Below are 72,089 nucleotides of genomic sequence, written 5' to 3'. Positions count from 1 at the left end.
CTCCGTCCTAAATGGTCTACCCTGAATCCTCAGACTGTGTTTCATGGTTCTGGACTCCCTTATTTCGCAATAACTTCATAGCAGTGTTAATGTCAGCCTACTTGTGACACGAATGATAAACTTTATGTGGCTGATTCAACATTTTGCCATCAAAACATGATTGCTCCCGCAATTAATTCTCCTCTGCGGAGAAATTATTCTCTGCATTGGTTGAGCATGAGCCGCAGATAGCGAAATTTTAAAAAACAACTGCTGCCATAACCTGAATTCGATCCGAAGCTGCTGCGGACACAAGGCAGAATACTAACCAATACACGGTCACGGCGCCACACATAGCTTGTTATAACGAGGCTTGCCCGACTAACGCAATACGTCCGAACAGCCCTGCAGCTGAAGGACAGCGCTATCCTTCTCGTCTCTGTATCACAGATGACTAGTTTCAGCTTTCAATCCTTGGCGGCTGAGAGAACATCAGCCTCACTCATGACCCCTTCAGAAGGAAACTCATTTTATACCTCTCCACATATCCTTTCAAAATTGTTCAGTACTTCCCGCATGTTCTGTCATGTGTGCATGTTACACATGGCAGGCTTTTCCTGTTCATAGCCTGCCGTCCTCAAGGCACAGAATTGAGTGGAGAGATAAATGCATTTTACAATCACTTGTCTTAGTGGTGCAATTAAGTATGCTTTGATAGTTGCTGAAGTCGTCAGTACGATTCGGTTTCTACCTACCACCCCCACCGCCCCCGCCCCCAGCAACGCCTAACCCCCCTCCCCCCGCCGCCACACCACCCCCCAACCCCCCCCCCTCCCTTTCCCAAAATCCACGCCGGCCCCGCCCCGGTCCGCCCCCTCCGCTTTGAAGGAAATCGTCAGAAATCTTGCAGCTTCACTCGCAAAAACAATCACATACGGCGAACGTTTGAAATCTGAAGGAGAAACAGCAACCGTTGAGGTAAGCTGAAGGTGCAAAAGATTAAATCACACGGGATCAGTGGTGAACTAGCTGGATGGATTCAGAACAGGCTTGATCAAAGAAGACATAGATTCGCGGTGGAAGGGTGATTTTCTGAATGGAGGTCTGTAACTAGTGGTGTTCATGATGTGGAGATGCCGGCGTTGGACTGGGGTAAACACAGTAAGAAGTTTAACAAGACCCCAGGTTACAGTCCAACAGGTTTATTTGGTAGCAAAAGCCACACAAGCTTTCGGAGCTCCAAGCCCCTTCTTCAGGTGAGTGGGAATTCTGTTCACAAACAGGGCATATAAAGACAGCGACTCAATTTACATGAATAATGGTTGGAATGCGAATACTAATGCGAGTATTCGCATTCCAACCATTATTCATGTAAATTGAGTCTGTGTCTTTATAGGCCCTGTTTGTGAACAGAATTCCCACTCAACTGAAGAAGGGGCTTGGAGCTCCGAAAGCTTGTGTGGCTTTTGCTACCAAATAAACCTGTTGGACTTTAACCTGGTGTTGTTAAACTTCTTACTAGTGGTGTTCCGCAGGGATCAGTGCCTGGACCACTCTTGGTTGTAATATATATAAATGACTTGGATGAAACGTAGCTGGTCTGATGAGCAAGTTTGCGGATGATACTAAGATTATTGGAGTTACGGATAATGATGAAGATTGTCAGATAATACAGCAGGATATTGATAGGCTGGAAAATTGGGTGGAGAAATGGCAGTTGAAATTTAATCCGGACAATTGCGAGGTGATCCATTTTGGTAGGTCCAATTCATTTGGGAGATATAAAAGAAATGGTAGAGCTATCAGGAGCATAGATACCCAGGGAGATCTGAGCTTGCAGGTCCATCGATCCTTAAACGTGGCAGCAAAGGTGGAAAAGGTGGTGAAGAATGCATTTGGCATGCTTGCCTTCATCGGACGAGTAAAACAGTTCTCAAATTATGTTGAAGTTATACAAAACGTTGGTTGGGCCACATTTGGAATACTATGTCCAATTCTAGTCATCACACTACCAGAAGGATGTGGAAGCTTTGGAGAGAATGCAGAAAAGGTTTACCAGGATATTGTCTGGTATGCAGGTTATTAGCTATGGGCCGAGATTGAATCAACTGGCATTGTTCTCATTGGAAAGATGGAGGGTGAGGGGCAACCGGATAGAAGTTTATGTAATTATGAGGAGTATAGATAGGGTGAAAAGTTTGAAGGTTTTACCAGGGTAGAAATGATAATTACAAGAGGGCACAAGTTCAAGGTAAAGGGGAAAGTTTCAGTGTCGATGTGCGGGGACGTTTTTTTACAAGAGAGTGATGGGGGCCTGGAATGCACTGCCAAGTGGGATGGTTGAGGCAGACTCGTTAGTGACATTATCTGGATAGACATATGAACAGGCGGGGAATAGAAGCGTACAGGCGTTTGGTCTACATAGGACAACGTGATCGGCTCAGTCTTGGGGGCCAAGTGCTGTCCTATTCATTGTCTTTGTTCTTTATTTGTCTGGCAGTAGTTTTCGAAAGAGGAATAGCTTTCAGGAGCTCCCTGACAACCAAGTTATTTGCCGCTTAACCACTAAGCCTTTGTTTTCACTAAGGAATCAGGTTCGGATTTGTCTGTGATCTTAGCAAGAAATGAAATCATCACCAATCGCCATATCATCCATAGCATCCGGCGCTCAAAATCAAGACTTACATGAAAAAGGGAGGGAGCGAAAAAGCAGTCAACAACATGTCACCCAGACAAACGTCGAGCATAAGTAAAATGTTAGCAATCGATAGCGGGACACTTGTCAACGTTTAATGCTATCATGCCTTTCGTGAAAGCGAAAATATGTATGACCAATCTATTGGCGTTACAGTTGCTGTGACTCAAGGGAAGCTGTTGGATGTACAGTCCTTAGATTTCCAGAAACTTTTTGATAGAGCGTTTGGGTTGTGAAATGTTCTCCAGCTAAGCCTGACAATGGTGGTTAGCACTGCTGCTTCACAGCTCCAGGGACCTGGGTTCGTTTCCCGGCTCGGGTAACTGTCTGTGCGGAGTTTGCCCATTCTCCCCGTGTCTGCGTGGGTTTCCTCCGGGTGCTCCGGTTTCCTCCCGCAGTCCAAAGTTGTGCGGGTTAGGTTGATTGGCCAAGCTAAATTGCCCCTTAGTGTCCCAGGATGCGTAGATTAGAGGGATTAGTGTGTAAATATGTGGGTTAGGGGGATTAGCAGGTAAATATGTAGGGATACGGGGATAGGGCCCGGGTGGGATTGTTGTCGGTGCAGACTCGATGGGCCGAATGGCCTCTTTCTGCACTGTAGGGTTTCTATGGTTTCTATGGACAGGCGAGTTTATGGGAAATGCATTTTATGGTCGGCATCCTGCTGAAGTTAGCGGAAATGAAAGATCAGTAAAATGTGATGTCGATCGCTGTTACCAAACGGCTTCATTTCCTTTCTTGAGTATTGATCTTATATAAGATCATTCCGTACATTTTCTTAATGTTTGGCTTTCAAAAAACCGCATCGTGCGCTGTTACCGGGGTTTTCCACGAGGTGGTAATTAGTCTCAGGAAACCAATGTCACAGTACAAAAGGTAAAACTTTTATTAAAATCAGTGATCAATGGGAGAACTTATCTCGATGGTCGCAGACACGGAATACCCGGACCTCTTGGACAAGTTCTGAAGTTATCAGTAAAAATACACAAGTTATGCATTTTCTTGATCAGATATCCCGTCGTTCATTAGATTAAAATTAATTTCATCAATGCACACAGCAATACAAATCTCTGTCAAGTACCTCAGCCAACTGCATTGATTTCTCCAGAATGATAGTTTCTCATTTATACATTAAACTCGGACGCTAACTCTCTTTTTGGGTAAAGCTACTTCCCTGTGGCCTGGTTACGGTACACGCCACAGTAAGGGTCCAAGTGGATGTTCCCACCGGCTCGCTGCCAAGCTGAATGGACATGTATTCCTGCGCCCAGGGTCGTATGTATTCTGTGTCCGGGCAGTGACTGAAACGATTCGTCACTGTTGCAAAATGTGTTCCCTCATAAGAATTTCTAGATATGTGTTCTGCCAGAGAATGTAGATTCTGCTAGAATGTAGATTGGGGGCAGATGTTTGAGGACAAATCAACATCTGGCATGTGGGAGGCTTTCAAGTGTAGGTTGATAGGGGTTCAGGACCGGCACATTCCTGTAAGAACGAAGGATCCGTATGGCAAGTTTTGGGAACCTTGGATAACGAGAGATATTGTGAGCCTAGTCAAAGAGAAAAAGGAAGCATTTGTCAAAGCTCGAAGGCTGGGAACACACGAAGCAAGTGTGGAATACAAGGAAAGTAGAAGGAAACTTAAGCAAAGAGTAAGGAGGGCTAAAAGGGGTCACGAAAAAGCATTGGCCAGCAGGATTAAGGAAAATCCCAAGGTTTTTCATACCTTTATAAAGAGCAACAGGGTTTCCAGGGAGAGGATTGGTCCACTCATGGACAGGGGAGGGAATCTATGCGTGGAGTCAGAGGAAATGGGCGAGGCATTAAATGAATACTTTGTGTCAGTATTCACCAAAGAGAAGGACTTTGTGGATGATGAGTCTGGGAAAGGGTGTGTAGATAGTTTGAGTCATGTTGAGATTTAAAAGGAGGAGGTGTTGAGAAACACTAAGGTAGACAAGTTCCCAGGGCCTGATAGGATGTACCCCAAAATACTGGGAGAGGCAAGGGAGGAAATTGCTGGGGCTTTGAGAGAAATCTTTGTATCCTCACTGGCTACAGAGGAGGTCATGATGTGGAGATGCCGGCGTTGGACTGGGGTAAACACAGTAAGAAGTTTAACAACACCAGGTTAAAGTCCAACAGGTTTATTTGGTAGCAAAAGCCACACAAGCTTTCGGAGCTCTTAGCCCCTTCTTCAGGTGAGTGGGAATTCTGTTCACAAACAGAGCTTATAAAGACACAGACTCAATTTACATGAATAATGGTTGGAATGCGATTCGCATTCCAACCATTATTCATGTAAATTGAGTCTGTGTCTTTATAAGCTCTGTTTGTGAACAGAATTCCCACTCACCTGAAGAAGGGGCTAAGAGCTCCGAAAGCTTGTGTGGCTTTTGCTACCAAATAAACCTGTTGGACTTTAACCTGGTATTGTTAAACTTCTTACAGAGGAGGTCCCAGAGGATTGGAGAACAGCCAATGTTGTTCGTTTGTTTAAGAAGGGTAGCAAGAATAATCCAGGTAATTACAGGCCGGTGAGCCTTATATTAGTGGTAGGGAAATTATTGGAGAGGATCCTTTGAGACAGGATTTATTCCCACTTCGAAACATGTGGACGTATTCGTGAGAGGAAACATGGTTTTGTGAAGGGGACGTCATGTCTCACTAACCTGATTAAGTTTTGAAAAGTGATGAAGATGCTTGATGAGGGTAGGGCAGTGGATATTGTCTACATGGACTTTAATAAGGCCTTTGACAAGATCCCTCATGGCAGACTGGTGCAGAAGGTGACGTCGCATGGGATCAGAGGTGAGCTGGCAGGGTGGATAAAAAAATGGCTCGGTTGAAGAAGACAGAGGGAAGCAGTGGAAGACTGTGTTTCTGAACGGAGGACTGAGACAAGTGGCGTTCCTCAGGGATCAGTGCTAGGACCTTTGCTGTTTGTAATATATATAAATGATTTGGAGGAAAATGTAACTGGTTTCATTAGTAAGTTTGTGGACGACACAAATTTTGCTGGATTTGCGGATAGCGATGAGGACCATCAGAGGATACAGCAGGATATAGATCGGTTGGCGAATTAGGTGGAGAGATGGCAGATGGAGTTTAATCCGGACAAATGTGAGGTAATGCATTTTGGAAGGTCTAATACAGACAGGAAATATACAGTAAATGGCAGAATCCTTAAGAGTATTGATATGCAAAGGGATCAGGGTGTACAGATACACAGGTCACTGAAAGTGGCAACGCAGGTGGAGAAGGTAGTCAAGAAGGCATATGGCATGCTTGCCTTCATCAGCCGGGGCATTGAGTTTACAAATTGGCAAGTCATGTTGCAGCTTTATAGAACCTTTGTTAGGTTGCATTTGTAATATAATGTTCAATTCTGGTCACCACACTTCCAGAAAGATGTGGAGGCTTTGGAGAGGGTACAGAAAAGATTTACCAGGATGTTGCCTGGTATGGAGGGCATTAGCTATGAAGAGAAGTTGGAGAAACTTGGTTTGTTCTCACTGGAACGACGGAGGTTGAGGGGCGACCTGATGGAAGTCTACAAGATTATGAGGGGCATGGACAGAGTGGACAGTCAGAAACTTTTTCCCAGGGTGGAAGAGTCAATTACTGAGGGGCACAGGTTCAAGGCGCGAGGGGCAAGGTTTAAAGGAGATGTACGAGGCAGATTATTTACAGAGAATGGTGGGTGCCTGGAACTCGCTGCCGGGGGTGGTAGTGGAAGCGGATACAGTAGTGGCTTTTAAGGGGTGTCTTGACAAATACATGAATAAGATGGGAATAGAGGGATATGGTCCCCGGAAGGGTAGGGGGTTTTAATTAAGTTGGGCAGCATGGTCGGTGCAGGTTTGGAGAGCCGCAGGGCCTGTTCCAGTGCTGTAATTTTCTTTGTTCTTTGTTCTTTATTCTAATGGGTTTCCAGGCCTTTGGCACTAAATTTGTATCCTTCCCAGTACACTTTTCGGCAACTTGCATTGGCCAAAGTGTTCAATCACAGTAAAAGACTTCAAATACATTTAGAATATCAACCTATATGTTTTAAAGTCGCAGTTTATTGTTTTATTCTCTTACTGCTTCTACATACGAGTAAGTTATCATTTAACTCTTTACTGTTAGCTCTGTCAGTGGCTATATGCTGTCTAAAGCCTAAGAGGACTGTAAAATAATCGCTTTCATGCACCATGTTCATTCTGAAGTCTTTTCGCATAACGCAAAACCTCTTCAAAATCTCTCATTGCCTGTCACTCCATTTATTGTTTCAATCATTTGCCATTCAGTTCAGTGGTACATTTCAGCAGATACGGTTTCAGGCCATCGTTCATGAACCCCAGCTGACAACCTCTGAGTGTTAAACACCATCTATTTTGCAAATATATCCCAACTGTTCACGTAGAATTACAGTAAAGACGGGTGGTGGAAATCTGAAATGAAATCAAAAATATTGTGAAATCTTCGACTCAAAACGTCAACTCTGTTTCTTTCTCCACATATGTCGATAGACTGTAATGCTGTTGCAGGAATTTCTACTTTGACGCTCGTTAGCAACACTATTTCCCAGCAAAATGTCATATCACCGTCGCGTCAAGTGCTTCCAGCATTTTGCCCATGTTGAGTCGGAAACATCGAGATGTTCCTGTTCCAATAGGTACAAAGCACGTCTTGTGAAACGGACCTGTGCAACGCGAGAGACATAGATGGCAGCCAGCAAACTCCACGGTGTTACTGATGCAATGTCACAGGAAATTGAGGACAAAATTGAAGGAGCGAAGGAAAGGAACAAGAAAAGGAAAAATACAGCGCAGGAACAGGGCCTTCGGCCCAGCAACCTTCCCCGATTCCTAACCTTTATTTATACCCACTGCTTATTGCCCATTCGCGATTTTTAACTCTCTGTTTTCCTCCCGTTCGTGTGTCTATCAAGATACCCTTGAACGTTGCTAACATGCCTTCTTCCACCAGGTCCATCGGCAATGCGTTCCAGGCATCCACCATTTTCTGTGTGCAAAACGTTCCTCGTACGTCTCCCCGAAACTTCCCCCCTCTCACCTTTAACCTCTTGTAATTTTTCACCCCATGACAAGGCCGGAACCTGACCATTCCGCCCTGGGAAAATAAAATCTATGACTGTACATCCTATTTTTGTCTCTCATAATTTTGGAGACCTCTATGAGGTTACCCCTCAGCCTGTCTTTCCAGTGAAAGCAATCCGAATTTCTTCTATCACTCTTTATATCCAAAACCCTCCAGATCAGGCAACGCTCTGGTAAACCTTCTTTGCACCCTCTCCAAAGCATCCGGGTCCTTCGCGTACTGTGGAGAACAGAACTGCACGTAATATTCCAATGTGGTCTAACTAAAGTTTCAGACAGCTTTAACATAAGCGAGTGTGAAGTGGGGGAAGATGAGGGACGTTGTGGTGGGGAGGTGAAATCTCGGAAAAGTGTGTTTGAATTCTGGACCGTCAAAGACATGTATGAAAGGACTATATATGTGACAGATTGAGAGTTTTCCGGCAAAAATATCTTCTGTTAATTAATTCTCCTCTGCGTTGTTTGAGCATGAGCTGCAAGAAGCAAAATGTTGCAATTAACTACTGCTGCCACTCGGATTCGAACCGCGGTTGCGGCGGCCACAACGCAGAGTACTAACCGCTATACTATCAGGGCGTTACCGATGGCTTGCATTTGTGCCCTGATGAACATTTTCAGTCCATCCAGCCCTGCAACTAATGGAGAACGTCCTCAACCGGTTGACCGGGTAACAACAGAATAATACATTCGTCTTCCAAACGGAGCGCTGCTGACTGAAAACCAGAATCAATTATGACCCGTTGCATTGGAGGCTATTTTTAAACTCTCCACATATGCTTCCACAATTATTCAGTATTTCCAGCATATTCTGTGCATGTTACACATGAGGGGCTTTCCCTGTTCCCTGCCTGCCAACCTCACAGAATGGAGTGGACGGACGCCTTTTACAATTACGTGTATGAGTGATGCAAATAATCCTGCCTTTCCTGCATCCTTGTTATTAAACCGGTTGTTCAAAGGCCTTAGATCCGAGTCGGATTTCTCACCCCATCCCCACCGCCCCCCCCCCAATTCCCCACATCCCCCCACGACCCGCCCCCGAAAAAACTTAATCATTTATCCTCCAGCTTAATTTGCACAAACTAATAAAATACCACAGAGGTTGAAAACCTGAAATGAAAACAGAGACTTTTGAGGTAGACTGAAAGTCTGGCAGCAGATTTCGAAAACGGAAAGGGTTACATTTTTCGGGAGTGTGGCATTCTCTGACAACGAAGTTAGCTGCAGCCTCGAATATAAAGTATTAGTTAATATTTAGGAACCTGGTCAGGGCTTGTCAGTGATTGGAACAGAAGAAACATACCATCACCAATCACTAAATCGTCCATACCATCCGACTCTCAGACTCAATAGTGATTTCAAACAGGAACGCAGACAAAAAGCAGGAAATTTCAGGCCAGCTCATCTAATGTCAGTCATAGGGAGTATGGTAGAAATCATTATTAAAGATGTTCTAGCAGGGCACTTGGAAAAATTCAACACCATTAGATAGAATCGACGTGTTTTTTTGCCGAGGGTGCAAGTTCAAGCTTCACCTTGCGCATATTTTCTTAACATTTGACAAACATATCGGCTCACAAGGCCTAGGGGTGGTGGTGCAAATGGACACGAAATATTCTGGAGCAAAGAAGATGTGAACTGAGAAGATCAATTTTGTAATCGTCCTATTCGAGCTCAAGGTCTCAAAGCAACAACATGAATCCCGCAAATGGAGAACAGATGTAACAGCTTCAATCGAGATCGAAACAAGGTGACGCTTCGGTGAAATACTTCGAATGCTGAAAATCTGAAATGAAAACGGAACGTGCAGATCGACATAAGGCTAACGTTTCGATGGGGAGAATTAATTCTAGAGATCCTGGGGTAGGTTGTAGGTCAGCAGAGTTTAGCCGGCAGAAGTATCATGGTCACAAGATAAATGTTGTGGCAATGACTGCGCTATTGTCTAAAGTATGTGTTAAAGCTGTATAAAGGCCATCCGACTCCGAAATCAATGTTGTCAATTGTAGAGCTTCCCGAAAACAATACGTGAGGACAAGATCCAATCAGGCAACTGGTATACCGATGGGAGAGCGCAAAATGGAGGACAGAATTAACTAATGTATTTTGTAACCTCACCGTTTAGTCCAGAATGCTGTGACATGACTAATTGGAAGATGAAATGTTATTCCTTTACTTTGCGTTGGGCTTCACTGAAATATTCTAGTGCACCGAGCACCGAAATGTAAGAGTAAGTGCATAATGATGAATTGAAATGGGGAGCGACAGAGAGGCCGAAGTCATGTTCGCGGGCGGAGTGAAAGATTTCTATGAAGCGGTCATCCAGTCTCCGTTGATCCGATTGTGGAGACGACATTGTGATCAATGGATTCAATAGAGTAATTTGAAAGGAGTTGAAGTGAATCCCTGCTTCACCTGGAAGAGGTGTTTCTGGCTTTGGAATGTGAGGAGGGACAATTCTTCGATTGCCCGTTCATTCTGAAACTGAGATTCTCCATCTGAAGAAAGGAAATTATGAAATTATGAGGGGAAAATAGGCTCTTGTGAATTAGGCAGTGGAACATTATAGTAGTTAGGCACGGGCTCGTATATTTAAAAGTATTAGGGTACAACAAATATGCATTCCTATAAGATACGAAAACCCAACAGAAAAGGTGAATTGACAGTGGGTAACACAATAATTTAAAATTGCGTTGGATCAAAATTATTTAGATGAGCACCTGAAAGTCCACAGTATACAAGCCTAAAAGCAATTGTTTGTGGATTCTAGGATCTGAAACAGAAACAGAATGTACTGGAAAAATCGCAGCAGGTCTGACAGTATCTATGGAGAAACTACTGACGGAGGTTCATCCAGATTCAAAACATTAATTCTGTTCTCTAGCCGAAGATGCTGTCACAGCTGACAGCAAACAAGGCTATGTACGAAGTGCTGGAAATTTGGATTCGAATAGATAGATGCATGATGACAGGCACAAACACAATGGCCGAAAGGCCTCTTGTCGTGCTGTAAAGCTCCATGGCTCTAATAATGTTGCCGGAAAAAAAATGCTAAACACGAGAATTGCGAGCAATTCAGTATCAAGGAAAGAATGATCAATAAGTTGGCAAAGGAAAAGATACAGTATGAATGCAAGCTTGCAAGTAAAGAACTGTCAATGTTCCTTTAGGTACTTAACAAAGAAAACTTGCAAGGATGAACGTGGGTCCAGTAGGCACAGAGATGGGAAATTTGTAATGGAGAATGGGGAAAGGGTGCAGCAACCAAACAAACAATTTGTCTCTGTCTTCAATAAGAAGATACAGACAATCTCCCATCAGTAGCAGGGAATCAAGCAACTGGAGGAACCGAGGAACTGAACGAAATTTGCATTAGTAAAGAGGTAGCACCAGAAAAATTAATTGGATTAAAAGTTGACAAATCCAATGGACTAGATGGATCCACTGAGCATCCCAGAGAGTGTAAGTTTTGACTATAGAGATAATGGATGCTTTGGTGCTTTTCTTTCAAAATTCTGCAGATATTAGAAAGTTTCATGCAGACTCGAAAATAGCTAATTAACTCCTACTATTACAGAAGCAAGGGATCAATAACATTTAGATCTGCAGACCTGTCAGTTTGACATTAGCAGTAGGTAAAATTTTCGAGTCTCTTATAAAGGATGTGATTATCTGGACATAGTTGGAACAATAATGATATGATTGGGCACAGGCGATGTGGACTTACGAAAGGGAAATCATTTTTACAAACCAGTTGGCACTGTTTGAGGATGTTATTTCTTGCACAGATAAAAGATAACAAGTGGTTGTGGCATATTTGAACTGTCAAAAGGCATTCGAAAATGTACACAGCAAGTTGGTAAACAATAATCGCACAGGTCCCATTGGAATGAACATGCAATCTGACAGAACTCGAGCCCCACGGGTTTAATTGGTCGTATTTTATTGAATTGTGTAATCTTGTGCATTCCAACAAACAAATTCAGAGGGAACAAAGGATCAAGTTGGGCACGACTAAAATCAGTTGCTCAATGGCAACTTTCAAGTTGCAGTGTCATCGAGGCTTATCGAGAAATTTGAGCTAACCTTACAAATTAAGTAGCTGCAAGAGCAATCGCCACCTGGGATTTCTGTGGTAACTTACCTCCTGACTTTCCAAAGTCTGTTCACAATCCACAAGTCGGAAGGAAGAGATGTGGCAGATATGCTCCAATTACCCTGATAATTGCAACTCCAGCAACAGCTATAGAAGTTCAAAGCATCCAGGACAAAGAGCCAATTTGATCAACATCTCATGCAATAATTTAAACTTTCACTGACTCCAATGCAGCACTCGCTGGTACTATGCACACCATCTAAAAGATGTACTTCAGTAACACAGCAAGGAGCAGGAAGGGCATGCCCAGAAGTTACCCTGAAGCAATGAAATGCCTGCTGAGCCCAGGCACATGATCATCAGAAGATCCTACAGGGAAGGGAAACCTAGTGCCCATTCTGGCCTGATTTGTTTCACCTGCTGTGTCCAGCACTGCCTTCACCCTTAGTATGCAGAAATTGAATTTCAGCCCGATTGTTACATGTCTTATCAATAACAGGCTGGAGAGAGTAATAATTGAAACTGACATACTTCTGTGATTAGCTCAGTTTTCAAATGACTGACACACCTTTTTTAATTTGTGTCAGGTAATTTAAGATATATTAGAGGCGAGGGCTGTGTTAAAATTAAAAATCTTCATGCAGATTCTCTAAAAGAAGAAACTGGTCTGTTTGCAACCGTGAAAGAGGGTTGGGGCGGGGGGAGGGGGGGGGGGAGTGGGTGAAATTGGATCAAAATCTGAAAGACAGCCCTGAAAGCTATTGAGAAGAGAGTCCTGGAATCCTTGTTTTGTCCACTCAGGAACCTAGGTCACCGACTTTCAAGATGAGGTCGTTATTAGGATTATTGCCATCAGTACAGACACAATCCAGCTGTCTGAATTAACATGGTTCGGACCTGGTTGTGATTTACAGCAGAAACAACTCCAGTCCCTCTCACTGCTAAATTTGCTGGTGTTTTAGTGGGTTGAATGACTGGATGAATCGCACACAATCCCATGGAGGGAGCAAGTGAATGGTCTCTACTCATTTCGAAGTCACTGCCGTGTCTATAAATGAGATAAACTAGCAAAGGGCTTCACACATGCAGCAAAAGATCACTTGTTTTTTAAATTTTCTTTTACGAGGAAAGTGCGACAATGAGGTAGAGAAGTTCACAGAGGAAATTCCAAAGGATGGGGTCTCGGCAACTAAAGCGACAGCCACGAATGGTGGAACAATTATAAATGAATTGTACACAAGGCCAGAATTCGGGATATTCGAGGACTATGGCAAAGGAGGTTGCAGAGATAAGACCAGTTTAGTTTACCGATTTTCAGGATGTGGGCATCACTGCCTAGGTCAGCATTCATTACTCACCCCTGGTTGCCTTTGAGAAGGTGATGATGAGCTGTCTTGTTCAACAACTGCAGTCACTGATGTGTAGGTGGGGGCAGCACAGTGGTTAGCACTGCTGACTCACAGCACCAAGGACTCAAGTTCGATTCTGGCCTTCTGTGGGGAGTTTGCATATTCTCTCCCTGTCAGGTTTTCTCCAACAAGCCATAATGAGCACATTAGGTGAATTGGCTATGATAAATGCACAGGGTTAGGTGGATAGGATGTGATGGGTAAATTGTTCTTTCATAAGAGTCGGTTCAGACTTGATAGGATGAAAGCCTCCTTCTGCACTGTAGATTTTCTGTGCATCTATGTACATCCACAGTGCTATCAGGGAGGGATTTCCAGGATTTTGACTCAGCAACAATAAAGGACAGGTAATATATTTCGAAGTCAGGAAGTAAGGACATGGCGGCAGTTGAAAACATGGATGAAAATTTGAACCATGAGGTGCTGCTCAACTGCAGACGTGGTTGGAAGTTTGCCTTGGGTCAAGCCCGACACACAAGTTAGGCAACTTGCAACTCTAAAACAGAAATAAAAATCAGCTAGAAATCCAAAAGAAGCAGATTTTCAATTTATTTAAGGAAGAGTCAGAGAATTAATGTAATTAGTATCTTTAGAATTTTATCCACTCAATGAATTTAGATGACTGACCTTCTCCCGTGAACGTGCATTAGGCTCTGATGACTTTGCTTTTGTGAAATAAAATTTGCTGAATGAATAAAAGAAACCTGATTTTTTGATTAAACATTTATTTAAAATTATAAATGCAAGTCTAATTACAGGGGTTATTGATATCGGCAGACACAAAATCCAATGACAAAATTAACATGGTTCAGTCCTTTTTTGATTGTAATTAATAGCAACCACAACAACAAAGTCCAATCCCTGCTTTCACTTATGGATTTGTTGGTGTTTTAATAGGTTGGATGACTGGGTAAATCCCTTCCCACACAGCGAGCAAGTGAATGGCCTCTCCCCAGTGTGAACTCGCTGGTGTGTCTTCAGGTTGGATAAGCGAGCAAAGCTTTTCACACAGTCAGAGCACTTGAAAGGTCTCTCCTTGGTGTGAACTCGCTGATGTGTCAGCAGATGGAAGGACTGAGAGAATCCCTTCCCACACACAGAGCAGGTAAATGGCTTCTCCCCAGTGTGAACCCGCTGGTGTGTCAGTAGGTTACAAGACTGACTGAATCCCTTCCCACAAATGCAGCAGGTGAATGGCCTCTCCCCAGTGTGAACACGCTGGTGTTTCAGAAGGTTGGATGAACGGGTAAATGTCTTCATACAGTGAGAGCAACTGTACGGCCTCTCCCCAGTGTGCATTCGTTGGTGTGTCAGCAGGTGAGAGGACTGGGTGAATCCTTTCTCACATATGGAACAAGTGAACGGCTTCTCCCCAGTGTGAAGTTGCTGGTGTTTCTGCAGGTTGGATGATTCCCTGAAAGTTTTCCCACATTGCAAGCAACTAAATGGTCTTTCCCCAGTGTGACTACGCTGATGAATCTCCAGCTGAGATGGATAATGGAATCCCTTCCCACAGTCCCCACACTTCCACGGTTTCTCCATGGTAACCCTGTGACTCTCCAGGTTGGATGATCACAGAGGAACTTTTGTCTCCTTGTTATAAATAACGTGATTTGTTTTAGGTTGTGTAACTGATGAAAGTTGGTTAAATTTGATGAACTGGAATGCTCTCCCAGTCTCACTTGGGTGCCTGTGTCTCCGTGCTTTTACAGTCACACTGGTGCTTGTAATCTTTTCCCACAGGCAGAGCAAACCAACATATCTCCTTTCACATTCAAAAGCTGATGATATTAAGGTGTTGGTGAATCAAGTGGATCTGTCAGATCTGGATGTGATGGTTAGCTTGATTGTCCGGCGTTCAAATCCTTCCCTTCAAGTACCCTGTAAAAGGAGTTTATAGAAGTTATCACACAAAGATCAGGGTAGAAATTCAGAATGGACAATTCTAGTTTCTAAGGAACATTCTTGCTCTCTTCCTTCTCCAAAGCAGCATAACCACACACTGTCCCTCCTCACCATGCTGAAATCCAAACCCATCACCACATTTACATGAGGGGTTACAAACTGTGGGTTCATGACGGACTTTCAGAGTGTCTGCAGCGCTGACAGTCACCACGGGATTGGCAAACACAGTTTCGTAAGGAGCAACTGATCAATTTTGATAATAATTAAAACAATGAAATGGGCCAAATAGAGCAGGGCCTCTTGGAGTATTGGATGCTGATTGGCTAGTCAGCCCATCATCTCCATGGAGTGAAGCAGCTTTTCTCTGATTGGGCACTTCATTTACTCCATTTCATTGTTGTGGGCGGAAGAGCCTGTGGCCAAGAGCAAGGATTGTTCTTGAGGCAGGACCGGGGCAAAATTAGGTGGTGACAAGCGGCAGCAGAGTGCAGAGGGTGTGGCAGTGGCATGGAGATGTAGCAGAGGGACCTCAGAGAGAGGTGAGTATGTGTGAGAGTAAGGGCACGCACGCGTGCGAGGTAGAGGGCAGGTGTATGTATGAAAAAGAGGGATGTGTGAGTGCGAGAGAGACATTATTGTGTATGCGAGGAAGAGAGATGTGTCCAATATGAGAATCAGCTTCCCACCATGCTTCCACCCATTAAAATTTTCAAAAGATAAGACTTAAAATTCTGAGAATAAAATAACTTCTTAATTATTACCAGAATACCCACCACTAAAGAGGATACTATTTCCAGGGGTAAATATTAAGCAGCCATGGCAGGGTGACTTCGCAGGAGTTAATGTGAGCGGTCGATGGAGCCGGCAAATTTATTTCTGATTGTATGCTTCCTGGTAATTCCTAATATATGCATAGACATAGTTAGAAAGTGCTTGCTTACATTTGATTTCTGTGTTCGCAGTTATTTTGTGCCAAAAAAGATATGTCAACTTTATGAGAATATTTGGGTTCCCTTATGCTCTTGGGTGGTCTCTCGGGTTCTGCAGCTTGAAAAGTTGAGGGAAACCTACAGAATTCATTTCCTCCACTTCCACTTTAATTCCCCCCTAATCTAGCCAGATTTATTTCTTTGACTCCTGTTGCAAAGTGAGAATAAAAACAATGACTTTCTCTGCTGGTCACTGGCACCCTGAAGCCCTACCTACTCTCTGCTCCATCAGCAAGGTGACGGTGTGTCTCCATGGCCTTATCCGGTCTAAAATAGAACCAGTGACTCTACTCATCCCAGATTGTTACCATGGGGCAACATGGGGCTTGTGGGTGCTTTCTAGGGCCTCAGGCCAACCCCAGCTGTTTACTCCTCATATTGTCCCCCTTATCTTTTACCCAAATGCTCACTTGACAGTCCCCTTAATTTGACAGCTGCTACAGCAACGTTTTTTTGTCTAAGATGTAAACCGGCCATAATCTGGTACAACTCTGTCAAATGTCCGCTCAGTCTCCTTTGTTCCAGGGAGAACAATTGCAGATGCTCCAGCAAAACCTTTCTGATAAATCTCATCTGCACCACCTCTCCAAATCTGTGAGGATAAGAACTGGATGCAAGACTCTAGTTGTGGTTGCATGAGAGTTTTATGAATGTTTTGCATAGCGTCAATACTTGTTGCACTCAATTACTTGATTTATGAAGTCAAAATCTCATATGCTTTTCTAATATGACATCTTTAAAGATTCACCTCCATGAACCCTCGGTTACCTGGACCCCTGTACACATTTCAGTACTGTGCCATTTAGTCTATATTGCCTCACCCTATCCCTTCTGGCACAATATATTACCTCAAAGCTCTCCATATTCCATGCCATCGACTAAATGTCCACCCATGCCATTAACCTATTGATGCCCTGTTGCAGTTGATATCACCCTCACAGTCTGCCACATCTCAGAGTTAAAAGCAGTATTTTGAGCACTGACCTTTGCTAGATACTACTGGCTAGCATTAAACTAGGGTGAGAAACAACTATCCAGCATAACGTGCTGTTTTCTGCTCTTAGACAATTTTTTCATCCAGGCTAACACCAGCCATCCTATTGCATGAGTCACAATTTTTGTTAAGCAGCATATTACCTGATATTTGGACAATTATTTATTCAATGTCCACATCGACATCTTCCATTGTATTCCCTTATCAAGCAATTGATACGTCATCAAAAAATTCAATGAGATCCATCAGACAGGATCTGTTTTTGCACAAATCAATACTGGTACTTCTTAATTAACTCAAACCTCCAAGTGTTGAAGTCTTTTGAAAATATGACAGAAAAAGTTGACAAAGGAAATGCTGTCATTGTGGTGTATGTGGTTTCCAAAAGACATTCGATACACAAAGATTTGCTACACAACAGGCTTGACAGGAAAATTTCAGCTCATGGAAAGTAGGTATTTGGATAAGAAATTGGCTGAGTGGCAGGAAAGAGAGTAGTGCTAAATAGTTGTTTCTCAGATTGGAGGCAGGTTTGTCGTGGAAATCCCAGGGGCCAGTGTTGGGACTCTTGCTCTTCTTGATTTATGTTAATCACCAAGATTGTGGCGTGCAAGGCGTCATATCAAAATCTGCAGATGACACAAAGAATGAAAGTGTTGTCAGCTGCGGTGAAGATAGCCTTGAACTTCAAAGGGACAATCATATTTCCTATTTGGACGGTAAAGTGGTAGATGAAATTGAATGCAAAGAATTGTGAAGTGATTCATTTTGGCAGGAAGAGCATGGAGAGATAGTACAAAATAAAGAGAGAAGCTCTTGAGATGCAGGAAATGGACCTCTGTGTACATGTACATAAGATACTGAAGGTTGAAAAGGGGATTCACCTGGCTAATTCCTGGGATAAGAGGGTTGTCCTATCAAGAGAGGCTAAATAGTCTGGGTCAGTATTCTTTGAGAGTTTAGAAGAGTGAGGGGTGATCTTATTCAAAAAATAAAAGACCCTGAGGTGGTTTGACAGGGTCAATGGTGAGATGTTTTCAATAGGAGAGTTTTGAACAAGGGAACATAGCTACAAGATAAAGGGACAGTCATTTAGAACTGAGGTGCGTAGAAATGTCTTCTCGCAGAGAATGGTGAATCTCTGGAAATCTCTGCCCTAAAAGGGTGGTGGAGGCTGGATCATTAGAATTATTCAAAGCAGAGTCGAATAAATATTTGGTAAATCAAGGATTAGAGGGCAATGGGGAAATGGCACAGAAAAGGAGTTGAGGCTGGCTTAGAACAGCCATGATCACATTGAATGTTGGGGCAGGCTTAAAGGGCCTTGTAGCCTACGCCTACTTCTATTTCTTGTGATACGAAGAAGTTACACAAACACTGTATAATACTTCCTCTGTTGCTTGCCTCCCTAAGAAGTCTGTCTCCCTTTCTTCTTTATAGATTTTCCTTAAAAACCCTTTCTTTGACCAAGCTTTTGGTTATTGATCAGAACATCTCTTTTAGTGCCTTGGTATCAAAATTTAGTTCATGATGATCCTGTGAAAATCCTTTTAATTTAATATATTAAAGGGACTATATAAATAGAAAGTGCTCCGGTCAACAATATTGTCATTCTTCATCAGCACTGTGTGAAAATTCTGTAACTCATGAGCTAACAGCAAAATGGGAGAATCTTCACCACTAGAACTCAGAGCTTCAAGACAGCCAACCAGCATCTTTTTTCAAATTGTTCATGGGATGCAGGTGCTGCTGGCCAAATCAGCATTTATTGCCCATCCCTAATTGCCTCTGAGAAGGTAGTGGTGAACTGCAGTCGGTACACCCACTGCTGCAATTAATCTTGCAGATGGTATGTACGACTGCTACTGCATGTTGGTGGTGGAAGGAGCGAATGTTTAAGATAGTGAGAGGGGAGCCGATCCAGTGGGCTGTTTATTCCCAGATGGTGTTGAGTTTCCTGTTATTTGAACTTCACTCATTCAGGCAAGTGGAAAGTATTCCATCTGCTAGACTGTGTTTGCTGAAGGTGGTGAGGGAACCAGCAAGAGGGGAAAAATACATACTTCATCTAATTCGCACCAAGCAGCCTGACACAGATGCATCTGTCTATGACAGCATCATTAGGAATAACCACATCACAATCCTTCTTGAGATATGGACCTGCCTTCATGTTGAGGATACCCTTCACTGTTCTGTGGAACTACCACCATGCTAAATTGAATAGATTTCAAATAGATTTAGCAACTCAAGACTGGGAAACCATGAAGCAGTGTGGGCCATCATCATCAGCAGCAGAATGGTGGTCAAGCACAATGTGCAACTTCATGGCCTGTCATATCCCCAACTCCACCATTAAGACGAAGCCAGAGGGTCAACCCTGGTTTAATAAAGAGCGCAGAAGGGTGTGCAAAGAGCAACACCAGGCATTCATAAAAATGAGGTGTCAACCTGATGAGGTTGCAGCAGAATACAACTTGCATGCCTTACAACATAACCAGCAAGCGACCACACAATGAGAGGAACAGATTTAAGCTCTGCAGACATTCCATACCAAGTTGTCAATGGCGTTGGAAACATAAACAACTTGCTGGAGGAGGACCATCCACATATATCTCCATCCACAATGATGGAAGATCATTGCAATCGATGCAAAAGATAAGGCTACATCAATTAAAACAATTTTCAACTCGAAGCGCCGAGTGGGATATCCAACTTGGCCTCCTCAATGTCTCCAGCCAATTAAATTCACCTCATGTGATGTCAAGAAACTGTTCACGGCACTGAAATCATAGAAATCATAGAAACCCTACAGTGCAGAAGGAGGCCATTCGGCCCATCGAGTCTGCACCGACCACAATCCCACCCAGGCCCTACCTCCACATATTTTACCCGCTAATCCCTCTAACCTACGCATCCCTGGACTCTAAGGGGCAATTTTTTTAACCTGGCCAATCAACCTAACCCGCAGATCTTTGGACTGTGGGAGGAAACCGGAGCACCCGGAGGAAACCCACGCAGACACGAGGCGAATGTGCAAACTCCACACAGACAGTGACCTGAGCCGGGAATCGAACCCGGGACCCTGGAGCTGTGAAGCAGCAGTGCTAACCACTGTGCTACCGTGCCGCCCGAATACTACAACAGCTATGGGCCGTGATGATATTCCGGCAGCAGTTCAGAAAGCTTTGGCTACAAAATATGATTCATCGCTTCCAAACTTTTCCAGTGCAGCTCTAACACTGGCATCTACTCGAAAACGTGGAAAGTTGTCCAATACGTCCTACACACAAAAAGCAGTACTAATCCAACTTGGCTAAATTACCACCCTATTAGTCTACTCTCGATCATCAGCAAAGGGATACCAGGGGTCGTCAACAGTGATGTCAGGTGGCACTTGCTTAGCAATAAGCTGAACATGTTCACGTTGGGTTCAGTCAGTATCACTCTGCTCTGAACCTCAGTACAACCTCATTTGAAACATGAACAAAATATCCAAATTCTGGAGACAAGATATATTGTGTTGTCTGTGGTTGGGGTGGGGTGCAGAGATCAGTCCTATTCAATTGGTCCACAAGATTTGATAAAAACAGCAGGAACCTTTGTAGTTAGTATGCATTAGATAGACTCCAATCCCCAACTGTCAGTAGCCTGTGGAGACCTCGATGATGTCACAGAGTGATCATGTGACGATCCTCTTGAATGTACCATGCCACACAACAAGATGAGATTGACTGCCCTTGGCATCAAGGCAGCATTTGACCACATCACCTGTCCCATCAAGGAGCCCTAGCAAAACTGAAATCAATAGGAACGGGGGGGGGGGGAAAGCTCTCCGTTGTTTGGATTCATAACTAGCACAAATTATGTTGGTTGTTTGTGAGATGTCAATCATCTCAGTTCCAGCACAAGGAGTTCCTCATGGTAGCGTCCAAAGTGCAACCATGTTCAGGTGCTTCATCAATGTCCTGCCATAAGATCAGAGTGGGGATGTTCACTGATGATTTCACAATCTTCAGCACCATTCACAACTCCTCAAATGCTGAAGTAGTCCTTGTCCAAGTTCAGCAAGATCTGAACAATATCCAGGCTCGCACTGACAAGTGGGAAGTAGTATCCATACAACACAAGTGCCAGGTAAAGACAATTCCCAAAAAGAGAGAATTTCAGCATCGGCCCTTGACATTCAAAGGTATTTCCATCTGTAATCCTTGCTATCAACATCCTAGGGGAGTGCTGGGAGAGTTACCATTGAGCAGAACTAGAACTACCAGATAAGTACTGTGGTAACAAGAGCAGCTCAAAGGCTAGGAACCATGCAGCAAGTAACTAACCTCCTGATTCCCCACAGCTTGTCCACCATCTACAAGCACAAGTCAGGCCTCGGATGGAATACACTCCACTTGTCTGGATAAGTGCATCTTCAACAACACTCGATGAGCTTGACACCATCCATGACAAAGCAGACCACTTGACTGACACCTTGTCCAGATACATTTATTCCCTCTACCACTGATGCACAATGGCATCCACAAGATAGTGCAGGAACAGACCAAGGATCGTTAAACAGTATTTTCAAACCCATGATCATCTGAAAGGTTAACGACAGCTGACACATCAGGACTCCAACTGGAAGTTCCTTTTAAGCCTCTCACTATCCGGACTTGGAAATATATCGCTGTTCCTTCACTGTTGCTGGGTCAAAATGCTGCAATTGCCAATTTAGCATCACTTTGGACGTACCTATACCACATAAACTTCAGTGACTCAAGAAGGCAGCTCACGTCCACCTCCTCAAGGTCAATTAGGGATGAGCAATAAATGTTCATCTCTCCAGTGATGCCCACATCCGATGAATAAATAAAAACTCCTGACCTTGGGGACGGTGAACAGATAGTGGGGAGTAATGTGGTGAACTTGTCACAGAAGGTCTGGCTTCTGACCTACTTTTCCAGCATGGTATTTAATGGGAATCTCCTTACGATCAATTGGGCATTGGCAAAATATTCTGTACTTGCTAGTGATGCTAACAGCCCAAAAATGAAGCAACAAAAAAAAAACTCAGTATACATAAAGTAAACTTAAAGACTCCAAAGAAACCCTGGTTCCGAAGGCATTACTCTTGTACATTGCACGGTCAGTGCATGTTTCACAGACGAATGACCCCTAGAATCTACCTTCTTTTATTTGTTTGTTCATGGGATGTGGGTATTGTTGGCTATCACAACATTTATTGCGATGTGGTTGACTCTCAACTACCCTCTGAGATGGCCGAGCAAGCCACTCAGTTCTGTCAATCGCTGCGAAGTCTCAACAAAGAAATGAAACTGGCTCTATCGACCCTACAAAGTCCTCCTTACTAACATCCGGGGGCTAGTGCCAAAATTGGGAGAGCTGTCTCACAGGCTAGTCAAGCAACAGCCTGACATAATCATTCTCATGCAATCATACCTTATAGATAACACCCTCGACACTACCATTACCATCTTTGTGATATGTCCTGTTCCACCAGCAGGACAGACCCAGCAGAGGTGGCGGCACAGTGGTATACAGTCGGAAGGTAGCTGCCCTGGGAGTCCTTAACATCGACTCTGGACCCCACGAAGTCTCATGGCTTCAAGTTAAACATGGGCAAGGAAACCTCTTACTGGTTACCACTTACCATCCTCCTTTTGGTGGATGAATCAGTATTCCTCCGTGTTGAACAAACTTGGAGGAAGCACTGAGGGTGGCAAGGGTGCAAAATGTTCTCTGGATGTGGGATTTCAATGTCCACCAACAAGAGTGGCATGGCAGCAGCACTATTGATCGGGCCCTAGAGGATCTTACCACCAGATTTAATGGGAATCTTCTTACGGTGGTGAAGCAACCAACAAGAGCGAAAAACATACCTTACCTCATCCTTACCAATCTGCTGGCTGCAGACACATCTGTTCATGACAGTATCGGTAAGAGTGACCACTGTTCAGTCCTTGTGGAGATGAAGTCCCGGCTTCACATTGAGAATAACCTCCATCGTGCTGTGTGGCACTATCATCGTGCTAAATGGGACAGACTTAGAACCGATCTGGCAACTCAAGACTGGGCATCCATGAGACGCTGAGAGCCATCAATAGCAACAGAACTGTACTCCAGCACAATCTGCAACCTCATCGCCTGGCATATCCCTCACTCAACCATGACCATCAAGCCAGGGGATTCAATGAGAGTGCAGGATGGCATGACAGGAGCAGCACCAGACATACCTAAAAATGAGGTGTCAACCTGGTGACACTACCAAACAGGACTACTTGCATGCCAAATGGCAAAAACAGCAAGTGATAGACAGAGCTAAGCAATCCCACAATCAACAGATCAGATCCAAACTCTGCAATCCTTCCACATCCAGTCGTGAATGGTGGTGGACAGTTAAACAATTCACTGGAGGAGGAGGCTCCACAAATATCCCCATCCTCAATTATGGAGGAGCCAAGCACATCAGTTCAAAAGATAAGGCTGAAGCATTTGCAGCAATCTTCAGCCAGAAGTGCCGAGTGGATGATCCATCTCGGCTTCCTCCAGTGGTCCCCAGCATCTCAGATGCCAGTCTCCAGCCAATTCAATTCACTCCACGTGATATCAAGCCAAGTTTGGAGGCACTAGAAACTGCAAAGGCAATGGGCCCTGATAACGTTCTGGCAACAGTACTGAAGACTTGTGCTCCAGAACTTGCTGCTCCCCTAGCCAAGCTTTCCAGTACAGCTACAACACTGGCATCTAGCCAACAATGGGGAAAATTGCCCAGGTATATCCTCTACACAAAAAGCAGAACAAATTCAACCCAGCCATTTACCGCCCAATCAGTGTGCTCTCGATCATCACTAAAGTGGTGGAAGGGTCATCGGCAGTGCTATCAGGCAGCATCTGCTCAGCAATAACCTGCTCAGTGATGCCGAATTTGGGTTTCGTCAGGGTCACTCAGCTCCTGACCTCATTACAGCCTTGGTTCAAACATGGACGAAGGTGCTGAATTCCAGAGGTGAGGTGAGAATGACAGCACTTAACATCAAAGAACAAAGAAAATTACAGCACAGGAACAGGCTCTTCGGCCCTCCAAGCCTGCACCGACCCTGCTGCCTGACGTAACTAAAACCCCCTCCGCTTCTGGAGACCATATTCCTCTCTTCCCATCTCATTCATGTACTTGTCAAGACGCCCCTTAAAAGTCACTACCGTATCCACTTCCACTACCTCCCCCGGCAACGAGTTCCAGGCACCCACCACTCTCTGTGTAAAAATTCTGCCTCGTACATCTCTTTTAAAACTTGCCCCTCGCACCTTAAACCTATGCCCCCGAGTAATTGACTCTTCCACCCTGGGAAAAAGCTTCTGACTATCCACTCTGTCCATGCCTCTCATAATTTTGTAGACTTCTATCAGGTCCCCCCTCAACCTCCGTCGTTCCAGTGAGAACAAACCAAGTTTCTCCAACCTCTCCTCATAGCTAAGGCCCTCCATACCAGGCAACATCCTGGTAAATCTTTTCTGTACCCTCTCCAAAGCCTCCACATCCTTCTGGTAGTGTGGAGACCAGAATTGAACACTATATTCCAAGTGCGGCTTTCAACTGAGTGCGGCATCAAGGTGTGCTAGCCAAACTGGAATCATTGGGTATCAGGGGGCAAACATTCCGCTGGTTAGAATAACACCTGGTACATCGGAAAATGGTTGTGGAGGGTCAGTTAACCCCGCTCCAGGACATCTCTGCAGGAGTCCCTCAGAGGAGTGTCCTAGGCTCAACAACTTCCAGCTGCTTCATCAATGACCCTCCCTCCATCATAAGGTTAGAAGTGGGGATGTTCTCCGATGATTGCACAATGTTCAGCACCATTCACGGCTCCTCAGATACTGAAGCAGTCCGTGTTCAAATGCAACAAGATCTGGGCAATATCCAGGCTTGGGCTGACAAGTGGCAGGTAACATTCGCACCACACAAATGCCAAGCAATGACCATCACCAAAAAGAGACACTGAACCACGAACCCTTGACATTCATTGGTGTTACCAACACTGAATCCCCCACTGTCAACATCCTTGGCATTACCATTGACCAGAAACTCAACTGGACTCACCACATAAACACAGTGGCTACAAGAGCAGGTCAGAGGCAAGGAATACTACAGTGAGTAACTCACCTCCTGACTCCAAAAGCCTATCCACCATAAACAAGGCACAAATCAGAAGTGTGATGGAATTGCTGGATGGGTCTATCTCCAACACTCAAGAAGCTTGAGACCATCCAGGACAAAGCAGCCCATTTGATTGACACCACATCTACAAACATTCAATTTCTCCACCACCGATGATCAGTAGCAGCTGTGTATACTATCTACAAAATGCACTGTAGCAATTCACCAAAGATCCTTAGCCAGCACCTTCCAAACCCCATGACCACTTTCATATAGAAGGACAAAAGCAGCAGGTACATGGGAACACCAACACCTGCAAGTTCCCCTCCAAGCCACTCACCATCCTGACTTGGAAATATATTGCCATTCCTTCGCAGTCACTGGGTCAAAATCCTGGAAATCCCTCCATAACGGCATTGTGGGTCAACCCACAGCACATGGACTGCAGCGATTTAAGAAGGCAACTCACCACCACCTTCTCAAGGGCAACTAGGGATGGGCAATAAATGCTGGCCAGCCAGAAATGCCTGTGTCCCACAAGTGAATAAACAAAAAATATTGCCAGGATATTCTGAGCCTTGAGAAGATGATGGTGAGCCACCTTCGTGTACCAAAGCCGTCCATGTGTTGTTGGTAGAATGCTTCAGGTAGGAAATTCCAGGAATTTGACCAGGCAATATTGAAGGAATGGTGATGTAGTTCAAAACTCAGAATTGTGTGATGCTTGGGGAGGAAAATGCCTTCCTAATCCAGTATTGGCAGTTGATAGGCCTGACTGTACTCCAAAGGACTCCACAAGAGCAACAGAATGTTTTATACATTACGTTCAATGAAACATCTCAAGATACTTCACAAGAACACCTGGAAACAAATTACAACACAGAGCCAAATGAGGAGATATTGGTCAGCTTATGAAAAGATTTGTCTAACAGGTACATTTTACATAGTGTCTGAAAGAAAGAAAGAAACAAAGAACAAAGAACAAAGAACAATACAGCACAGGAACAGGCCCTTCGGCCCTCCAAGCCCGTGCCGCTCCCCGGTCCAGGATTGAATCCTGAATCCAGGATCCCCGCCCAATTTTCCAGCCTATCTACATACCAATATCCTATCCACCGAGCTGTCCCCCACAGCTACGATGCTTTGTTCATTACAACCTATTAACTCACCCCCACCCCCCCATTCCAGACCATGTGATCTCCAGGGAGAGGCGAAAACCCAGAGTGAAAAACCCCAGGGCCAATATGGGGAAAAAAAAATCTGGGAAATTCCTCTCCGACCCCCTGAGGCGATCGAAACGAGTCCAGGAGATCACAATGGCCCTGATCGGAAAATGCTTCCCAACCCTAGTCATTTCCACTTCCACGAGAAACAAGGAACAATTAGCCCGCGCCGCTCCCTGGTCCAAACTAGACCACTCTTTTGTATCCCTCCATTCCCACTCCGTTCATATAGCTGTCTAGATAAGTCTTAAACGTTCCCAGTGTGTCCGCCTCCACCACCTTGCCCGGCAACACATTCCAGGTCCCCACGACCCTCTGCGTGAAATATGTCCTTCTGATATCTGTGTTAAACCTCCCCCCCTTCACCTTGAACCTATGACCCCTCGTGAACGTCACCACCGACCCGGGGAAAAGCTTCCCACCGTTCACCCTATCTATGCCTTTCATAATTTTATACACCTCTATTAAGTCTCCCCTCATCCTCCGTCTTTCCAAGGAGAACAACCCCAGTTTCCCCAATCTCTCCTCATAACCAAGCCCCTCCATACCAGGCAACATCCTGGTAAACCTCCTCTGTACTCTCTCCAAAGCCTCCACGTCCTTCTGGTAGTGTGGCGACCAGAACTGGACGCAGTATTCCAAATGCGGCCGAACCAACGTTCTATACATCTGCAACATCAGACCCCAACTTTTATACTCTATGCCCCGTCCTATAAAGGCAAGCATGCCATATGCCTTCTTCACCACCTTCTCCACCTGTGACGTCACCTTCAAAGATCTGTGGACTTGCACACCCAGGTCCCTCTGCGTCTCTACACCCTTTATGGTTCTTCCATTTATCGTGTCGTTCCTCCTTACATTATTCCCACCAAAATGCATCACTTCGCATTTATCAGGATTGAACTCCATCTGCCATTTCCTTGCCCAAATTTCCAGCCTATCTATATCCTTCTGTAGCCTCTGACAATGTTCCTCACTATCTGCAAGTCCTGCCAGTTTTGTGTCGTCCGCAAACTTACTGATCACCCCAGTGACTCCTTCTTCCAGATCATTTATATAAATCACAAACAGCAGAGGTCCCAATACAGAGCCCTGCGGTACACCACTAGTCACAGGCCTCCAGCCGGAAAAAGACCCTTCCACTACCACCCTCTGTCTTCTATGACATCTTTTTAGCCTGTCTTGATGCTCTCTCCACTCCCATTGTTTTGTTTCTTAAAGACTGGATTAGTTGTAAGTATTCGCATTCCAACCATTATTCATGTAAATTGAGTCTGTGTCTTATAAGTTCTGTTTGTGAACAGAATTCCCACTCACCTGAAGAAGGGGCTCAGAGCCTCGAAAGCTTGTGTGGCTTTTGCTACCAAATAAACCTGTTGGACTTTAACCTGGTGTTGTTAAACTTCTTACTGTGTTTACCCCAGTCCAACGCCGGCATCTCCACATCATTTCTATGACCAAGCCAGTTCTCCACCCATCTAGCCACCTCCCCCTTTATCCCATGGGATCCAACCTTTTTCACTAGCCTACCATGAGGGACTTTGTCAAACGCTTTACTAAAGTCCATATAGACAACATCCACGGCCCTTCCTTCGTCAACCATTTTGGTCACTTCTTCAAAAAACACCACCAGGTTCGTGAGGCATGACCTCCCTCTCACAAAACCATGTTGACTAGCGTTAATGAGTTTATTCCATTCTAAATGCGCATACATCCTATCTTTAAGAATCTTCTCCAACAACTTCCCCACCACGGACGTCAAGCTCACCGACCTATAATTACCCGGGTTATCCTTCCTACCCTTCTTAAATAACGGGACCACATTGGCTATCCTCCAATCCTCTGGGACCTCACCTGTGTCCAGTGACGAGACAAAGATTTGCGTCAGAGGCCCAACGATTTCACCTCTCGTCTCCCTGAGCAGCCTTGGATAGATTCCATCAGGCCCTGGGGATTTGTCAGTCTTTATATTCTCTAACAAACCTAACACTTCCTCCTTTGTAATGGAGATTTTCTCCAACGGTTCAACACTCCCCTCCGAGACACTCCCAGTCAACACATCCCTCTCCTTTGTGAATACCGACGCAAAGTATTCATTTAGGATCTCCCCTACCTCTTTGGGCTCCAAGCATAAGTCCCCACTTTTGTCCCTGAGAGGTCCGATTTTTTCCCTAACAACCCTTTTGTTCCTAACGTATGAATAAAATGCCTTGGGATTCTTCTTAATCCTGTCTGCTAAGAACATTTCGTGACCCCTTTTTGCTCTTCTAATTCCCCGTTTGAGTATTTTCCTACTTTCATTGTACTCCTCCAGAGCTCCCTCCGTTTTTAGCTGATTGGACCTAACATACGCCTCTCTTTTCCTTTTGACCAGTCCCTCAATTTCCCTGGTTATCCACGGTTCCCTAATCCTACCCTTCCTATCCTTCTTTTTTACAGGCACATGCCTGTCCTGTAGCCCTAACAACCGTTCCTTAAAAGACTGCCACATACCAGATGTGGATTTACCCTCAAACAGCCTCTCCCAATCAAGAGCTGCCAATTTCTGCCTTATCCCAATAAAGTTAGCCTTCCCCCAATCCAACACCTTACCCTTGGGACACCACTCATCCTTTTCCATCACTATCCTAAAGCTAACAGAATTGTGGTCACTATTTGCCACATGTTCCCCAACCAAAACTTTGAAGACCTGACCGGGCTCATTCCCCAGTACCAGGTCCAGTATAGCCCCCTCTCTAGTTGGGCTGTCCACATATTGTTCCAACGAACCCTCCTGTACACATTTAACAAATTCCTCCCCATCCAGAGTCCCTGCCCTCAGCGATTTCCAGTCTATACCAGGGAAATTGAAGTCTCCCACTACAACAACCCTATATTTCCTGCACCTATCCAGTATCTCCTGACATATCCATTCTTCCACTTCCCTTGGGCTGTTGGGGGGCCTGTAGTACACCCCCAACATAGTGACTGCGCCTTTCCTGTTTCTAAGCTCCACCCAGAGTGACTCGCTACACGACTCCTCCGAATGTCTTCCCTCTGCACCGCTGTAATATGCTCTCCAACCAATACCGCTACTCCCCCACCTCTTTTGGCCCCTCCTCTGTCTCGCCTAAAACACTTGTACCCTGGAATATTCAGCTGCCAGTCCTGTCCCTCTTTCAACCAAGTCTCTGTCACCGCAACCACATCCAAATTCCTCGTGCGCATTAAGGCCCCAAGTTCGTCTGTTTTACCTGCTACGCTCCTTGCATTGAAGTATAAGCACTCCAGACCCCCAGGCTCAGTGAGGTTGTCCTCCCCCAGAGTGCTCTTCTTCTTTGCCAGCCTTGTCCCAGCCCCAAGCTCGTCCCCAGCCACCACACTTATAGACCTAATAGTTTGATCCCCACCCCCCTGCCATACTAGTTTAAACCCCCCCGAACTGCATTAGCAAAGCTCCCAGCCAGGATATTTGTGCCCTTCCAACTTAGTTGTGACCCCTCCCTCTTGTACAGGTGCCATCCTCTCCTGAAAACCTCCCATTGGTCTATGAAAATAAAGCCCTCCCTCCTGGACCAGTCCTTTAGCCAGGCATTCATTTGAACCAACTCCCTATTCTTAGCCTCACTGGCACGAGGCATTGGGAGCAGCCCAGAGATGGCCACCCTAGTGACCCTACTTTTTAACCTATTTCCCAACTCCCTGAATTGCTCTCTTAGGACCCCCCTACTCTTCCTATCTACGTCATTTCCACCAATGTGTATAATGACATCCGTTTCTTTATCTTCCCCTTTTAATATGCCTCCTATCCGCTCGGAGACATCCGTGACCCCAGCACCAGGTAGGCAGACTACCATCCTGGAGTCCCGTTCGCCCCCACAGAATCGCCTGTCTGTGCCTCTAACTGACGCATCCCCCACCACTATCGCTCTCCTAACCCCTCTCTTCCCTTTCCGGGCCACAGAGCCTGACTGTGTGCCAGTGACCTGGTCACTGTGTCTTTCCCCTGGAGAGGCACACTCCTCCACACTATCTAAAACAATGTACCTGTTTTGGAGTGGGACAACCACAGGTGACCCCTCTTCTAACTGTCCACTCCCCTCCCCTCTCACACCTGTCACCAAGCCCTTCCTATTTTGAGACACCTCTGGAGTCCTCCCTTGTACTTTACCCTTCTGCCCTTTACTCCTCCTAACTGTGACCCACGTATCATTCTCCCGATGCCCCGGTGTAACTAGTTGCCTATAACTGCTGTCAATTTTTCTCCCATTTTCCCTGACAAGGTAAGGTCAGCGATCTGCAGCTCCAGTTCCCTAACACGGTCCCTCAAGAGCTGCAGTTCCACGCACCTGGCACATATGTGAACCTCTGGGAAGCTAGGTGTTTGCAGGAACTCCCACATCCCACATCGGAAGCACTGAACTGGCCGATCACTCATACCTGCCATTATCCTTTACAGGGTTGGGTAAAAAATAACTAGCCTTGCCTTGCCCTTTTAGCCCAAGCCCTGTGAGCCAAAGCCCTTATAGTGCACACTCTGCTACCCACTCACTCCACTGCCCGCTCCCGACGCTGCCCGCTGTATAGTGCAGACGGCTTTTTATGCTCCCGGCGAACCCCCCAAGTAACTGCCTTTTATACTAAGACTCAACCTCCCAGAATCCCCTTCAGCTGACCTCACTTCCTCAATTCAAAACCCTGAAAAAAGCCCGCGAAATATACTAGGAATACCCTTAAATGAATAAATGAATAATTAAATCACTTCTTAGCTTACTCTCAGCACTCCTGCTAAGACTCTCTCCCCCAGTCTCACTCCAGTTAAACAAAGAGCCAGCTTCAAATTTACCTCAGCTCCAGCTCAAACCAATGCCACAAAGTCTTTCAGAAGGAATTTAGATAAGCACTGGAAGGGAAATTGTTAGGTTTGGAGGATCAACTTCCACCACCAATGTCCTTCCTACCAGAAAGTGTTTCTTAATGGGCCAACAGTGCTCCTTGACAGGGTCCTATGAACAGAGCCTGCAAGAAAAGGATAGCAACATTATTGGATGCTGCAAACATGCAATGAAAACATGAGAAGATAGAGCAGAGAAAGTACCATTCAGCCCATTGAGCCAACTCCTCAATATGATCATACCTGATCTTCAGCCTCAACTCCATTTCCTTGCTCACTCCCTGAACCCCTTTGACTTCCTCAGAGTCCAAATAATCCGTCCATCTCAGCCTTAAATATATGTAATTATGTTGCACCCACAATCATCATAGCCAGGAATTCCAAATATGCACAACCCTGAGTGAAGAAATGTCTCCTCATCTCAGTGGAGATGATTGGCTTCTTATCCTGGCAGTAGAACATCATTTTGGCAACAATGATCATTGTACCCAAGCTTAAGGTTGGCAATGGAAAATGACAACTAACAATCTAGAGGAAGGAATGTTCAACTTTGGGGTAAAAATGGACTCGGGCTGAAAAAATTGGATTCAAAGTTTGACCAGAAAGGTTGTACCTGAACGGCTCTTTTCAGACAAGTAGTAGTTCAGGCATGATTGCGGTATTTTCCAACAAAGCAGAAAGATAGGGCAAACAAATTCAGAGCTTCCTGGGTAACACAAAAGAGATAGATATGAATAAGAAAATGTTTGCTACGACAGATATCACCCGAACATGAAAAAATAGGCCATTTGACCCCTCAAGACTGCTCCAATGTTTAATAAGAACTTGGCCAGTAGGCTGAAGTATGGCAGACCAAGATTTTTCAGATAAATGCGAGGAGTTGCACTTTGGCAAGACAAACCAGAGCAGGACTTACACAATTAATCGAAGGGCCCTGGGGTGTGCTGTCGAACAGAAAAACCTAGGGTGCAGGTACATGGTTCCTTGAGAGTGGCCCCACAGGTAGACAGGGTGAAGAAGGCATTTGGCACACTTTTCTTCATCAGTCAGAGCACTGAGTACAGAAGTTGGGATGTTATGTTACAACTATACAAAGCATTGGCAAGGCCACATTTGGAGTACTGCATACAATTCTGGTAACCTTGCTATAGGATGTTATTAAACTGGAAAGGGTGCAAAAAGATTTATTAGGATGTTACCAGGACTGCAAGGTTTGAATTATAAGAAGAGGCTGGATAGGCTGGGACTTTTTTCCTTGGAAAATAGGAGGACGAGGGACATAGATAATGTGCACAACCAAGGTTTTTTTCCCCCAGGTTTTTGGAGTCCAAAACTGGAGGGCATCGGTTTAAGATGAGATGGCAAAGATTTAAAAGGAACCTGAAAAAAAGTTTCAATTTTACCTCAACTCCAGCTCCAATACCAGAAAGTCTTTCAGAAGGAAATTAGATAAGCACCTGAAGGGAAATTGTTTTGTTTGGAAGATTGACTTCCACAACCAATGTCCTTTCTGCCAGAAAGTATTTCTTAATGGTCTAGCAGTGATCCTTGACTGCGTACTATGAGCAGCGCCTGCAATAAAAGAAAAGCAAAACTTTTTCCACACAGAGGGTGGCGTATATATATATATATGGAATGAGCTGCCAGAGGAAGTGGTAGAGTCGGGTACAATTATAGCATTTAAAATATATGGATAGGTACATGGATAGGATGGTTTAGAGGGATATGGCCCAAACACAGGCAAATGGGTCTAGTTCAGTTTAGAAAATCAGGTCGCCATGGATGAGTTGGGCTGAAGGGCCTGTCTCCATGCTGAATATCTCTAAGACCACAACAGATCTGTTTTATATTCCACCTTCCTTTTGATTCCCTTGCCTAAAAATAATTTAGCTATCTCTACCTTAAAAATAGTCACTGACCCCAGTTCCATGATTTCTGAGGCAGATTTCCAAAATTGCACAACCATCAACAAATTCTCCTCATCTCTGTGGTAAAGGGTGATGCCTAATTTTCAAACAGTGGCTCCCAGTTCTGGACTCTCACAAGGGGAAACATCCTTTTCACGTTCCCCTTGTCAGGGCATCCATGTCTGGGAAAATTGACCCTCCTAGACCAGGTTTTGCAAACAAATCTGAAAACCTCTCTCCATTATTGCTCATATCTCCAAATCCCTGTTTTCCCACAACTAGCTCATATCCTCTTTTCATTGTCTATCTTCATATTCATGACCCCATCGACATTACAATCTCTTTCTGTGGGCTGTTGTTTCCTATTGCCTTTTGCAGTCCTTGTTGAACTGGTCTTTATCCTTATCCCCAGAATTATTTGGGGGAGCAGAACACATGGGATTTCAGGTAATGTCTTGAGATGGATAGAAAGCTGGTTAGCAGATGGGAGCCATGATGTGCAGATGCCGGCGTTGGACTGGGGTCAGCACAGTAAGAAGTCTCACAACACCAGGTAAAAGTCCAACAGGTTTATTTGGCAGCACAAGCTTTTGGAGCACTGCCCCTTCATCAGGTGAGTGAGAGTTGTGTTCACAAACAGGATATATATAGACACAAACTCAATTTACAAGATATGGTTGGAATGCAAATCTTTACAGATAATCAAGTCTTAAAGGTACAGACAATGTGAGTGGAGAGAGGGCTAAGCACAAGTTAAAGAGGTGTGTTTTGTCTCCAGCCAGGACAGTCAGTGAGGTTTTGCAAGCCCAGGCAACTTGGCTATCAGTTTCTGCTCAGCGATTCTGCGTTGTCGTGTGTCATGAAGGCCGTCTTGGAGAATGTTTACTGAAGATCAGAGGCTGATATCAATCAGAAAGACATCCTTTCCCGCAGCCTATCAGGTCGACAACGTTGGCCGAGTTGCAAGAGTATGTGCCATGTACCTGGTGGATGGTATTCTTAAAGATGTCCCGAGGCATGGTACATTGGGGAGATCATGCAGACGCTATGACAACGGATGAATGAACACCACTCGACATCACCAGGCAGGAGTGCTTTCATCCTGTCAGGGAACACTTCAGCAGTCACGGGCATTCAGCCTCTGATCTTTGGGTAAACGTTCTCCAAGGCAGCCTTCACGACACACAACAAAGCAGAATCACTGAGTAGAAACCGATAGCCAAGTTCTGCACACGAGGACGGCCTCAACTGGGATCTTGGTTCATGTCACAGTATCTGTAACCCCTACAACTTGCCTGGGCTTGCAAAATCTCATTTACTGTCCTGGCTGGAGACAATACACACCTTTTTAACTTGTGCTTGGCCCTCTCTCCACCCACATTGTCTGTACCTTTAAGACTTGATTACCTGTAAAGACTCGCATTCCAACCATTATCTTGTAAAATGAGTTTGTGTCTATATATGCCCTGTTTGTGAACACAACTCCCACTCACCTGATGAAGGGGCAGTGCTCCAAAAGCTTGTGCTGCTAAATAAACCTAGCAGATGGGAAGTAGAGTTGGCACAAATGGGTCGTTTTCTGATTAGCAGTCAGTGATTAGTAAAGTTCTGCAGTGATCTGTGCGAGGACCCCCAACTGTTCTCATTATATTAATGATTTGGAGGAGGGAACTGATATATTATCATCAAATTTGCAGATGATACAAAGTTGGGTGGAAGGGTGAGCTGGGAGGAGAATGGAGAGATGCTTCAACATGAATTGGACAGGCTGACTGTGTGGGCATATGCATGACAGATGCAGTATAATGTGGACAAATGTGAGGTTATCCTCATTGGTAGCAATAATAGGAAGACAGATTATTACTTGAATGGGTGTAATTGGGAGAGGTGGATACACAGCAAGACCTCGGTCTCCTTGCGCATCAGTCGCTGAAAGTAAGTGCACAGGTACAGCAGGCAGTGAAGAAGGCAAATGGTATGTTGGCCTTCATAGTGAGAGGATTTGAGTACAGGAATAGGGGTGTTTTGCTGCCATTGTATAGAGCACAGGTGAGGCCACACCTGGAGTATTGTGTGCAGTTTTAGTGTCCTTATCTGAGGAAGGATATCCTTGCTGTAGAGGGAGTACAGCGAAGGTTTACAAGGCTGATTCCTGGGATGGCAGGTTGTCATATGAGGAGAGACAAAGTCAGTTAGGATTATATACAGTGGAGTTTAGAAGAGTGAGAGAGTATCTCATAGAAATTTATACAATTCTAACAGGGTCAGTCAGAGTAGATTCAGAAAGAATGTTGGGGGGAGTCCAGAACTAGGGGTCATAGGTTGATGATAAAAGGTAAACCTTTTAGAACTGAGGTGAGGAGAAATTTCTTCATCCAGAGGGTGGTGAATGTGTGGAATTCAGTACCACAGAAAGTAGTTAAGACTAAAATGTTACCTGATTTCAAGAAAAAATTAGAGGAAATTAGAAGAAATTAGCTCTTGAGGCTAAAGGAATCAAGGGATATGGGGGAAGGGGGGAGCAAGGAACAGGACATTGAATTTGATGATCAGCCATGATCAAAATGAATGGCACAGCAAGTGTGAAGGGCTGAATTGCCTACTTCTGCTTCTAGCTTCTATGTTTCTACGATGACATGGAATTTTAACATATGATGCTTTTTTCTGAAGGTTGCTTATATTATTTTGAAGTTGATTGGTTCCCAACTCATTACTACTCTCTGGATTTCACTGGAGAGCATGAATCTAGGGGAATTTTGCAGTCAATTCATTGCAGTGTTAATATAAGTCTACTTGTGACTAATAAATAAAATTTAACTTCAATCCAACTCCCTCCCTATGGGGTGTTGTCATTGTAATTTCTGTTCCTTTTTATGGCTCTACAAATTGGATGATCACTGTGGTGGACCTCAGTTGTGCCTTTGTCCTGCCTGGACCACCGTTGTGTGTTTGTTATGCCGGGACACATCCCCTGCCGGTTCGGCTCCTCCCCTTGTCACCTAGTATAAAGGTGGCTGTCTCCTCCCCCTTGTTCAGTTCGGGTCGGTTACCTGTTGGGATGAGCTCCTGATTCTGATATAAATAAAAGCCTACAGTTGTATTGGCACACAAGTAGTCTTTTGCCTAATTGATAGCGCATCAATCACTAAAACAATGCTGCTGAAAATCCAGTGCTTCACAAATAGATGCCTCAAAAGGATCCATAGAATACACTGGCCAAATATCATCAAGAATATTAGGCTATATGAGGAGATGAAACAACACCAAATGGTCCTCCAAATCAAAAGTAAAAGTGGAATTGGACAGGCTGTACTTTGAGGAAGTCACAGGACATTACACTGCAAGCTCTCACACGAAACCCACAGGAAAGAGAAAGCAATGTAGGTCAAGAAAACACATGGAGGTGGGATGTAGAAAAGGAGATGAGAGCTGAGGATTATTCATGGCAACAACTGGAGAGATTGCCCCAAAAACAGATGGAGAGAATGTGTCCTTGGCTAATGCTGTATCAAGGAGTGAAAAGACAAAGAAAATAAGAGATTGCAACAAATATGTGGAGCTTACCCTTCAAAGAAAGCATTAATCGCAGTAGAAAGTGCTAGTACTGGCATAAAGGTAAGGTATCAGAACGTGTTAATGGGAGAAACAAAGATCAATGCTCAGTGAAAGCAAACTTAAGAACAAGTGATAGAAGTCTCAGTGGGGAATGGGGGAGGGGGCTGGGTTGGGATTTGCATTGGGCAGAAATGATTTGGTTGTAAAAACTGTGAGCAGAATAATGTAGGTCTTCAAAAGGACATAGACAAGTTGGTTGAATGGGAGGACAAGTGGCAGATGAGATTCAGTCAGAAAAATTACAAAGTGATTCAATTTGATAGGAAGAAAATAGAGAGACAATATAAAGGGGACAGCTTTAAAGGGGCTGCAGGGCCTGGGTACATATGTACAACAGGTCACTCAAGGTGGGCAGGACAGGTTATGAGTGATGAATGAAGCATGCAGTATCCTAGGCTTTATTAACAGAAGCATAGTGGACAATAGTAAGGAGTTTATATTAAACTTGTACAAGACATTAGTTCTGCCTCAGCTGGAGTAGTCCAACAGGTTCTGGGCATGAACCTCAGGAAAAATTGTTCAGGCATTGGAGAAGATGCAAAAAGGATTAATGAGAATGGTTCCAAGGATGTCGGACTTCACTTATGAAGATAGATTGGAGAAGTTTGCCTGCTTTTCCTGAGAAGACAAGACAGGGAGGACACTTGAAAGAGGCATTCAAACCTCTCGGGGGTCTGGACAGAATAGCTACGAACAAACTGATACCACTTATGAAAGGATTGAGAACAAGTGGACGTAATTTTAAAGTACTTGGCAAAGAAAACAAAGACGAGATGAGAAACAACATCTTTTCACACAGTGAATGGCTAAGGTTTGGTTTGCATCAAGTGAGAGTGTAATGGAGGCAGGTTCAGTTGAAGCGTTCAAAAGGAAAGTTGTTTGATATCTAAAAAGGAACAAAGTGCAAGCTTACAGGGAGAAGTTGGGTAATGGCACTTGGTGACTTGCTCATTCAGAGCACCAGTGTAGACATGATGGTCTAGATGGCCTCCTTTTGCATTATAACAATTCAGTGACATTGTGCCCTTTTATTCTAGATTTCTCAGCCAGACAAAACAACCTCTCAACATCTACCTTATCAAACCTCATCATCATGTTAAATGTTTAGATAAGATGACTTCGCATTCTTCTAAACTCAAGAGAACAGAGCAATTTTCATATTGGACAGCAATCTAGTGAACCTTCGTTGTCCAAAGCAATTATATCCTTCCTGAAACATGGAAACCAAAATTACATGCTGTGTTCTAGATGTGATCACACCCAAGTCCTGTACAATTGTAGTAAGACTTATTTATTTTTGACCTCCAATACCCTTGCAATAAAATTCAGTATCCCATTTGCTCCCTAATTGCTTGCAGTACCTGCATGTTAGTTTTTTGTCTTTCTTGTACGAGAACACAAATGTATTGTGGAATGTCAAAATTCACAAGTTTCAAGTCTTTTAACAATATCTTGCTTTTCTATTGTTCCAACCAAAGCAGAAGCTCTGACTTCTCCACATTATACTCCTTCTGCTACCTTATTGCCCAGTCACTTAACTGTCTACATAACTGCAGCCTCTCTGTGTCCTCTTCAGAGGTTGATTCCACCTAACCTTAAACTTAAATTGATTACTGTGTCTCTTTGTCCAAGTTAATAGGGTGTTAGCATTGATCACTGCGGCATTCAATAGTCACAGAATGCAGATTTGAAAATACTAAATTGATCCCTATTTTCTGCAATCTACTTGTTAATCAATCCTCTGTACATGCCAATATATCACACTCAACTTCATGAGTTCTTATCTTTCCTGTTAGTTTTTGTGTTGTACCGAATCAAATGCCTTCTGTAAATCCCAGTATACAACATCTACTTGTTTTCCTTTACCTAGCCTACTAACCATACCTTCAAGAAATTCAATCAAATCTGTCAAGTACAATTTCCCTTTCTGAAAACCATGTTGATTTGCTCTAATCATACTATATTTTTCGAAGTGCACTTTTTAAATATTTGATTCCAGCATTTTCGTGATGACTGATGTTAGGCTAACTCATCTGTAGTTTCCTGATTTCTCGCCACCCACTTCCTTTCTAGCAGTGTTACATTTATTAACTGCTGCGGTCCTTTCAAAATCTCAGGAAATTTAGGCAGTCAAGTAGCCAGTGTCTCTGCAGCTATTTAGAATCACAGGATGTAGGCCATCAGAGCAAGGGATTTGTTGGATTTATTCCCTCGAGTTTCTTCAGTACATATTCTCTGCCTGTATTAATTACCTTAATCTCCTCACTCTTATTATCCCTTGACTAACCCTCTTTGTCTTGTAACTTTTGTCTTCACCTGTGTCCAATATATGTCCAATGCCTATTTATTTATTCTGCATGATAATTTTTCCTAACTCTGACTTTCAGAACAGACATTACATTAGCTATTATCTTCTTTTTCATAAACTGATAATACCTCTCAAATTTATTTCTACATTTTTGGCTAGTTTACTCATATATACTTTTTTTTCTTTTTGGTGGCAATTTGTTTGTTTCTGAAACTTCACTCCAAAACTTTAGTTATTACTGCTCTTTCCAACAGTCTAAAACTTTTCTTTTAATCTCATGCTGTACTTAAACACTCTCGTGAGCCATGGATGGATCTCTTTCTGAGAGTTTTTGTTTTGCTACAGAATGTATTTTTATTGAATACTGTTGAGATGTTTATCAAGAACTTTAATTAAATGCAACAGCTTTAAGTCTATTTCCCAACTGTCAATAGTCAGCTCACCCTCATACCGATGGAATTGTCTCGGTTCAATTTTTGATTCCTGTTTGTAATTGGAGTCTGTCATTTCAAACTGAATGTGGACTTTAATCGTATTCTGATCACTATTTGTCTCAGGATCTTTTCCTTTTAATAGTCCTAATAAACCTTCTTTCACTGCTTGACACTTGGCCCAAAATAGCTGTACCATAGTTGATTGCACAACATGTTGTCACAGAAAACGGTCAAGAAAGCATTCTATAAACTCATCTTCCTGATCACCTTTGCCAATTTGATTGGTGCAGTCAATATGAAGATAGGATCTTGCACAATGATTATAATGCTTTTGTTACAATTTCCATTGATTCTTGTTTAATGTTCTGTTAAATGGTATAATTCCAGGAAGGAGAAAATAAAATACACCCACCAGAATTTTCTAAGCCCTTGCCACTCCTAATCTGGACTGATTTTACTTCCTGAATTTCGGAGTCACAATATTTCTCCCTGATGTCCTTGTAAAACCCTTCATTATCAGAGCTATCCTTAGTCAATTTCTGTTTTGCCTGTATTTTCAATATATTATATACCCTGGGCTATATAGTTACACAACCAAGGTCACCATGTAACCATGTTTCTGTAATGATGATCAGATCAATTTATTGCTCTGTGTGACATTATTTTATCTCACTTATTATGGATATTCTGATATTCTGCACATTCAGGTAAACAGACTTTAAATGTGATTTTACGTCAATAATCTATGTATGGACCTTACTCTCTGGTGCAACAATACCATTAAACCATCTACCATTTCCTGTCACACATGACTTGCATTTAACACATCAATATACTTTCCAACTGTTTCAAATTTTACCTACAAATCACTATATCTTCCTTCACCGGAAACCTCCTTTCCCTCTGTTAGTTTAGAGCCATTTTTCCCCTCCTCTGATCATGTTTTAAAGGACCACCCTTCCTGTCACATTCTGACTACCATCACCTGCATCGCTTATCCCTGCCATTGACTTTTAATTTCTCTTTGAATTTCTAAATCTCCCTGAAGGTGAACCCTTACCCCCACTACTTAGTTTAAAGCACCGTCAACAACACTAGTTATCATAGAAACCCATAGAAGACCTGCAGTGCAGAAGAAGGCCGTTCAGCCCATCAAGTCTGCACCGATAACAATCCCACCTAAGCCCCACCCCGTAAACCCACATATCTACCCCACTAATCCCTCCAACCTGGGCATCCCGGGACACAAAAGGGCAATTTAGCATGGCTAATGCACGTAACCTGCACATCTTTGGATTGTGGGAGGAAACAGGAGTACCCATAGGAAACACACGCAGACACGGGGAGAACATGCAAACTCCTCAGAGATGGCAACCCAAGCCAGGAATTGAACCCAGGGTCCTGGAGCTGTGAGGCAGCAGTGCTAACCATCATGCCACCGTGCCACCCAAGTCCTGTTATTCAACTTGCCAGGGCCTTGGAACACACATATTTCAAATGAAGAGAGTTCCCATGGTGCAGCTACTTCTTTCCCCAGCACTGGTACCAGTGCGCCCCTATTTCTCCCCAAGTAATCTTCGCGTGGGAAGAAATGCCTTGATCTTGTGTTGTACCGGCATGATGTAGAAGCTAGTGCACCCCATTGTGGTTCCGTGAACACATCTGTAGTGTTGGGTCCTCGAGTGTCACAGTTGATGAGCTGGAATCCGAGCTCCAGACGCTGCAACACATTAGGGAGGGGGAAGTATCTGGATGCCATTTTTCAGGAGGTAGTCACACCCCTTAGATTAACTAGTTTCAATTTGGCCACTGGTCAGGGTCAGGTTGGTGTGACTGTGATGTGCATGGAGCGATCCAGGAGGTAGAGTTGTAGGAGCCTCAATCCCTGTCCAACACACCTTGGTCCTTCTGTGGACAAGAGCAGGGATTCTAGGGATGATGAGCAAACAGATCACAGCAGCATGATACAAGGAGCCATTAACATGGGGAGAAAAATGTAGTCGTAATTGGGGATAGTGTAGTTAGGGGCATACACACTGTTCTCTGCAACCAGGATCTAGAGTCCTGTAGGTTGTGTTGCCTGCCTGGTATGAGGGTTTGGATATCTCATTTGGGCTGCAGAGGAACTTGGAGTGGGAGAGTCAAGATTCAGTCGTGATGATCCATGTAGGTCCCAGTGATATAGATTGAAGAAGGATAGAGGTAATTCTGAGGGATATGAGCAGCTAGGAGCCAAATTAAAAAGCAGGTCCAAAAATGTAAGCTCCAGATTACTACCTGAGCCATGAGCTTAGGGTCAATAAGATTCAAGAAGTAAACTGTGGGAGAAATGGGTTCGATTTCATGAGATATTGACACCAATACTGGGAAGAAGAGAGCTTTGTGATTGGAGAGGTCTTCACCACACTCATGCTGGGACCAGACCGGTGAATAAAATATCTAGGGTTGTCAATAGGGTTTCAAATTAAGTAGGGGGAAGTGAGAGCGTTCAGTTGTTTGAAAAATTTAAAAATCAAAACTAAAAGAAATGCAGGTCAGTGATGAGGTGGAATATCAAAATGCAATCCAGCAGAGTCAGCTTGGTTTCCTGAGGGGTAAATCATGTTCAACAGGTTTTTAAAGATATTATGAGCCAAGTAGAAAATGGTAATCCTGTAGATGTACTAAATCTGGACTTCAGGAAGGCATTTCTTAAGGTGAGAAAGATCACATGGGGTTGGGGGAATTTATTAGCTTGGATAGAAGACTGGCGAACTGACAGAAGGCAGAGACGTGGGTAAAATAGGTCTTTTTCTGCTTGGCAAGATGTAACTAGTGAGGTGTTACAAGGTTTTGTCTCAGGCTCCAACCAGACAATCTATATTAATGACTTGGATACAGGGATAGAAAATACTATAGCCACATTTACAGAAGACACTAAAATAAGTGGGATATTAAATTGCAAAGAGGAAATTAAGAAATTAACAAATGGATATGGAAAGGTTAGGTGAGTGGCAGATGGTGTTCAATGTAGATAATTGTGATGTTATCCATTTTCGTTAGAAAAAAGAAAAAAAACAGGTTATTATCTAATGGAGGGAGACTTCAGAGTGCTTTGGTGCCAGGGGATTTGGGCGTCCTCATGCATGAGTTGCAGAAAACTGGAATACAGGTAATAAGGCAATCAAATAGAATTCTGTCATTTATCGCAAAAGAAATAGAATGTAAAAGTAAGAAATTGTTGCCGCAACAATTCATGGCTTTGGGGAACCGCACCTGGAGAACTGTGTACAGTACCTTATTTGAGCAAGGATGTAATGGCATTAGAGGCAATTCACTGGATTCTGGAGATTAGGTATTGTCTTATCAAGGGAGATTGAGCAGTTTAGGCCTACTCTAGATGTTAGAAAAATAAGAGATACAATTGATGTACAGATGATGATAAAAGGTATTAACAAAGAAGATGCACAGCCGATGCTTCCCCCTGTGGGGCAATCTAGAACAAGAGGTCATAGTTTTATGATAAGGGATAGCAGACTTAAAACAGAGATGATGATAAACTACTTCTCTCAAAGGATCGTAACTCTGTGGAATTCAATTGCAGTTGGATGCTTGGACACTAAGTAAATTTAAGGAGGAGATGGACAGACTTTTAATTAGTAATAGGTTCAAGGGTTATGAAGAAGGGTTAGGAAAGTGGAATTGAGGCCAGTTTTTTTGAATTACAGAACAGACTTGAGGGGCTGAATCGTCTACTCCTGCCCCGAGTTCTTATTTATTCTATGCTAGTTTGCTCAGGGCTTAGGCAGTAATTCACCAATCATTGCATTCCTGCTCTTTAATTTAGTCACTGGCTGCTCCTATGCCCTCAGCAGGAGCTCTCTCCTCATCCTAACAATGTTGCTGGTTCCAAAGTACCAACAGGATCACCACTGGAACAGGATCCTCTCCCTCCCACTCCCTTTCTTCTCGCGTGATGATGTCCTGAACTCTGGCACGGGGCAGGCAACATAGCCTTCGGGGACTCACGCAGAAGGCTGCAGAGAACAGTAGCTATGATTATTTTAAAAAACGCTGGAAATATGCAGGACGTCAGGACCCAGGTTGAAATTCATTACATACTCAGAGTCAGTGAGCATTGTTGGCTGCGGCTCCCACAATTCCCTGCGCCCCAGAAACCGCTCTATTCAAAGCGGTCAGTCCCCGACCCCGAGTGCGCATGCTCACCAGGGCCGGACGCGGAACATTCTGGTCGGCTCCTTTGTTCCGAGTCGCACTCGGTAAGGAATGGCAAGAGGAAGCCGGCAAGAGGCGGCCAGGATGAGAGACGCGTTGCACCATCGGATTAAGCAAAGCTGTGCTTCATCAGTTTAACGGTAACGACCACTTCCATCCCTGCAGAATCTCTTGCCGAGCTCGGGCGCTCCAACTTCGGGGCCTGACATCCACACAGATTCCCACACCGCGTTCGTCTCGAGCCGCAGTACGCATGCTCCGCTCACTCGTAAGGGCGGGGGGCGGTGGGGACTTAGTGCGCGTGCGCACTTCGCTCGGCCAAGCCTCCATCGCCATCAGTAGGCCATTCAGCCCCTCGAGCCTGCTCCACCATTCAACAAGATTGTGGCTGATTTGTTTGCAATCTCAGCCCCAACTTCCTGCCTATCCCACCAATAATCTTTCACTCTCCCGATAATCAGGAATCTATGTAGCTGAACCTTAAAAATATTCAAAGTGTCTGCTTCCCCTGGATTTTGAGGAAGAACAAAGAACAGTACAGCACAGGAAACAGGCCCTTCGGCCCTCCAAGCCTGTGCCGCTCCTTGGTCCAACTAGACCAATCGTTTGTATCCCTCCATTCCCAGGCTGCTCATGTGACTATCCAGGTAAGTCTTAAACGATGTCAGCGTGCCTGCCTCCACCACCCTACTTGGCAGCGCATTCCAGGCCCCCACCACCTTCTGTGTAAAAAACGTCCCTCTGATGTCTGAGTTATACTTCGCCCCTCTCAGCTTCAGCCCGTGACCCCTCGTGATCGTCACCTCCGACCTGGGAAAAAGCTTCCCACTGTTCACCCTATCTATACCCTTCATAATCTTGTATACCTCTATCAGATCTCCCCTCATTCTCCGTCTTTCCAAGGAGAACAACCCCAGTCTACCCAATCTCTCCTCATAGCTAAGACCCTCCATACCAGGCAACATCCTGGTAAACCTTCTCTGCACTCTCTCCAATGCCTCCACGTCCTTCTGGTAGTGCGGCGACCAGAACTGGACGCAGTACTCCAAATGTGGCCTAACCAGCGTTCTATACAGCTGCATCATCAGACTCCAGCTTTTATACTCTATACCCCGTCCTATAAAGGCAAGCATACCATATGCCTTCTTCACCACCTTCTCCACCTGTGTTGCCACCTTCAAGGATTTGTGGACTTGCACACCTAGGTCCCTCTGTGTTTCTATACTCCTGATGACTCTGCCATTTATTGTATAACTCCTCCCTACATTATTTCTTCCAAAATGCATCACTTCGCATTTATCCGGATTAAACTCCATCTGCCACCTCTCCGCCCAATTTTCCAGCCTATCTATATCCTGCTGTATTGCCCGACAATGCTCTTCACTATCCGCAATTCCAGCCATCTTCGTGTCATCCGCAAACTTGCTGATTACACCAGTTACACCTTCTTCCAAATCATTTATATATATCACAAATAGCAGAGGTCCCAGTTCAGAGCCCTGCGGAACACCACTGGTCACAGACCTCCAGCCGGAAAAAGACCCTTCGACCACTACCCTCTGTCTCCTATGGCCAAGCCAGTTCTCCACCCATCTAGCCACTTCTCCTTGTATCCCATGAGCCTTAACCTTCTTAACCAACCTGCCATGTGGGACTTTGTCAAATGCCTTACTGAAATCCATATAGACGACATCCACGGCCCTTCCTTCATCAACCGTTTTTGTCACTTCCTCAAAAAACTCCTCCAAATTTGTAAGGCACGACCTCCCTCTTACAAAACCATGCTGCCTGTCACTAATGAGATTGTTCCGTTCTAAATGCACATACATCCTGTCTCTAGGAATCCTCTCCAACAACTTCCCTACCACGGACGTCAAGCTCACCGGCCTATAATTTCCTGGGTTATCCCTGCTACCCTTCTTAAACAACGGGACCACATTCGCTATCCTCCAATCCTCAGGGACCTCACCCGTGTCCAAAGAAGCGACAAAGATTTCCGTCAGAGGCCCAGCAATTTCACCTCTCGTCTCCCTGAGCAGTCGAGGATAGATGCCATCAGGCCCTGGGGCTTTGTCAGTTTTAATGTTCCCTAAAAAACCTAACACTTCCTCTCTTGTAATGGAGATTTTCTCTAACGGGTCAACACCTCCCTCCGAGACACTCCCGGTTAACACGCCCCTCTCCTTCGTGAATACCGATGCAAAGTATTCATTTAGGATCTCCCCTATTCCCTTGGGTTCTAAGCATAATTCCCCTCCTTTGTCCCTGAGAGGTCCGATTTTCTCCCTGACAACTCTTTTGTTCCTAATGTATGAATAGAATGCCTTAGGATTCTCCTTGATCCTGCCTGCCAAGAACATCTCGTGACCTCTTTTTGCCCTTCTCCCCGTTTGAGATCTTTCCTACTCTCTCTGTATTCCTCCAGAGCTCCATCTGTTTTCAGTTGCCTGGACTTAACGTACGCTTCCCTTTTCAAGAGTGTTCCAAAGACTCCTGAACCTCTCAGAGGAAAATAAAATCTCCTCATCTCTGTTTAAATGGACGATCCCTTACTTTTAAACAGTGACCCCATAGTTAAATATTCTCCCCCTCCCCCGCAAAAAAAAGGAAATATCGTCTCCACATCCACCCTGTCAATACCCTTCAGCACCTTAAAGGTTTCAATCAAGTTGCTTCTCACTTTTCTCAACTCGAGTGGATCAAGCCTAACCTGTCCAACTTTTCCTCCAAAGGCAAGTGCCCACCCATTCCAGGTATTAGACTTGCTCCAGTAAATCTTCTTTAACTGCTTTGAATGCATTTACATATTTCCTTAAATAAGGAGACCAATACTGTACACAGATGTCAGAGGCATACAGCGCAGAAAAGGCTCTTTGGTCCATTGAGTCTGTACTGACAATAACTGCCATAAAAGTGATGCTAATTCCATTTTCCAGCACTTGTCCCATATCCTTGAATGTTATGATGTTTCAAGTGCTCATCCATATACTCTTTAAAGATCATAAGATTTCCGGCTTTCACTATCTTCCCAGGCACTGTATTCCAGATTCCCACCCTCCGAATGAATTTCTTTTTCTCAAATCTCCTCTCAATCTCATGCCACTTACCCTAAAATGATATCCCCCTCATCATTGACCCCTTAACAAGGAAAACAGTTGCTTCCTATTCTGCCTGTCCATACCCCTCATTATCTTATACACCTCAATCATGTCGCCCCTCAATAATGTCAGATCTGATGAAGGCTTATCCAGACTCAAAACATTGGCTTTATTCTCTCTCCACAGATGCTGTCAGACCTGCTGAGATTTTCCTGCATTTTCTGTACCTCCTTAGCTATCTCTGCTCCAAAGAAAACAATCCAAGCCTAACCAGTCTCTCTTTATAGTTCACAAGATCCATCCCATCACCTCTGTAGCCCCTCTAGTGCAATCACTGCCTTCGTATCATGAGGTGACCAGAACTGCACACAGTTCTCCAGCTGTCGTTTAACCAACATTCTGTACAGTTCCAACATTACCTCCTTGCTGTTATAATCTATGCCACAACTGATAAAAGCAAGTGCCCATTTGCCTTCTTAACTATTCTATTCAACTGCTTTGTCACCTTCAGGGATCTGTGAATAAGTACCCCAAGTTCCATCTGTTCTTTTGAGCAGGATGCATTTAGTGAATGCATCCTGCCATTCACTAAATACTCCCTTGTCTTGTTACTTCTTCCAAAGTGCATCACCTCTCACTTGTCATGCTTAAATACCATATGCCATTGCTCTGCCCATCTGAGCAACCCATCCATACCTTCCTGTAACCATCTTCTTCACTATTAACCACCCTACAATCTTGGTGTCATTTGCAAATTTGCTTATCATTCCCCCTCACATTGTCATCCAAATAATTTATGTATATAACAAACAATAACGGACTGAGCACCGAACCTTGCAGTACACCATTGGACACGGGCCTCCGGTCACTCGAACAGCCTTCAACCACCACCATTTGTATCCTATTACCATCCAGTTTCAGATCCAACTCGCCAAGCTTCCCTGAATTCCATGTGCTTCAACCATGTCAATCAGTCTCCCATGTGGGACCTTGTGAAAGGCTTTGTGAAAATCCAAATAAGCTACATCAACTGCACTTCCTTCATCCACATACTCAATCACATTTTTGAAAAATTCTATCAAATTCCTCAGACAAAACCATGCTGACTATCCCTAATTAACCCATGCTTTTCCAAGTTGAGATTAATTCTATCCTTCAGAATTTTCTCCAACAGTTTCCCTACCACTGACATGAGACTCACCGATCTGTAATTTCCTCTTTCATCTCTATCATCCTGCTTGAAAAGTGGAATCACATTCGCCATCCTCCAGTCCTCTGGCACTTCCCCCATGGCGAGAGAATAATTGAAAATTTGTGTCAGAACCCCTGCAATTTCCTTCATCATTTCCCACAGCAGCCTGGGATAAATTCATCTGGGCCTTGGGATTTGTCAATTTTTAAACCTGTCAGGGACTCCAGTACCAATGTCATTTGCTATGTCAAATTGTTCAAGGTCCTCACAGTATCTTTTCCTGAATTCTGTACTTATATTCTCCTTTTCCTGAGTGAAATCCAATGAGAAGTATTCATTTAACACCCTTCCAATGTCCTGCAGCTTCACACACAGATTGCCCCCTTGGTCCCGAATGGGCCCTACTCTTTCCCTGACTAACCGCTTCCCCTTAATGTATTTATGAAACATTTTGGGGTAGACCATAAGACATAGGAGCAGAATTAGGCCACTCGGCCGATTGAGTCTGCTCCACCATTCAATCATGGCTGATATTTTTCTCATCCCCATTCTCCTGCCTTTTCCCTGTAACCCCTGATCCCCTTATTAATCAATAACCTATCTATCTCTGTCTTAAAACACTCAATGACCTGGCTCCACAGCCTGCTGCGGCAAAGAGTTCCACAGATTCACCACTCTCTGGCTGAAGAAATTCCTCGTCATCTCTGTTTTAAAGGATCGTTCCTTTAGTCTGATGTTGTGCCCTCTGGTTCTAGTTTTTCTACTAGTGGAAACATCCTCTCCACGTTCACACTATCCAGGTCTTGCAGTATCCTGTAAGTTTCAATAAGATCCCCCATCATCCTTCTAAGCTCCAATGAGTACAGACCCAGAGTCCTCAACTGTCCCTCATACGACAAGCTCTTCATTCCAGGGATCATTCTTGTGAACCTCCTCTGGACCCTTTCTAAGGCCAGCACAGCCTTCCTTAGATATGGGGCCCAAAACCACTCACAATACTCCAAATGGGGTCTGACCAGAGCCTTACACAGCCTCAGAAGTACATCCCTGCTCTTGTATTCTAGCCTCTCGACATGAATGCTAACATTGCATTTGCCTTCCTCACTGCCGACTGAACCTGCATGTTAGCCTTAAGAGAATCTTGAACAAGGATTCCCAAGTCCCTTTGTGCTTCTGATTTCTTTAGCATTTCCCCATTTAGAAAATAGTCTATGCCTCCATTCCTCCTTCCAAACTGCGGAACCTCACACTTTTCCACATTGTATTCCATCTGCCACTTCTTTGCCCACTCTCCTAGCCTGTCCAAGTCATTCTGCACAGTCACCCACCTCCCCCCCCCCCCCCCCCCAGCTTCCTCAATACTACCTGTCCCTCTACATATCTTTGTATCATCTGCAAACTTAGCAACAGTGCCTTCAGTCAGTTCTTCCAAATCGTTCATGTATATTGTGAAAAGTTGTGGTCCCAGCACCGACCCCTGAGGCACACCACTAGTCACTGGCTACCATCCTGAAAAAGACCCTTTAATCCCCACTCTCTGCCTTCTGCCAGTCAGCTAATCCTGTATCCATGCCAGGATCTTACCCTGAACACCATGGGCTCTTAACTTATTTAACAGTCTCCTATGTGGCACCTTGTCAAAGGTCTTCTGGAAATCCAAATAAATCGCGTCCACTGGTTCTACTGTATCTAACTTCCTTGTTACCTCCTCAAAGAACTCTAACAGATTTGTCAGACATGACCTCCCTTTGACGAAGCCGTGCTGACCCAGCCCTATTTTAGCATGCACTTGCAAGTACTCCGTGATCTCATCTTTCATAATGGTCTCTAAAATCTTGCCAATGACTGAAGTCAGGCTAAGCGGCCTATAATTTCCCATCTGCTTCCTCCCTCCCTTCTTAAACAGCGGTGTTACATTAGCTACTTTCCAGTCCTCTGGGAACTCCCCTACCTCCAGTGATTCCTGAAAGATCACCACCAATGCCTCCACAAGTAGTCCATCCGGTCCAGGTGATTTATCCACCCTCAGACCTTTCAGTTTTCCCAGAACCTTCTCCTTAGTGATGGCCCCCAGTGCCCCCTGATTCTCCTGGAGCTCTCGCTTCCCACTGGTGTCTCCCACCATGAAGACTGATGCAAAATAACTATTCAGTTCCTCTGCCATTGATTTGTTTCCTATTAATACTTCTCCAGCCTCATTTTCCAGTTGTCCAATGTCAATTTTTTTCCTCTCTCTTTTTATATATGAAAAAAACTCTTCCTATCTTCTTTTATATTACTAGCTAGCTTACACTTAGATTTCATCTTCTCCCCCCTTGTTGCTTTTTTATTTGTCCTCTGCTCACTTTTAAAGGCTTCTCAATCCTCTGGCTTCCCACTAATCTGACCACTTTATATGCTTTTTCTTTTGCTTTTATGCTGTCCTTGACTACCCTCATCAGCCATGGATGCCTCCTCCTCCCCTTAACATGTTTCCTCCTCCCTTAGGATGAATATCTGTTGTGCCTCCCAAATAACCCCCAAAAGCTCCTGCCATTGCTGTATCACTGTCTTCCCTGCTCAGCTCCCTTTCCAATCAACTCTGGCCAGCTCCCCCTCATGACTTTGCAGTTACCTTTATTTAATTGTAATGCCGTTACATCTAATTCCAGCTTCTCCCTCTCAAACTGCAAGGTAAATTCTATCATATTGTGGTCACTGTTCCCTAAGGGTTCCTTCACCTTAAGTTCACTAACCAAGTCTGCCTCATTACACATCACCAAATCCAAAATTGCCTGTTCTTGAGTAGGCTCTGTCACAAACTGCTCCAAAAACCATCTCTTAGACATTCCACAAATTCCTTTTCTTGGGATCCTCCACCTACCTGATTTTGCCAGTCCACCTGCATATTGAAATCCCCCATGATTATTGTAATATTGCCTTTTCTTTCTCCTGATTTATTTTCTGCCCCACATCCTGACTACTGCGAGGGGGCCTATACATAACTCCCATCAGGGTCTTTTTACCTTTGCAATTCCTCAACTCTAGCCACAGAGATTCTATGCCTTCTGATTTTATATCGCTTCTTGCTATTGATTTAACTTCATTCCTTACTAACAATGCAACCCAGCTATTTTTGCCCATCTGACTGTCCTTTCTATAGGACACATATCCTTGGACATTTAGATCCCAGCCCTGATCCCCTTGCAGCCACGTCTCTGTGATGCCACTTCGTACCAGCCAATTTCAATGTGCGCAACAAGCTCATTTACCTCGTTCTGTATACTGTGCGCATTTAGATACAACACCCTTAGTCTTGCATTGGCCACATCCCTTCTAATACTTGTCACCTTTTTTGCTCTGCATGAGGTTAGATTCCTGCCAGCTTCTATACTCTCTGTTCTATTACATGGTCTGGAAACTTTACTAACCTCTCCTGAGCCCTCGGCCCTTTTAACTAGTTGCAAGTCCTCATCATTAACCTGCATTTCTACCCTCTCCTTTAATTTTGATTTTCTAATTCTCCATACAACTGAACCCCCCCCCCCAATATTTAGTTTAAATCCCTATCTACAGCCCTAGTTATACGATTTGCCAGGACTCTGGTCCCAGCATGGTTCAGATGAAGACTGTCCCATCGGAACAGGTCCCCTCTTCCCCAATACTGGTGCCAATATCCCATGAATTCAAACCCATTCCCCCCACACAAATCTTTCAGCCACGCATTTACCTCCTTAATCTTATTGACCCTGTGGCAATTAGCTCATGGCTCAGGTAGTAATCCAGAGATTATTACCTTTTCTGTTCTGCTTTTTAATTTAGCTCCTACTCCCTCAGCCGAAGCTCTGTTCCTGTTCTACATCTGTCGTTGGTACCTATGTGGACCACCACAACTGGATCTTTACCCTCCCAATCCAAGTTCCTTTGCAGCCCAGATGAGATATACCAAACCCGAGTACCAGGCAGGCAACACAACCTTCAGGATTCTCGATCCTAATCACAGAGAACAGTGTCAACGCTAGAACTATACTATTCCCAGTTACGACTACATTTCTTTTTTCTCCCCCCACTTGAACGGCTCCCTGGATGTTCCCTAATCTTCTTTGTGTCCTTTTCTATGCCTCCTTTTTGCTCTTCTAATTGTTTTCTTAAGTTACTTCTTGCGCTTCCTATATTCCTCTCGGGCCGCAGCTGTACTTCACCCGTGGACTTGCTAAAGGCCTTTCACTGAGATGTGGTCTCACCAGTGTCTTGCACAGGTAAAGCATAACCATCCTAATTTTGTAATCAGTTCCCCTCATGTAATAATCTCAGCAATGCCAGTATTCCATCATCATCACCCTTTATTTAGAACGTGCTCAAAGTCCTCTTCAGTAGCTACAGCCAACAACCTTTAAGCTGCCGGCCTGAGTACAGCCAGCTAGTTTTAAACCCTGCTGCTCTTTCCCTGTTGGACGAGCTTCCAGTCGCCTCATACCAGAGCTCATATTCCTCATATTCTATGAATCCCACAGGGAGATCTATTGATGATCACTCATGGCTATCATAACACCCTTCCCCCCTCAAGTTGGTTTCTTCCCCAGCACCCCCACCATGGGACCATAAGTCAGCTGGACTTATCCGGCTTAATGATAGGAATAACAGGTGCAGCCCACTCTGTAAATTTTACAGGTCTTATTATACCCAGTTTTTCCAGGTGTTCCAGTTCCTACTCTATTTTCTCCAATAGGGAGAGTAGAACTGGTCTCACTGTAAAATACTTGTTGTTCGTCCATCATCGTCGATGAGGACCTCGATACCATTAGTCATTTTGAGGCTGGGTGCAGTGTGTCCGAAGATGCCTGATCAGGCCAATTCAGGCATGAATTGTCCTCAACAGAACAGGTCATGATGGTGTCGAGACTAGCGCGTTGATTTGGATTAAAGTGAGGGAGAGTTGCGCAGCATCAGCCTCACTCTCTCTTCCCAATTCCCATCTGGATCCAGTGGCAAGACAAGAATCGAGACGGCTGGAGATGGGACTGGGCACTGTGGGTGACCAGGACATCTTCTGTGTCTTGTCCTGCTCTTCGTGTTCCACAACGCTTGCAGAGACCGCCTTCTTGACCGTTGGACCTTCCATTGGTCTTGTCCGCTCAATCCGCCGAGTCTGTCTTCACATACTGGGATAGACATCTCCCTAACTCACCGAGGGTTGAGACCCGTCGGCTACCTGCACCTGGTTTAGCCGACTTGTCGAAGCCGTTGCGCGGGGTGTGGCCGCTGTCTCATGCAAACAGCTACGGGGAGCCGCAAGTGAGAGCTGAGTGCCAGGTGGGGACCAAAGGTGGACAAACCACCCTAAAAAGGACGCGGCATGTAAAATACTTAAACGTAGCTTCGGGGTCAATGTAGATCTTGGCTTTGGCTCCCCTTATTTTTCCAAGTCCTTTCTGGAAAACTTTGGGGTACTTATTGATGACTTTGTACAGTGCACTCACACCCAGCCTGAAATCTCCTGCCAATTTAGTCTGATGTGCTGGAGCCAACCTCCCCCTCCCTATTAGACTAGAGTCTTGTCCTCGTACAATGATGAGTGAAAGTCAAGCTGACTGCTGCCTGTAAGTCATTAGGGTTGCCATTGTGCCCTTTATCTGCAATCATTCCTCCATGTGGGTGGCCACCTGATCTTGTGTGTTCTAAGTACAAGAGCTGAATACCAGCTCGGCTGCAGCACTTGTATCTCCCAGGGTGGGCTCGGGTAAGAGGCTCTTTTAGAGAGTTGGTGCAGACTTGATGCACCAAATGGCCTCCTGTGCTCTGTAGTCTTTGTATGGATTTGCATTAATAAGGGACAATCTACTTACCTGCAAATCTTTAGACTGTGGCAAGAAACCAGACCAAGATAATAAATTCATTTTTTTGTTCTTCCTGCCAAAATTGACCATTTCACAATTTTCCTACATCATAGAAATCCTACAGTGCAGAAGGAGGCCATTCGGCCCATCGAGTCTGCACCGACCACAATCCCACCCACATGTTCCCCGCTAATCCCTCTAACCTACGCATCCCAGGACTCTAAGGGGCAATTTTTTTGACCTGGCCAATCAACCTAACCCGCACATCTTTGGATTGTGGGAGGAAACCGGAGCACCCGGAGGAAACCCACGCAGACACGAGGAGAATGTGCAAACTCCACACAGACAGTGACCCGAGCCGGGAATCGAACCCGGGACCCTGGAGCTGTGAAGCAGCAGTGCTAACCACTGTGCTACCGTACCGTACATGATAGTCAATTTAACTTATCTTTGCTCATTCACTTAACCTATTCAAATCCTTTTATAATCTCCTTCTGTCTTCTTGAGAAATTTCTTACCTATCTTTGTATCATCAAAAATTGTGCATTCCTACCTTGAGTCCCTTCTTACAGGTCATTTATATAAATTGAGGCCCAGCATTGATCCCTGTGGCACACCAATCGATACATCCTGGCAACCAGAAAAAGACTCGGTTAAACCAGTTTCCTGTTCATTCGCCAATCTTCTATTCTGTTCTACTGTAATGATTCTTCTGGATTATTTCCTTTGCCATTGTTCAGCAACAAAAACGTTTAAAAATGCACCACATGGCTATCCAAACAGTGTTTGCTCATTCTTCATGACATGAGGTTCAGTATCTTTCAAGTATTTAAATGATTCCACTCTGCATGGTGGAAGACTGCTTGGTGTCATTTTCATCTGATGCTGGCTTTGTGAAAATCCTTGTAACATTTTACTACATTAAGGCACCATTAAAATGCTACAAAAGAGCAAGAAACAAACGAGCCATGATCTAATTGAATGGTGCGATTGGCTGAATAGCCTCTTTGTTCATATTTTCCGACTTACGGTGGTGCTTGTTTGTAATCAGCATTTACATTTTTTACCCATCTTTGATTGTGCCTCAGTAGGCAGGTTGAAATATCGTAACCTGTTACTCAGCTACACTTTTCGGTGCTTTTACTTAGTGAGGCATTGGGACAAAAGTCCAGTGACCCTGCCGGAAAGTGCACATGAGGCATCAGATGAGGACAGTGGAAAAGCCGGTGGACTCTCATTACACAGGCGGATTAAGAACAAAGTCTGACACTGGAGACAAATAGTTAAGTATGGAACTGTATCATATCCAGGTTACCATCTTCAGGGGATGAAAGTGAATGAGAGTGAGGGAAACCAGTGAGTGTGGGCCAGAACCCAGTCAAAGTCAACATCTTCAGGCAAGGAGAGGTAGAAGGTCCAATGAGTGTAGCACTGAACACAGATAGATATAGCAATGTCAGAGGAAGGAGAAAAGGTGACAAAAATTTTTAAAAACATTTCACATGATGCAAGTGATATGTTTCCAGAGGAGGGAGAGTGTATGGAATGGGGATTTACAGATTATGGTGAACAAGTGAGGAAAGAATGTTCTGTAGAAACTAGAATAATCTATTTTGAATTTCCATCCTGTAGTAACAATGATGATTTTTGTGAATGGCTTTTACAGGGTATTAGAAAGGGAACATTTGCAGATGAGAAATTCAAACAAAACATCACATCATGATCTGACAGCATCACTCAATTCACCAGGACCGAAATATCATCAGCCTTGGATTGTGGAAGGAGAAACGTTTGCCTGTTCTCTATGTGCAAAAAGATTTCAATCATCAGTGTGACTGGAAAAGCACTGAGACACAGACACTCAAGTGAGTCTTCCACTGCACTGATTGTGGAAAAGGCATGAACCATTTATACTGCCTGAAAAAACATAGGACTGTTCACAGCAGGGAGAAACCGTACATGTATTCTTTGTATGGACTGGGCTTCAACTAATCATCCCACCTGGAAAGCTATAAGAACACGCACACCATGGAGAAACCATGGAAATGTGGGGACTGTGGGAAGAGATTCAATTACCCATCCAAACTGGAACTTCATCAACGCAGCCACACCGGGAAGTGGCCATTTACCTGCACCATGTGTGACAAAGGATTCAATTACCCATCTGAGCTGAGAAATCATCGACGCAGCCACACAGGGGAAAAGCTGTTCACCTGCTCCGTATGCGGGAAGGGATTTGCTCGGTCTTCCATCCTCCAGACTCACCAGCGAGTTCACACTGATGAGAGACCATTCAGCTGTGCTCACTGTGGAAAGGGCTTCAGGCAATCACACCACCTGATTGCGCACCAGCGAGTTCACACTGGGGAGCGGCCTTTCACCTGCTCTGTTTGTGGGAAAAGATTCACTCACTCATCCCACTTGCTAACTCACCAGCGTGTTCATACTGGGGAGAGGCCATTCACCTGCTATGTGTGTAGGAAGGGTTTCACCCATTCATCCGAGCTTCTGACACACCAGCGCGTTCACACTGGAGAGAAGCCATTCATCTGCTCCGTGTGTCAGAAGGGATTTAATCGATCTTCAAACTTGCTGAGACACCAGCAAGTTCACATGAGACTTCAGAGGTTTGCATCTTCTGTTGCTGTTAATCATACCCAGGACTGAACAGTGTTATTCATACAGTATTTGTTTCTGCTAATAGTAAGCTCTATAACCGGCCCAAAATTTAATATTCTGGATGTATAACTTTGTTTTTCCCTCAGGGCTTCAGTGGTCCTTACAAGATCACTGTCTGTGACTTGCACATTTGCACATAGCAATACCTACTTTATCCACCAGAAAGTAGGGGATGGCGTTGGAGAAACAAGAGTCCCCAAAAGCCTTTGGCATTGGAAACATTGGGACAGTCCCCTTGGCATGAGAATGGAGACAAATTCAATGAAAGCAATAGATCATGTTTAAACTGTATGAGCCTTTAGGGTTGGTTTATATGATGCACGATTGAGTGATGACACTGATATGGGTTATGTTTATATCAAAGAACAAAGAAAATTACAGAACAGGAACAGGCCCCTCGGCACTCCATGCCTGCACTGACCATGCTGACAGACTGAATTAAAGCCCCCGACTCTTCTGGGGACCATATCCCTCTATTCCCATCCTATTCATGTCTTTGTCAAGACATCCCTTAAAAGTCACCATAATATCTGCATCCATTACCTCCCCCGGCAGCGAGTTCCAGGCACCCACCATTTGTTTACAAATAAAAATTGCCTCATACGCCTCCTTTAAACCTTGCCCCTCAAACGTTAAGACTATGTCCCTGAGTAATTGACTCCTCCACCCTGGAAAAAGCTTCTGACTATCCACTCCGCCCATGCCCCTCATAATCTTGTAGATTTCTATAAGGGTCGCCCCTCAACGCCCGTCGTTCCAGTGAGAACAAACCAACTTTCTCCAACCTCTCCTCATAGCTAATGTCCTTCATACCAGGCAACATCCTGGTAAATCTTTTCTGTACCCTCTCCAAAGCATCCACATCCTTCTGGTAGTGTGGTGACCAGAATTGAACACTGTATTCTAACTGCGGCCTAACTAAGATCCTATAAAGCTGCAAGATATTTGACTAAATGAAAATTTTTTGATTTATACAAGCATTAAATGTGCAATTCACTTAAATTATAGTCCTAAATTTAACAAACTGAGCTTGGGGTCTACTGTTGAACAACTATAAGGATATCACACAATGTTATCTAAGAGCCTAATGTTAATAAAATGTGGACATTTCCTATTCTACTGTGTGGAAATTTTCCTGTTTGGGTGTTCAAAATTGAGACAAAGCCCAGAAATGACAGTAGTCAGCCATGTATTGCTGAAAAAGAATCATCAGTCAGAGTTCACTTGCCTGGCAAACAGCACTCCCTTCTCACACAGTATGGATGTTTTTTTTTCCCCTTTTGGATTTAGCATTTTTGCCTGCGTCTTGATGAATAAGAGACAAAATATCAGCATGTCTCTTTTTTCAGCAATGTGCAGACTGTCAACACTCCTATGGAAGGCTTTGGGATGTTTTTGCTATTGTTAAGATCCTAGATCAATACAGGTTTCTATTTTTGACTGTGGGACGTGTTTGACTTCTCCAACTGGAAATTCATTGATACTGACATTATAGAAAGGCTGCTTACCAGCTGTATGTTGAAATTGATTCATTCTGTCAGCTTATCTACGACCAGCAGAACATTCACGCCAGAGAGTTACCATTCTTCTCTTCATATGCATAAAGAGGTGTACATTTTTTCCTGCTGAATATAACTCCAGCTTTAAAATGTGAAAAAAAGATGCACAATTGACAAATTATTACTAGAGAGCGGTTGTGTTCTGTGTGTGGGAAAGGATTCACTCGGTCAACCTGCCTCCTTGCACACTAGTGAAGTCAGATCTCACAGTTGAAGATTATTCTATTGCTGCTGTTAATTGTCACGTTCATAAGTAACAAAGCAAGGGTGACAGATTTAGCAGCAGATGACCTCAAGAAATGATTCAGTCAAGTAATCGTACAGACATTGAAAAAGGTAAATATATGTTTGGAATGTTCACCTGAAATAAGAGACCAAGATTGCAAAATGCCTGGGCTTCCCCGTTGTCAGGGAGAGGGGTAAAGGTGAGAGTTAGGGCCCAGAGTTTGGAGTGGGGATGAAAAGCAACATTCTCAGTCATCCCACTACTTAACTAATTTCTGCTCACCAGTACTTGTGTCACTGGGGTTCGAACAGCATTTATTACCCATCCCTAAATGCCCTTGTGAAGGTGGTTGTGAGCAGCATTGTAGAAGCCCTGCAGTTCTATTGAAATGACATCCACACTTGTTAGGTTGTGAATACCAGGGTACGTACACAGCGACAGTGTAGGTACAGTGGTATCTTTCCAAGTTAGAATGGTCAGTGGAAAGGAAAGGAATTTTGAAGGTGGGAGGGTGATTTGCAAGGATAGTGGGGTCATGTCTTTTATTTGGGCTTGACTGATGGAGACAAATTTGATAGAGACTTTAAGAGTATGGAGAGAGAAGTGTTTATAATGCCAGCCTGTGGGGCCAGCGTTGGGTGGTCATCCGTTTACTGGTAATTGTCCAGGCAGCAAAATGTTTTGAATAACGGACCAAATTAGCTTACTGAAGAGATGAAGAGAGATATGACCTGTAAAATGCCCATTCCAAGTACAATATTGAAAGGACACAAACCTGTGCAAGCCCCAGAGCCATGTACAAAATCAGCAGGACACTGTAAGTAAACAATAAAACGTAAACCCAGAACTGCAGTTGAACTGCATGTTTGACTGCATTGATAGGGTACATAAAAAGGAAAGAATTCCTCTTGGGGGTAGGCTAGAAGGAGGGAGCATATGTCAGGAAGCACCTCTTCATTCAAAAGGCAATCTGCAACATTTTCCCTCAAAACTGCCCTTGAGACTGCGGATGAATTAACTTTCAAAACTGGAACCGACAAATTCTTGTGATTCAAGGCTGCTAATTTTTTGGAGCCATTACCGTATATGGAAGAGCAGAAATATTGAATTCAATGGTGGTATCGGCGCTGGGTGTCCTCTTTCTGCTCCTATTGACGTCAGCGCCCTCAGCCACTGTGACCTCACAAAGCCCAGCGTCACCACCAGGAGTGCTGTCGCTCCGGCCGCCCTCACAGCGCCAGTCCCAAGCCGGGGGCCACTGAACTGAATGCTGGAAACGCTCAGCAGATCCAGCACATCTCTGAAGGGAAAAATATTTCAGCACCTTCCTTTTTCACTCTATCGTTCACGCCCCCAAACAATTTAACCTTAACTTTAACCTGGTATTGTAAAACTTCTTACTGTGTTCACGCCCCCTCCCAGCGACCGATTCCGCCGTCATCATCGGTCCTCAGGCTCAGACTGGGCATGTTATTATGGTAACGCTGCTGAGTGAACGGCGAAATAAGGAGTTGCATGCAACGTCATGGGATGCAGAAACAGACAGAGAAAGAAAGAGATCTGTCAAGGAAGCCTTTGCAACGGATTTCCAGAATTTCTTCCAGATGCATCATCTAATATTCTGCAATGTGAATAAAGATGATCGGAAAAAAGAGGGAAAAAAAGTAATAATAAATTTGAAAATATCTGCGGAAAAGAGTAACACACATGAATGCAGCAATCACAAATGTAAACAGACGTTTTTAATCACTCAAGAGGTGTGGACTTCGCTGACTGGGACAATATTTATTGTTCATCCCTAATTTCCATTGAGGAGGTGGCCAGAAACTGTAAAATGAAAAAGAAACGTCATTAACTGCTGCCCGACTGCGAGGATCCTCCCGCCATTGTTAGTGTCTGGATCTAACTTTATGGTTGGATGTGACTTTGTTGTTCGACTCAGAACGTGCGGGATGATTGGAATGAAAAGGCAAGGCAGGCAGAGGGACCTAATTGCAGCATCAATTTCAGAGATTTGTCTAAATATTTAAGAGGAGGAATGAGTGTGTGTCAACCTGGAAGTTGAGATCTTAAAAATATGTCTCCTATATTTCCATTGGCAGTTCGTGAGTTTGTACCACTAGACCCAAATACCTTTGATCCTCCACGGTCCGTCGATTCTCAACATCGAGAAACCTCCCCCATTTTTCATTGTTTGTCTGCTTTTCATGAAACTGCACATCTTTACTTACTGCCTCTGCATCTACTGTTCATTGTCTTCCAATGCAGTGTTCTGCATACACGCATCAATTTATTGCATTCTATCCAATGGAATCCACATGATAATTTTCAGTGGTAATTTCTCAAAACTAAAAGCAGAATGAATGCTGCAAATGATAGAATAATATAAGGGTTCTTGTTACTCCAGATAAATATTTGCATTCCTTTAACACCATCAACATAGTTATTGTAGGTATTGGATGACAGCAGACTCTAAATATGTGAATATTTCTCATTAATATTGTGATGCTTGCATTTGGATTTTAGTGTGTATACCAGTGTGATAGCTGTGAATAAATATGTTATCTCTCATGCATTTGTGCGGATCGGTATTGTTTATGAATGTATTTTGGAACGATTGAAAAACAGATAAAAATAGGCAACAAAAACAATACTGATTAAATTAAATTCATCCGAAATGAAGTAAAAATGCAGACCATGTAACCAGTAGGATGAATGACATTAACATGCAGCACCAGAAAACTAAATAAGGAAAACGCATTTTGAGCATTCTTTTCAGCCGAGTGTGATTTACTGTTTCCCAGCTGGTGTAGTCGTGGCCGAGTGGTTCAGGCGATGGACTAGAAATCCATTGTGGTTTCCCCGCGCAGGTTCGAATCCTGCCAACTACGCATTCATTTTTCAGGAGAAGGCGTTCGACAGGGTGGAGCATGAGTATTTACTCGGGGCTCTGTGGGCATTCGGGTTCGGGACGCATTTTGTCGCCCGGATCTGATCACTGTACTCTGCCGCAGAGTGTCTGATTAAGGTTAATGGGTCCCTGACGGCGCCCCTTCGCTTTGGGAGAGGAGTACGGCAGGGCTGCCCCTTGTCCGGCCAACTGTATTCCGTATGCGTGGAGCCATTCCTGCGCCTCTTGCGGAGGAGGTTGTCAGGTTTGACCCTGCGCAGACCGGACGTAGGGGTGGTCCTGTCAGCTTATGCCGACGACATGCTCCTCATGTTCACGGACCCGGCTGACCTGCAGAGGATGCGAGAATGCCAGGTGATGCACTCCGCTGCATCCTCCGCCAGGATCAACTGGCCAAGTGCTCCGGACTCCTTGTCGGTCCTTGGGAGACGGACCCCCTTCCGGAGGAGCTCAGGCCTTTCAACTGGAGCAGGACCAACCTCCTCTACTTGGTGGCCCATCTCTGCCCAGCTGAGGAATGCTCGCCGGCGAACTGGCGGGAGCTGGAGGCCAAAATCTCCACCGCCTGAATCGCTGGACAGGACTGCTCCGAGTGCTGTCCTACGGGGCGCGAGTTCGCGTCATAAACCAGCTGGTCACCTCCATGCTGTGGTACCGGCTGGTCCCTTTGACCCCTCCCCTAGCTTTGTCGCCAATATCCAGAGAACCCTCCTGCGGTTTTTCTGGGACAATCGACTGCACTGGGTCCCTGCTGCGGTTCTGCATCTCCCGCTTGAGGAGGGCGGACAAGGTCTGGTGTGCCTCTGCACTCAGATAGCGACCTTCCGCCTCCAGGACCTGCAGAGGTACCTTTACATTGAGCCCCCTCCACGATGGTGTGCCATGGCGACGTATTTCTTCTGCCCGTGGCACGGCCTCAATTATGATGTGCAGCTCCTGCATATCGAACTGGGGCATGTTGCGACCACCCTGCAGGAGTTGCCCGTCTTTTACCAAGACCTCCTCACCATCTGGAACACGGTCACCTCACGACGCAGCTCCCCCCCCCCCCCCCCCCCGTCAGGAGTAGCAGCACTCGTGCGAGAGCAGCTGCTCAGGAATCCGCTCCTCCAGCCTTAAGACTTCAGGTGGCTGGCGGAGAGGAGGGCTGTGGATGCTGGGGTGACCAGAATCGGGAGCGTGCTCGATGGCGGAGGGGCGGGCTGGATGAGTCCCCGCGTGCTGGCTGAGCGCATGGGGACGACCGTCCAGCACGCGGCCAAAGTCATCCCAGAACTTAGGACGGTCGTGCTCGGCCCCGAAACTGCACGCAAATTTACGGCGGTGCAGGCATGCGGTTGGATCCCGCCCAAGCATTCCCCTGTTTGGACGGAATTCCACATAGGCCCAAAACCTCAACCCCCCTCCCTGGGTGAGGTGCCCCACAGCCTGAGCCGCCTCGCGGAAATGTCCTCCGTGCCTTTTTCTACTGCGCGGAGGCGTTTCCTGTGTGGGCTGCTGCTGCACACCTACCACTACCACCTGTCGTCCGGATACACCTTGGCGGGCCTTGTTGCCGCCGGGCGGCGGAGGTCCCCGCTGGAGGTCCCTCTACGGAGGGATCTCCCCCAATTACATCGGGGAGCTGGGGTGGAGGGTGATGCATGCAGCAGTGCCGTAAAAACGTAGGATTCACTGGTTCACGGGCTTCGAAGACTGCCCTTTCTGTGGCCTTGTGGAGACCGTGGACCATGTCTATGCTGTGTGTCTTCGGCTGCACCCCTTTTATGTTTTCCTAAAGAACCTTTTATTGATGTTTTGTTTGCACTTCAGTCCCACGCTCCTGATCTATGGACACCCGGTGCGGAGAGGGGAGGGTTGGGGTGGCGTCCTCCTCGTGAACCTGCTCCTGGGCCTGGCGAAACGCGCCATTTACGGGTCCAGGCAGCAGGCGATCGAGGGGGCCGTCCATCCTGACTGTCTTCCCCTCTACCGCAGCTACGTTTTCAGCCAGGTGTCCCTGGAGAGGGAGCATGCGGTGTCCACGGGCGCGGTTGACGCCTTCCATGCCCGTTGGGCACCGCAGGGGTTGGGGTGCGTTATTGACCCTGACAATCACATTTTAATTTGATGTTTTATGTTTCCTTTGTACTTTGATTTCTGTTCGGGCTGTTCCCCCTCCTTTTGGGGAGCTGCCCCTTTTACTTTGTCCCGACTTAATCTGAGTTTGTTTATTTGGTTTGATCTAAAAAGAGGGCAATGTCATGGGATGCAGAAACAGACAGAGAAAGAAAGAGATCTGTCAAGGAAGCCTTTGCAACGGATTTCCAGAATTTCTTCCAGATGCATAATCTAATATTCTGCAATGTGAATAAAGATGATCGGAAAAAAGAGGGAAAAAAAGTAATAATAAATTTGAAAATATCTGCGGAAAAGAGTAACACAAATGAATGCAGCAATCACAAATGTAAACAGACGTTTTTAATCACTCAAGAGGTGTGGAGCACGAGTATTTACTCGGGGCTCTGTGGGCATTTGGGTTCGGGACGGATTTTGTCGCCCGGATCCGATTACTGTACTCTGCCGCAGAGTGTCTGATTAAGGTTAACGGGTCCCTGATGGCACCCCTTCGACTTGGGATAGGAGTACGGCAGGGCTGCACCTTCTCCGGCCAACTGTATTCCGTATGCGTGGAGCCATTCCTGCACCTCTTGCGGAGGAGGTTGTCAGGTTTGGCCCAGCTCGGACCGGATGTAGGGGTGGTCCTGTCAGCTTACGCCGACGACATGCTCCTCATGTTCACGGACCCGGCTGACCTGCGGAGGATGCGAGAATGCCAGGCGGTGCACTCCGCCACGTCCTCCGCCAGGATCAACTGGGCCAAGTGCTCCGGACTCCTTGTCAGTCCTTGGGAGATGGACCCCCTTCCGGAGAAACTCAGGCCATTCAACTGGAGCAGGACCAACCTCCTCTACTTGGTGGCCCATCTCTGCCCAGCCAAGGAATGCTGTCCGGCGAACTGGCGGGAGCTGGAGGCAAAAGTCTCCTCCCGCCTGATTCGCTGGACAGGACTGCTCTGAGTGCTGTCCTACGGGGCGCGAATTTGTGTCATAAACCAGCTGGTCGCCTCCATGCTGTGGTACCGGCTGGTCCCATTGACCCCTCCCCCTGGCTTTGTCCCCGATATCCAGAGAACCCTCCTGCGGTTTTTCTGGGACAATCGACTGCACTGGGTCCCTGCTGCGGTTCTGCATCTCCCGCTTGAGGAGGGCGGACAAGGTCTGGTGTGCCTCCGCACTCAGATAGCGACCTTCCGCCTCCAGGCCCTGCAGAGGTACATTTACGTTGAGCCCCATCCACGATGGTGTGCCATGGCGACGTATTTCTTCCGCCAGTGGCACGGCCTCAATTATGATGTGCAGCTCCTGTATATCAAACTGGAGCGTGCTTCGACCGCCCTGCAGGAGTTGCCCGTCTTTTACCAAGACCTCCTCACCATCTGGAACATGGTCACCTCGCGATGCAGCTCCCCCCCGTCAGGAGTAGCGGCTCTTGTGCGAGAGCCGCTGCTCAGGAATCTGCGCCTCCAGCCGTATGACTTCAGGTGGCTGGCGGAGAGGAGGGCTGTGGACGCTGGGATGAAAAGAATTGGGGACGTGCTCGATGGCAGAGATTGGGCTGGATGAGTCCCCACGTGCTGGCTGAGCGCGCGCGGATGACCGTCCGGCACGTGGCCAAAGTCATCCTTGACCTTAGGACGGTCGTGCTCGGCCCCGAAACTGCACGCAAACTAGAGGCGGCGCAGGCGTGCGGTGGGATCCCGCCCGAGCGTTCCCCTGTTCGGACGGAATTCCACATTGGCCCAAAACCTCAACCCCCCTCCCTGGGTGAGGTGCCCCACAGCCTGAGCCGCCTCGCGGAAATGTCCTCCATGTCTTTTTCTACTGCGCAGAGGCGTTTACTGTGCGGGCTGCTGCTGCACACCTTCCACTACCACCTCCTCGCCTGTCGCCCGGATACACCTTGGCGGGCCTTGTGGCCGCTGCGCGGCGGAGGTACCCGCTGGAGGTCCCTCTACGGAGGGATCTCCCCCAATTCCATCGGGGACCTGGGGTGGAGGATGATGCATGCAGCAGTGCCGCACAACCGTAGGATTCACTGGTTCACGGGCTCCGAAGACTGCCCTTTCTGTGGCCTTGTGTAGTCCCTGGACCATGTCTATGTTGTGTGTCTTCAGCTGCACTCCCTTTATGTTTTCCTAAAGAACCTTTTATTGATGTTTTGTTTGCACTTCAGCCCCACGCTCCTGATCTATGGACACCCGGTGCGGAGAGGGGAGGGTCGGGATGGCGGCCTCCTCGTGAACCTGCTCCTGGGCCTGGCGAAACACACCATTTACCAGTCCAGGCTGCGGGCGATCGAGGGGGCCGTCCATCCTGGCTGTCTTCCCCTCTACCGCGGGTACATTTGCAGCCAGGTGTCCCTGGAGAGGGAGCATGCGGTGTCCACGGGCGCGGTTGAAGCCTTCCACGCCCGTTGAGCACCGCAGGGGTTGGGGTGCGTTATTGACCCTGACAATCACATTTAAATTTGATGTTTTAAGTTTCCTTTGTACTTTGATTTCTGTTCGGGCTGTTCCCCCTCCTTTTTGGGGTGCTGCCCCTTTTACTTTGTCCCGACTTAATCTGAGTTTGTTTATTTGGTTTGACCTAAAAAGAGGGCAACGTCATGGGATGCAGAAACAGACAGAGAAAGAAAGAGATCTGTCAAGGAAGCCTTTGCAACGGATTTCCAGAATTTCTTCCAGATGCATCATCTAATATTCTGCAATGTGAATAAAGATGATCGGAAAAAAGAGGGAAAAAAAGTAATAATAAATTTGAAAATATCTGCGGAAAAGAGTAACACACATGAATGCAGCAATCACAAATGTAAACAGACGTTTTTAATCACTCAAGAGGTGTGGACTTCGCTGACTGGGACAATATTTATTGTTCATCCCTAATTTCCATTGAGGAGGTGGCCAGAAACTGTAAAATGAAAAAGAAACGTCATTAACTGCTGCCCGACTGCGAGGATCCTCCCGCCATTGTTAGTGTCTGGATCTAACTTTATGGTTGGATGTGACTTTGTTGTTCGACTCAGAACGTGCGGGATGATTGGAATGAAAAGGCAAGGCAGGCAGAGGGACCTAATTGCAGCATCAATTTCAGAGATTTGTCTAAATATTTAAGAGGAGGAATGAGTGTGTGTCAACCTGGAAGTTGAGATCTTAAAAATATGTCTCCTATATTTCCATTGGCAGTTCGTGAGTTTGTACCACTAGACCCAAATACCTTTGATCCCAAATACCAAAATGCACCACGAAATAGAAAGGGCATGTCAGAAAGGCAAGGTCACAGTGATCATGGGGGATTTCAATATGCAGGTGGACTGGGTAAATAATGTTGCCAGTGGACCCAAAGAAAGGGAATTCATTGAATGTTTACAGGATGGCTTTTTGGAACAGCTTGTGATGGAGCCCACGAGGGAACAGGCTATTCTGGACTTAGTGTTATGTAATGAGCCAGACGTGATAAAAGATCTTAAAGTAAGGGAACACTTAGGAAGCAGTGATCATAATATGGTAGAATTCAGTCTGCAATTTGAAAGAAGGAAGGCAGAATCAGATGTGAAGGTTCTACAGTTAAATAAAGGTAATTACAGGCGCATGAGGGAGGAACTGACAAAAATCGACTGGAAGCAGAGCCTAATGGGAAAGACAGTAGAACAGCAATGGCAGGAGTTTCTGGGAGTAATTGAGGACACAGTGCAGAGGTTCATCCCAAACAAAAGAAAGGTTATCAGAGGGGGGATTAGGCAGCCATGGCTGACAAAGGAAGTCAGGGAATGCATCAAGGCAAAAGAGAGAGCCTATAATGTGGCAAAGAGTAGTGGGAAGTCAGAAGATTGGGAAGGCTATAAAAACAAACAGAGGATAACAAAGAGAGAAATAAGGAAGGAGAGGATCAAATATGAAGGTAGGCTAGCCAGTAACATTAGGAATGATAGTAAAAGTTTCTTTAAATACATTAAAAACAAACGGGAGGCAAAAGTAGACATTGGGCCGCTCCAAAATGACGCTGGTAATCTAGTGATGGGAGACAAGGAAATAGCTGAGGAACTTAATAAGTACTTTGCGTCAGTCTTCACAGTAGAAGACATGAGTAATATCCCAACAATTCAGGAAAGTCAGGGGGCAGAGTTGAATATGGTTGCCATCACAAAGGAGAAAGTGCTAGAGAAACTAAAAGGTCTGAAAATTGATAAATCTCCGGGCCCAGATGGGCTACATCCTAGAGTTCTAAAGGAGATAGCTGAAGAAATAGTGGAGGCGTTAGTTATGATCTTTCAAAAGTCACTGGAGTCAGGGAAAGTCCCAGAGGATTGGAAAATCGCTGTTGTAACCCCACTGTTCAAGAAGGGAACAAGAAAAAAGATGGAAAATTATAGGCCAATTAGCCTAACCTCAGTTGTTGGCAAAATTCTAGAATCCATCGTTAAGGATGAGATTTCTAAATTCTTGGAAGTGCAGGGTCGGATTAAGACAAGTCAGCATGGATTTAGTAAGGGGAGGTCGTGCCTGACAAACCTGTTAGAGTTCTTTGAAGAGATAACAAATAGGTTAGACCAAGGAGAGCCAATGGATGTTATCTATCTTGACTTCCAAAAGGCCTTTGACAAGGTGCCTCACGGGAGACTGCTGAGTAAAATAAGGGCCCATGGTATTCGAGGCAAGGTACTAACATGGATTGACGATTGGCTGTCAGACAGAAGGCAGAGAGTTGGGATAAAAGGTTCTTTCTCAGAATGGCAACCGGTGACAAGTGGTGTCCCGCAGGGTTCAGTGTTGGGGCCACAGCTGTTCTCTTTATATATTAACGATCTAGATGACGGGACTGGGAGCATTCTGGCCAAGTTTGCCGATGATACAAAGATAGGTGGAGGGGCAGGTAGTATTGAGGAGGTGGGGAGGCTGCAGAAAGATTTAGACAGTTTAGGAGAGTGGTCCAAGAAGTGGCTGATGAAATTCAACGTGGGCAAGTGCGAGGTCGTACACTTTGGAAAAAAGAATAGAGGCATGGACTATTTTCTAAACGGTGACAAAATTCATAATGCTAAAGTGCAAAGGGACTTGGGAGTCCTAGTCCAGGATTCTCTAAAGGTAAACTTGCAGGTTGAGTCCGTAATTAAGAAAGCAAATGTAATGTTGTCATTTATCTCAAGAGGCTTGGAATACAAAAGCAGGGATGTACTTCTGAGGCTTTATAAAGCACTGGTTAGGCCCCATTTGGAGTACTGTGAGCAATTTTGGGCCCCACACCTCAGGAAGGACATACTGGCACTGGAGCGGGTCCAGCGGAGATTCACACGGATGATCCCAGGAATGGTAGGCCTGACATACGATGAACGTCTGAGGATCGTGGGATTATATTCATTGGAGTTTAGGAGGTTGAGGGGAGATCTGATAGAAACTTACAAGATAATGAACGGCTTAGATAGGATGGACGTAGGGAAGTTGTTTCCATTAACAGGGGAGACTAGGACACGGGGGCACAGCCTTAGAATAAAAGGGAGTCACTTTAGAACAGAGATGAGGAGAAATTTCTTCAGCCAGAGAGTGGTGGGTCTGTGGAATTCATTGCCACAGAGGGCTGTGGAGGCCGAGACGTTGAGCGTCTTCAAGACAGAAATTGATAAATTCTTGATTTCTCGAGGAATTAAGGGCTATGGGGAGAGAGCGGGTAAATGGAGTTGAAATCAACCATGATTGAATGGTGGAGTGGACTCGATGGGCCGAATGGCCTTACTTCCGCTCCTATGTCTTATGGTCTTATGGTCTTATGATCCTCCGCGGTCCGTCGATTCTCAACATCGAGAAACCTCCCCCATTTTTCATTGTTTGTCTGCTTTTCATGAAACTGCACATCTTTACTTACTGTCTCTGCATCTACTGTTCATTGTCTTCCAATGCAGTGTTCTGCATACACGCATCCAATGGAATCCACATGATAATTTTCAGTGGTAATTTCCCAAACCTAAAAGCAGAATGAATGCTGCAAATGATAGAATAATATAAAGGTTCTTGTTACTCTAGATAAATATTTGCATACCTATAACACCATCAGCATAGTTATTGTAGGTATTGGATGACAGCAGACTCTAAATATGTGAATATTTCTCATTAATATTGTGATGCCTGCATTTGGATTTTAGTGTGGAAACCTTTGTGATAGCTCTGAGTAAATATGTTATCTCTCATGCATTTGTGCGAATCGGTATTGTTTATGAATGTATTTTGGAACGATTGAAAAACAGATAAAAATAGGCAACAAAAACAATACTGATTAAATGAAATTCATTCGAAATGAAGTAAAAATGCAGACCATGTAACCAGTAGGATGAATGACATTAACATGCAGCACCAGAATACTAAATAAGGAAAACGCATTTTGAGCATTCTTTTCAGCCGAATGTGATTTGCTGCTCCGTAGCTGGTGTAGTCGTGGCCGAGTGGTTAAGGCGATGGACTAGAAATTCATTGGGGTTTCCCCGCGCAGGTTCGAATCCTGCTGACTACGCATTCATTTTTCAGGAGAAGGTGTTCGACAGGATGGAGCACGAGTCTACTCGGGACTCTGCGGGCATTCGGGTTCGGTATGCGTTTTGTCGCCGGGATCCGATTACTGTACTCTGCCGCAGGGTGTCTGATTAAGGTTAACGGGTCCCTGATGGCTCCCCTTCGATTTGGGAGAGGAGTACGGCAGGGCTGCACCTTCTCAGGCCAACAGTATTCCGCATGCGGGGAGCCATTCCTGTGCCTCTTGCGGAGGAGGTTGTCAGGTTTGGCCCAGCTCGGACCGGATGTAGGGGTGGTCCTGTCAGCTTACGCCGACGACATGCTCCTCATGTTCACGGATCCGGCTGACCTGCGGAGGATGCGAGAATGCCAGGCGGTGCACTCCGCCGCGTCCTCCGCCAGGATCAACTGGGCCAAGTGCTCCGGACTCCTTGTCGGTCCTTGGGAGATGGACCCCCTTCCGGAGAAGCTCAGGCCTTTCAACTGGAGCAGGACCAACCTCCTCTACTTGGTGGCCCATCTCTGCCCTGCCGAGGAATCCTGGCCGGCGAATTGGCGGGAGCTGGAGGCCAAAGTCTCCGCCCGCCTGAATCGCTGGACAGGACTGCTCCGAGTGCTGTCCTACGGGGCGCAAGTTCGTGTCATAAACCAGCCGATCACCTCCATGCTGTGGTACCAGCTGGTCCCTTTGACCCCTCCCTCTAGCTTTGTCGCCAATATCCAGAGAACCCTCCTGCGGTTTTTCTGGGACAAACGACTGCACTGGGTCCCTGCTGCGGTTCTGCATCTCCTGCTTGAGGAGGGCGGACAAGGTCTGGTGTGCCTCTGCACTCAGATAGCGGCCTTCCGCCTGCAGGCCCTGCAGAGGTACCTTTACGTTGAGCCCCCTCCACGATGGTGTGCCATGGCGACGTATTTCATCCGCTAGTGGCACAGCCTCAATTATGATGTGCAGCTCCTGCATATCGAACTGGGGCGTGCTTCGACCGCCCTGCAGGAGTTGCCCGTCTTTTACCAGGACCTCCTCACTGTCTGGAACAAGGTCACCTCGCGACGCAGTTCTCCCCCATCAGGAGTAGCGGCTCTCGCACGAGAGCCACTGCTCAGGAATCCACTCCTCCAGCCGTATGACTTCAGGTGGCTGGCGGAGAGGAGGGCTGTGGATGCTGGGGTGACCAGAATCGGGGACGTGCTCGATGGCAGAGGGGTGGGCTGGATGAGTCCCCGCGTGCTGGTGAGCGTGCGGGGACGACCGTCCGGCACGCGGCCAAAGTCATCCTTGACCTTAGGACGGTCGTGCTTGGCCCCGAAACAGCACGCATACTTGAGGCGGCGCAGGCGTGCGGTGGGATCCCGCCCGAGCGTTCCCCTGTTCGGACGGAATTCCACATGGGCCCAAAACCTCAACCCCCCTCCCTGGGTGAGGTGCCCCACAGCCTGAGCCGCCTCGCGGAAATGTCCTCCGTGCCTTTTTCTACAGCGCAGAGGCGTTTCCTGTGCGGGCTGCTGCTGCACACCTTCCACTACCCCCTCCTCGCCTGTCGCCCGGATACACCTTGGCGGGCCTTGTTGCCGCCGGGCGGCGGAGGTCCCCGCTGGAGGTCCCTCTACGGAGGGATCACCCCCAATTACATCGGGGACCTGGGGTGGAGGGTGATGCATGCAGCAGTGCCACACAACCGTAGGATTCACTGGTTCATGGGCTCCGAAGACTGCCCTTTCTGTGGCCTTGTGGAGTCCGTGGATCATGTCTATGTTGTGTGTCTTCGGCTGCACTCCCTTTATGTTTTCCTAAAGAACCTTTTATTGATGTTTTGTTTGCACTTCAGTCCCACGCTCCTGATCTATGGACACCCGGTGCGGAGAGGGGAGGGGCAGGCTGGCGGCCTCCTCCTGAACCTGCTCCTGGGCCTGGCGAAACACGCCATTTACCGATCCAGGCAGCGGGCGATCGAGGGGGCCGTCCATCCTGACTGTCTTCCCCTCTACTGCGGCTACGTTCGCAGCCAGGTGTCCCTGGAGAGGGAGCATGCGGTGTCCATGGGCGCGGTTGACGCCTTCCACGCCCGTTGGGCATCGCAGGGGTTGGGGTGCATTA

The 72,089-nt window shown here is 45.5% G+C and overlaps 2 protein-coding genes and 2 non-coding genes across 8 annotated transcripts; 3 read left to right on the top strand and 1 right to left on the bottom strand.

Moving 5' to 3' along the window:
• Window positions 1-13,998: 13,998 nt before the first annotated feature.
• LOC144496966 (uncharacterized) lies at window positions 13,999-44,150 on the bottom strand. Of its 5 annotated transcripts, none has more exons than XM_078217627.1 (3): window positions 43,903-44,150; window positions 32,046-32,138; window positions 13,999-15,165 (listed from the first exon to the last, which is right to left on the bottom strand). In XM_078217627.1, the coding sequence occupies exon 3, from the start codon at window positions 14,824-14,826 to the stop codon at window positions 14,152-14,154; it is 675 nt and encodes a 224-aa protein (XP_078073753.1). In that variant the 5' UTR covers window positions 14,827-15,165; window positions 32,046-32,138; window positions 43,903-44,150; the 3' UTR covers window positions 13,999-14,151. The 5 variants fall into 5 exon arrangements, with proteins under 5 accessions (XP_078073753.1, XP_078073748.1, XP_078073751.1 ...); XM_078217622.1 differs by lacking the exon at window positions 32,046-32,138 and adding an exon at window positions 31,385-31,557 and having other exon boundaries at window positions 43,903-44,024; XM_078217625.1 differs by lacking the exon at window positions 32,046-32,138 and adding an exon at window positions 31,500-31,557 and having other exon boundaries at window positions 43,903-44,024.
• Window positions 43,913-57,812, top strand: LOC144496967 (uncharacterized). Its single transcript, XM_078217628.1, has 2 exons — window positions 43,913-44,051; window positions 55,684-57,812. Exon 2 carries the CDS (start codon window positions 56,046-56,048, stop codon window positions 56,682-56,684), a length of 639 nt encoding a protein of 212 aa, XP_078073754.1. The 5' UTR covers window positions 43,913-44,051; window positions 55,684-56,045; the 3' UTR covers window positions 56,685-57,812.
• Window positions 57,813-61,290: 3,478 nt separating this feature from the next.
• trnas-aga (transfer RNA serine (anticodon AGA)) lies at window positions 61,291-61,372 on the top strand. The gene has a single exon. It is a non-coding gene; the product is annotated as a tRNA-Ser (tRNA).
• Window positions 61,373-69,910: 8,538 nt separating this feature from the next.
• trnas-aga (transfer RNA serine (anticodon AGA)) lies at window positions 69,911-69,992 on the top strand. The gene has a single exon. It is a non-coding gene; the product is annotated as a tRNA-Ser (tRNA).
• Window positions 69,993-72,089: the final 2,097 nt, after the last annotated feature.

Source organism: Mustelus asterias, chromosome 8 (genome assembly GCF_964213995.1).
Source record: "Mustelus asterias chromosome 8, sMusAst1.hap1.1, whole genome shotgun sequence".
NCBI lineage: Eukaryota > Metazoa > Chordata > Chondrichthyes > Carcharhiniformes > Triakidae > Mustelus > Mustelus asterias.
The sequence above is the reverse complement of the archived record's forward strand: the minus strand, read 5'-3'. Positions and strand labels throughout refer to the sequence as shown.

Coding starts and splice junctions, on each gene's coding strand:
- LOC144496966 (XM_078217627.1), bottom strand. CDS start 14,826: ATGGAGAAACCGTGGAAGTGTGGGGACTGTGGGAAGGGATTCCATTAT.
- LOC144496967 (XM_078217628.1), top strand. CDS start 56,046: ATGGAGAAACCATGGAAATGTGGGGACTGTGGGAAGAGATTCAATTAC.